The sequence below is a fragment of the Vigna unguiculata genome, chromosome 8 (assembly GCF_037176805.1).
Source record: "Vigna unguiculata cultivar grain cowpea cultivar isolate G323 ecotype 2 chromosome 8, ASM3717680v1, whole genome shotgun sequence".
NCBI classification, from domain to species: domain Eukaryota; kingdom Viridiplantae; phylum Streptophyta; class Magnoliopsida; order Fabales; family Fabaceae; genus Vigna; species Vigna unguiculata.
Genome location: NC_140799.1, coordinates 27672159 through 27744247, shown reverse-complemented (window position 1 = coordinate 27744247; position 72089 = coordinate 27672159). Strand labels below are relative to the sequence as shown.

Sequence of the window (72089 nt, the reverse complement as noted above, 5' to 3'; positions counted from 1 at the left end):
ACCAAAGTCCATGTCTTGTTTTGTTCAAGAGCATTTTGTTCTACATCCATGGCAGCTTTCCATCTAGGGTCTTGAATATCCTCTTTAAAAGATTTTGGCTCATTGTGAATATCAATGCTAAGGGTGGCCTGTTGAAAATGAGTAGACAATCTAGATAAGGAAACATACGACTGAATGGGGTATTTAGAGGTTTTGACACAAGCTAAATCAGTGTGATAATCTTTCAAATATACAGGAACATTTTTAGTTCTATTAGATCTTCTAGGAGCAATATCAATATCACTAGACTGTTCAGAATCATGAACTTTTTCACTTATTTTAGACTGAGCTGAATTATTAACTTGTTCACTGGTATCATTACTAGAAATAACTTCACAAGATTCATTATCACATTGATCAAAAGCAGAGTTATGTGATTGGTTAATAGGAAAACATATATCAGCATTGTTAATAGTAGAACTATCAATATTAATGCAGCTAGGAAAAATATCTTCATAGAACAAGAGATTGCGAGAAACCTTGATATCATGATGCGTTAAATCAAACACGATGTACCTCTTTGTGTTAGAAGGGAACCCAAGAAAAAATTCCAGGTTTGGCACGGGGGTCAAAGTTTGAACGTTTAGCATAGGTGGTTTGCATATAGCACAAACATCCAACAACTCTAAGATTTTTGAAATTGAAAGAATCACCATGTAACTTTTCATATAGGGTAGAATTTTGAAGGAAAGGAGTGAGAGTTATACTAATCAGGAAAGCGACATGAGTGAGAGCATAAGACCATAATTGAGTCGAAACTTTAGACTGAAAAATTAAAGCTCTAGTTAAATTTAACAAGTGTAGATGTTTTCTTTCGGCAATCCCATTTTGCTCGGGAGTCTCTACACAACTAGTTTGGTGTATAATGCCCTTAGAACTAAAGAACTCATTCATTTTAATTTCATGACCATGCATGGATGGAGTTGGTGCAGGACCCCATATGTCAACATGAATAAGATTGAAGCATTTATCAATATGAGATATACTATTGGGAAAAGAAAGCTTTTTCTGTTTTGCCAAATGGCATACATCACAATGTTCATTTCTAGTTTCTATACATTCATGTTTGCTTTTCAAGATATGTAACCTTTTGTCAGATAAATGGCCAAGCCTTGTGTGCCATACATTACTACAAGTAGAGTTTATAGATTTCTGGAATCAGATAAGATGTATAATCCTTCTTGAAAGCTAACTGAACCAATCATCTTTTTTCTCACTTGGTCCTGAATAAAGCACCTAAATTAGTGAAAATGACATGTATATGAGAATTTGTTATTAGCTTAGAAATGGATATCAAGTTATAATTAAAATCTAGTATAAAGAGAACATTATGCAGTAAAATACCATTATTTGATGCAATATTTCCTTTGTGAGTTGCATTAACACATACACCATTAGGCATATTTACTTTGACATGATTAATCTCTTTATATGAAACAAAGCTTTCAAGGTTCATGGTAACGTGATTTGTGGCCCCTGAATCTAGAATCTACTTTTCTTTATCATGAAAGAAGCTACAACAAGTAAAGATATTACCTTGCTCAACAACATTAGAAGAGATGCTACTGATGTGATTTGTCTTATGAGTGGTATCAGATTCACCCCTATATTTGATCAAAGCCACAAAGCTTGATATTGCTGTTGTGTAAACCTTACTTTCTTTTTATCCTCATCAGTCTTAAAGTCGTTGGCTTTGGTCTTGGCACTAAAAGTTTTATGACCAGTGGGTGGGAATCCATGCTTTCTATAACATACTTCTACAGTGTGACCATTTCTGCCACAATGAGTGTAAACCCGTTTTCCTCCTTTATTGTTTGGAAACCCATTTTTCTTGTAGCAAACAAATTCAACATGACTACTTTTTCTGCAAAAAAGAACATGTTGATGCAGAGGCATCAGTAGCAACTACAACCTTATTCTCTTGAGTGTCAATCACATTATTTCCAAACAATTCTCTTTCTTACTGTAACACATAGGAAAATACTTTCGAGATAGGTGGTAAAGGATCCATTAACAAGACATGCGATTTGATATTACCATATTGGTCATTCAAACCTCTTAAAAATTGCATGCCACGTGTCGTAACCGGAATCGCGACGGGGAGGTGAACCGAAAAAAGAAAATGGGTTTAAAAAAGAGATTTGGAGTCGCCACCATAGTTATTCTGGAAAACTATGGAAAACCATAAAAATAAAACAAGTCTGCGAAAAACTAGATTTTGGATTCGGGAGTCGGTTACGCGTAGGGAAGGTGTTAGCACCCTACCGCGCCCGCCTGAGGGCGGTACCTTTAATTAAAAATGCAAAGTTGATGTGGTTTTCAAAATATTAATTTTCCCCAAAAATAATAAGGCAAAAATGCTAAAGGAAACAAAATATTTTTTTAAATTTTTTTGGGCCCGACAAGGATTGACCTTGGTCCTACGTATTCTCATTTAAAGTGAGAAATCAGGGTTACGTAGTTCTTTAAAAGATATTTGAAGAAAAAAATATTTGAGAAAAAAAAGATTTGATTTTTTGGAGGTGAACTTGACAAGGACTGGCCTTGCTCCTACGTATCTCACGGTGGAGAATCAAGGATCATGTAGTTCTATAAAAATACTTTTTGCTTGAAAATGTTGATATTTTTGTATTTTGAAAATTTTGTATTTTTTTTAGTATTTTTGAATTAATTGAAAATACGTGTCATACGACGTGGACGGTCGGACAGACACTAAAAGAGAAAGAAAATTATTTTTTTTGTATTTTTTTTTAAAAAAACAGTGTCACACGGTGCGAACGACTGGACAGACACAATAAAGCTAAAGAGAAATTTTTTTAGGTTTTCCTATTCTTGTAATTTTGATAATTTTCAAAAATATTTGTTTTTTTTAAATAAATAAGTTAAAAAAAAGAATAATAAAAAAGATAAATAAATAAAGGATGAAATTGTTTCAGAAGGATAAAAGTAAAAAATAAAATATGAGAGTACATGAGTGATTAGAGAGAGGTACATGGAGTAAATTGGGTGTGTACAATAAAAATGATAGTGTAAAAGGTAAATATAAAACAAGCCCAAAAATACTATAAAGCATGCAAGGGGAGTGGTGTCAGTAAACATGGTGGTGCCGTCAGCAAATATTGGGAGGTGTGTGCATAGTGAAGCAAGGGCTGCAATTAAAAAAATAGGGGGGATGCGCAAGGATAAAGAGAATGGAGGTGCGGGAAGGAAGCAAACATGATCAGACTCAAAATGCAAGAGAGCGAGAATATTAAAATGGTGGTGCACCAAGAGAAGAAATGATGAACATGGAGGTGCAGAGATAAAAAAAAACAAGGCGGGGTGCGCTATGAAAAAACGTGTGGCATATGGAACCAAATGACCTAAACCTAAGTGTTCAAAGAAACAAGAGGCAAGCCTTATTTCTCCCTCGACACCAAGACTCGTCACTGTTCACCTACCACCAACACACCACTTCCATCTCTGCCTCGCCGCACCAGGGACGTCGGTGACGACGCCGTCCACCACCAAAAAAACACCGGTGACCACGCATCTCCTTCTTCTTTCTTCTCCAACGCGCGCGAGACAGGGGCTGCACTCATCCCCTTCATGGCTTCGAGGACTCGCCTGCTGGAGACCGTCGTCAGCGGGTTCAGCCACCTTAAGGTCGTCACCGGTCCCGCCGTCACCGTCGAGGGAATCGCGACGCCGCTGGCGCGCGAGGACTCTGCGGCTCGTCACCACGCGACCATCCCTCCTCCATTCTCGCGACCGCACGCGACCAGGTTCGAGAATGCCACGCGGCCACACTCCGCCGTCGACGAGCTTCAATTCGCCGGTGGCGAGGTCGCCGGCGGGGGTTCTCTTCTCTTGGTTTTCTGTTTCGACTTGTGCTAGGTTGATGATGAGAAATGTGAGAGTTTGTGTGCTGTTTGGGATTGGAATTGGGGTTTCGGTTCAGTGTGAACGGAGACTGCAGGTTCAAATGATGACGAATATGCGTGATTGTGGTTGTTTGCTTGTGAATTCTATTTGCAGGTGCTATGATGTTGAAGTGGTATGGATGTGATTCGGGGAAAGGTTAACAGAGGGTGGATTTTCGATGGGGGTGAAAAAATGGTGAGGGGTCTCAAGTGGTGCCAAACTAGGATGAAGATTTGTGGGATAAAACTTGATCTGTGTGTGCGTGCGTTCTGAGTTTCGTACCTATTTTTTTTTATTTTTGGTTTTTTATGCAGGTGACGAAATGAGGGAATAGGAAGATGATCGAAGATAATAATGAAGATTGATGGGCGGGATACTGGATTAAAATTATGAATGATTTTGCTTTTATGCAACAGGATGATGGAAAGAAAAGAAAAGGAGTGAGGGCCGGAAAGGAGATAAAATTCGTGTTATGTGGCAGGAAAGGAGATAATGATTATGGCGGTGAATGGTTAAGGATGAGGTTATTTTCCAGCACTCATTCGAGCAACAGTAACACCCAGACAATAGCATAATCGAAACAAGAACATATCGTAACAATGACAGATAAAAAAAAGAAAAATAAAAATAAAAAAATAAAAATAAAAATTGTACTTTGTTCTTCACTGTACACACGCGATGGGAATAAACAAAATAAATAACAGATGTAACTATGCTCATTTCAAATCATCTTTCATCCATACATTCATGAACATCAATATCAAAACGTTAACACAAGCTCCAATTCACACATCCATGAATATCAACGACAATATCAAGTCACGGTAACATAAGCTAAGGAGGAGTTAAGAACACTTACCGTGAAAATAAAACTTAATGCCTTAAAAGCTTTGCTTCCGTTTTTCAATTTTCTCTTTTTCCCCTCTCTCTGATTTCTAGTGCCCAAACCCCTCTCTGTCGTAAAAAAAAAAAGGACCCCCCTCTCATGAATCTTCCCCTTCTTATTATGTAACCCTCTGCACCTTCCAATTTCGAAATTTGGGACAAGGCTGAGAGCAGATGTTGCTTCCTGCTCCTTCAGCCATCATGACAATGCTACAGGCCCTTCCCAATACAAAACCATAATAGCATAGCATGCATGGGTCTGACAATAGAGAGACCTCACGTTACCTCCTTCATTCCCCTTTTTCCTTTTCTTTTTTTTTTGTTTTGTTTTGTTTTTTTTTAATTTTTTAATTTTTTATTAAAATAGAATGAGAGACGTAAAACAAAAATGGAGCTGTAATAATATAAAGGAAAATAATGTAATAATCAAAATAATAAGCCCAAATAAACAAATAAATAAATAAAACAAAAATAAAATAAATAGATAATTAGTTTTCCTCAAACTAAAACATATTTTTTATTTTCTTTTCTTAATTATTTACTTATTTATTCTTCTCAATTGAACTTTAATTAATTAATTAATTATTATTTTTATCATTATTATCCGGACGAAATTGGGTGTTGACAGCTGCCCCTCTTTACTTAGATTTTACTTGATAGTATGAAATATTAACTTTCATAGGTTATCAAAGTAAAAGATGAGTAAAGATAAAAACACTAATTTCGTTTGGGTTTCAAAGGAAAAGAGGAAAAACAAATCAAGCATATACAATGACCGAATCAAAGAAAAGGGTCATGATCCAAAGAAGAAAACAAACTCGACCATTCTGAAGGAGAGGATCCTGTTGTGACAAAGAAATCAATGACCATTCCATCGGAGAGGGCCTTGATGTGAAGAAGGAAACAAATGACCATTCCATCGGAGAGGGCCTTGATGCGAAACATAAGAAAAACAATGACCATTCCATCGGAGAGGGCCTTGATGTAAACAAGAAAATCAATGACCATTCCATCGGAGAGGGCCTTGATGTAAACAAGGAAATCAATGACCATTCCATCGGAGAGGGCCTTGATGTAAACATAAGAAAACTAAGGGTAGAATGTCTATATATGAAGGGAGAACCCGAGGTTTGATTTTGATGTGTCAGTAAACACTGCTTGAATGCTTAGCCGGCAAGATTCAATCTTTAGGCAAATGATGTAATGCAGTGAGGATGCGTAAATGCATGGATGCATGAATAAAATTTATAGGAAGCTTTATTTTTTTGCCTTTTTATTTACTAATTTTTTTTCCACGACACCCTCCAAAAATGAGTATGCTCTTAGTGAATGTACCCTGATGCCTCGTTGGTATGCACATACTTTTATTCCCTTCTTTTTTGTTTATTATTCTCTTTACAAACTCAGTGTGACATTCATTGCTATAAATTTATGGAGAGAACCAAATGGTGTTTATTGAATGAAAAACAAAGCAGAATACAACAAAATTTGGAGACAATGTCAATATCCCCTAGTAGCACTTCCTATCAAGGAATCATCATGTATAAAACTTTTTGACCGCATCAGAATTGACCGGTAACGGTAACTCCTCTCCATCCATCCTTGTGAGAATTAGTGCCCCACCAGAAAATGCTTTCTTCACCACATACGGGCCTTCATAATTTGGAGTCCACTTGCCCCTATGATCCTTTTGTATAGGTAAGATCTTTTTCAAGACTAGCTCGCCTTCATGAAACTCTTTAGGGCGCACCCTCTTGTCGAACGCCTTTTTCATCCTTCTTTGGTATAACTGTCCATGACACACTGCTGCTAGCCTTTTTTCCTCGATGAGATTAAGCTGGTCAAATCGGGCCTGAACCCATTCTGCATCTTCCAACTGGGTCTCCATTAACACTCGTAGGGATGGGATTTCTACTTCGAAGGGTAGTACTGCCTCCATTCCGTACACCAGAGAAAAAGGTGTTACCCCAGTTGATGTACGTACTGAGGTGCGATACCCATGCAAAGCAAAGGGAAGCATCTCATGCCAGTCTTTATACGTGACCACCATTTTCTGTACAATCTTCTTGATATTCTTATTAGCAGCCTCGACTGCCCCATTCATCTTTGGACGATAAGGAAAAGAATTATGATGTTGAATTTTAAATCCTTCACACAATTCGGCCATCATTTGATTGTTCAGATTGGTGGCATTATCAGTGATTATCTTGCTAGGCAACCCGTACCTACAAATTAACTCTCTTTTTATGAATTTAGTCACAACCTTCCTAGTCACACTAGCGTAGGAAGCAGCTTCCACCTATTTAGTGAAATAATCAATTGCAACTAGAATGAAGCGATGTCCGTTTGAGGCTTTTGGCTCTATAGCCCCGATGACATCTATCCTCCACATTGAAAACGACCATGGGGTAGACATTAAGTTTAAAGTAGTGGGTGCCGCATTAATATTATCTGCATATTTTTGACATTTCTCGCACTTTCTCACGTGTGTACAACAATCATTCTCCATAGTCAACCAAAAGTAACCAGCCCTCAAGATCTTCCTAGCCATCGAGTGTCCATTCATGTGTGTGCCAAAAGTTCCTTCATGAACTTCCTCCAATATTGACTCGGCCTCTTTGGCATCCACGCATTGAAGGAGAACCATATCATGATTTCTCTTGTACAACACATCCCCACTCAGGATAAAATTTGCAGCCAACCTTATCAGTGTCCTTTTATCATTCTCAGATGCTTCTTCAGGGTATTCTCTGGTTTTTATATACCGTTTAATATCAAAATACCAAGGCTTACCGTCTAACTCTTCTTCGATGAATTGGCAATATGCTGGCCCTTCATGGCTCTTCATTTGGATCATCGGCATTACCCCATCCTGATTAATCTTGAACATCGATGATAAAGTAGCTAAGGCATCTGCCAATTGGTTATCCTCTCGCGGAATATGGTGGAATTTAATGAAATCAAAATATTCCACCAATTCCATGATATAAGTTTTGTAGGGAATCAACTTCTGATCCCTAGTTTCCCATTCTCCCCTTAGTTGATGGATAACCAACGTTGAATCTCCATATACATTCAAAAATTTTGCTTTTGACTCAATCGCGGCTTGGATGCCCATAGCGCATGCTTCATATTCAGCGATATTGTTTGTGCAATTAAAACACAACCTTGCTGTCATTGGAATGTATTGGTTTTCTGGAGATATTAGTATTGCCCCTATACCATGTCCCATGACGTTAGAAGCCCCGTCGAATAATAACGTCCATTTCTTTATGTTCTCATCTTCTTGGTCATCTTCAAACAAGGTCATGATGTCCTCATCAGGAAATTCGGGTTGCATCGACCGATAATCGTTAACAGGTTGTTGGGCCAGATATTCAGCCAAAGCACTACCCTTGATGGACTTCTGAGTGACATACACAATGTCGTATTCTGACAATAGCATTTGCCACCGGGCTATTCTTCCAGTGAGAGCAGGCTTTTCAAAAATATACTTGATAGCGTCAGTCTTGGATATCAACCAGGTAGAATGACTCAACATGTATTGTCTTAGACGATGGGCAGCCCATGCCAATGCGCAACAAGTTCGCTCTAAAAACGAGTATCGTTGTTCACATTCCGTGAACTTCTTGCTCAGGTAGTATATGGCATGCTCTCTTTTTCCAGTTTTGTCATGTTGACCCAACACACAACCCATTGACTTATCGAGTACCGTCAAATACATAATGAGTGGCTTCCCCGGTTCGGGTGGGCGTAACACAAGAGGATCTTGTAGATATTGTTTAATTTTGTCAAAAGCAGTTTGACAGTCTTCATTCCACTTAACAACCTGATTTTTACGCAATAGCTTGAATATCGGTTCACAAGTGGTGGTTAACTGGGAGATGAACCTAGCAATGTAGTTCAGTCTGCCCAAGAAACCCCGTACCTCCTTTTCTGTACTGGGAGCAGGCATTTCGATTATCGCACGCATCTTGTCGGGATCGACTTCTATCCCCTTTTAACTGACAATAAAACCCAACAACTTTCCAGATCTCACACCGAATGTGCATTTAGCTGGGTTTAGCTTAAGTTTAAATTTCCTCAATCTCTCAAATAATTTCCTTAGGTTGAGGATGTGTTCTTCTTCTGACTCAGACTTGGCGATCATGTCATCTACATAAACCTCGATTTCTTTGTGCATCATATCATGAAAAAGTGCCACCATGGCCCTTTGATAGGTTGTCCCAGCATTCTTAAGCCCGAAAGACATCACCTTATAGCAAAATGTCCCCCACAATGTGATAAACGTGGTCTTTTCCATATCTCCAGGTGCCATCTTAATCTGATTATATCCCGAGAAGCCATCCATAAACGAAAATAGTGAGAACTTGACTGTATTATCCACTAATGTATCAATGTACGGTAATGGGAAGTTGTCTTTTGGGCTCGCCCGGTTCAAATCTCGATAGTCAACGCACATCCGAACCTTCCCATCCTTCTTGGGCACGGGTACAATATTTGCCACCCATTGAGGGTATTTTGCCACAGCTAGAAATCCAGCGTCAAATTGCTTTTGCACTTCTTCTTTAATCTTTAATGACATTTCTGGTTTCATCCTTCTTAGCTTTTGTCTGACTGGAGGGCATTCCGATTTGAGTGGAAGCTTATGTTGTACTATATCAGTATCTAAACCAGGCATATCGTTGTACGACCAAGCGAACACATCCCTAAACTCCTTTAGCAGCACACACAATTCTTCTTTCACTTCTTTCTTCATACTCGTGCCAATTTTCACTTCTTTCTTTTCATCCCCCTCGCTTAGGTCAAGCACTTCAACATCTTCTTGATGGGGTTTTATTTCCCTAGATTCTTGTTCCACTAATCTAATTAGTTTAGGGGAGGGTTCCGAATCACCTTCATAATCATCTTCCATATTATTGACAGGGTGCTCAAAATTAGGGATATCGACATTGTTATTTTCAAAACATTCATTATCATATCTGCATTATTTGAGTTTATAAAAAAAGATAAATAAACAAACAACAGTGAAAAATGCAAACAAAGATAACAAAGGTAGCAAACACAAATTGATTATCACGCTGAGCAAAAAGGAAAAAGGTGTCATCCCGTTAAGTCATGAACCCTAAAGCTCCGGGTAAAGCAATAGGATAAATTAAAAATATTACATTTTAACCAAATTAAACATCACGGGTAGATCCAAAGTCTCCCAATTGTTGAGTAGCGCGTTTGGAGCACAAGGCTGCACAAAAATTGAGCTTTCAGGTTCATTTTCATCTCTGACAGCTGCTATCTGACTAGAGTTGATCCATCCCGCGCTGCGGAAGCTATCTTTGATGTCGCAGATGCGAATCTTTCCTAATCCCAGTTATTTTCCTTGGATTCGAGCCACACCGCGCTCTCTCCTTTCTTCCGCCAGCCTCCTCTTATCCTCTCTGTAACATCCCTGGCTACCCTTCTCCGTCCATTCATACTGGGCCCAGAGGCTGTCAGGTTACTATAGCCCGATGCACCCCAACCCCTCACCCTTCTCCGTCCATTCATACTGGGTGGGTTGTTGCCAGTGGGAATCGAACCCCCAACCTGACCTTTAACACCTCTGGCTCACCAACAGATGCTACCAGTTGCGCTGTGGAGTCTCCCAGATTTCTCATGCAGACTGAATGTCTCCCACTGAAACTAGTACCTTATCCTTGACCACCATTAGCACAGCTTCGAAGAACCTCTTTTTTTTACTGTCCACAACTATAGATGTGTTCATTTCTTTTTTTTTTGGCTACAACGGGTACGCTCTCTATAAGATTTGCTCGGGGCTGTTCACTTTCACTTGGTCGCCTGGTATCTTTGAAACCTCTTTGCTTGCGGAGGCAGGAGTGCGTCTGCAGCGCAACTGGTAGCATCTGCTGGTGAGCCAGAGGTGTTAAAGGTCAGGTTGGGGGTTCGATTCCCACTGGCAACAACCCACCCAGTATGAATGGACGGAGAAGGGTGAGGGGTTGGGGTGCATCGGGCTGTAGTAACCTGACAGCCTCTAGGGCCCGAGGAGGGGTAGCCAGGGATGTTACACTCTCTAGTAGGCTTGTATCCAAGGCCGTATTTATTCTTTTTCTCGGTGACTTCTAAAGGATACATCAATCCTTGCTCGTACTTGCCTAGCCCCTTTCCGTACTCATATCCCTCTTTCAACATGAACTTGGCCGTCATAAGGGAAGTACGCGACAAGTGTGGGTTCATTGGAAAGGGCTCCACATAGGCATTTCCCACAATTTCCAAAGATTGGAAGGCTGTCTCGAAGGCTTCCTTCGTTGCTTCAATATAGCGAGAAGATGAAGGCCCACTCACTAAAATGTCTTCCTCCCCTGAAACAATCACTAATTTGTCACCCATGACATATTTTAACTTTTGGTGCAAGGTCGAAGGTACCACGCCCGCTGAGTGAATCCAAGGACGACCCAACAAGCAGCTGTATGCTGGAAGGATGTCCATCACTTGGAAAGTTATTTGAAAGACACATGGCCCTATTTGGATTGGCAATTCTACCTCTCCCATCACTTCTCTTTTACTCCCATCGAAAGCTCTCACTATCATTGCACTTGGTTTCATGTGAATACCTTCACACGGTAGCTTCCCCAATGTTGTTTTCGGCATTACATTTAGGGAAGATCCATTGTCGATTAATACACGTGTTATGACATGATCCAAGCATTTTATAGAGATATGGAGGGCCTTGTTGTGTCCCCTCCCTTCAGTAGGTATCTCCTCATCGGTAAACGTGAGGTAATTGTTAGCAGTGATATTGTTAACAATTCCCTCAAAACTGTCTAGAGAAATATTTTGCTCCACATGCGCTCCATTGAGTATCTTCATTAACAACTTTCTATGAGAGGTTGAATGCATGAGTAGTTCTAAAAGCGAGATTCGAGCAGGCAAGCGATTCAACTGTTCGACCACTTTATACTCGCTTTGTTGTATGAACTTCAAGAACTCACAAGCCTCCTCATCAGATACTTCTTTCCCATTGTCTCTTCTTATACCCTCGTCGGTTTGGATGGTCTTCCCTTTCAAGAGTTCCTTAGCCTTTTTGGTATTCACTGATTCACTATTGCCAACTCCATCTTTCATCAAGTTTGGAGGCGTAAAGATTCGACCACTCCTCGTAATTCCACCGATGCCTGATATATTTTTCACCACTGACTCACCACTGATAGGTTGACCACCTACCCGTTGTTCCTCACCCAACACGTATGCACCATATTTCCATGGGACAGTCTTCTCACTTTTGTAGGGAATTGGGGAGGGTGTTTGGATAATAATAGATTGCCTTTCTTGAATTGTCGGGGTAGAGGTGGATCTAGTGAAATGAATCACTAATGGCTCTGGCAAAGTCACACCGGGTTCCGCACCATCTTGTGCAAATACTTCATCCTCCATGTGTCCGTGACATACTTGCACAAAGTTTCTGTCTATAAGATTTTGTAGAACATCCTCGAACTTGGTGCATTCATCGATAGAAGGTTTAGCACTCGGATGGAATCCACACTTTTCACTCAGGTTATATTCCCCTTTTAACAAACCCAATTTCAATAGTGTCTTAAAAATAAACCGCTTGGAGCTTCGGATTTCACTCACATCCCTCACCAGGCAGTGTTTCTTAACCTCAATGGCATTTGTCGAAGGGTTCCCAAGACTAGAAAGGGGATTAGCCTCAACACTGGGCTTGTCTTCGTGGAACTTTATCCATCCTGAGTTAATTAAAGCTTCCACCTTGTGTTTAAGGGACACACAATTCTCAACAGAATGACCAACTCCCCCTCCGTGATAATCACACTTGGCATTTGGTTCATAATTCTTGGGGAACAGAGGTTGCACAGGCTTCATCGGACAAATGGCCACCAAACGCTTTTGGAGGAGATGAGGTAACAATTCTGTATATGACATAGGAATAAGAGTGAAATGAACGAAGTTCCTCTCTTGATTCCTCCTTAGATTAGCGTTTTGTCCCGCGTTTTTGTTGAAATTCGAGTTAGGTTCGGTTTTCCAAGCATTATTTGGAGCATGTTGTGGTTGATAAAGATTCGACGGTTGATAAAACCCTTGCTGCTGAGGTCGTGTTTGATGAACAGACACTGCATTGGCCACATAAGGAGGTTGGTTCAAGTGTGGTCGATAATTATGTGTAGGAGCCCGACTTTCCCACATAGGCATCATTGAGGCTGCCTGTACTTCCGCTTCTTTCTTCTTTCCGGGAATAAAATTGGATTTCTTAGGAGTTGCAGCCGCGAATGGGCCATATGCAATCTTTCCACTTTTTAACCCGATTTCTATTCTTTCCCCTATGATAATGATATCAGCGAAATTGGAAGACACATTCCCCAACACATGCTCATAAAATGGTGATTGCAGCGTGTTTACAAATGTCGCCACCATCTCCTTATCAAGTAGAGGTGGCTCCACCTGAGCAGCCAACTCTCTCCACCGTTGTGCATATTCCTTGAAGGACTCAGTATCCTTCTTGGCCATGTTTTGCAATTGCAATCTATTTGGCGCACTATCTGTGTTGTATTTATACTGTTTCACAAAGGCGTCGGCCAAATCCATCCAGGAATGAACTCGAGATGGCTCCAAGTGTGTATACCAATTCAATGCTACCCCAGCCAAACTATCTTGGAAACAATGTATTAGCAATTTTTCATCATAGGCATAAGCAGCCATCTTTCTACCGTACATTATCATATGGCTTTTAGGGCATGTGGTGCCGTCATACTTTTCAAATTCTGGGACCTTAAACTTGTGTGGTATCATAACACCAGGAACCGGGCTTAATCTCGCCACATCACCAAACCCATAGCTTCCACCACCCTCAATGGCACGAATCCTTTCCTCAAGAATTTCAAGCTTACTTTTAGCCCCATCAACAACAGTGGATATTGCTTGGACTGTAGCGTGTGGTGCATCTTTAGTCGCAGCATCTGCATCGATGAATGTTTTCGGAGGCTGGGGCGCCACAGTCATCCTCGGTCCTGTGAATGTGACTGTCTCATTCATCTCCGTTCCTGTCACGGGTGTCGAAGCTAACATCGACCCTTGAGTACCGTTCGATAGTGTGTTGTTAGCTGCAGGAAAAGAGAAAGAAGTTTGTTCTGCATCTGAATATTCTCCAACTGGAGGAGTGTATCCCGAAGGCAGACCGTACATTGGGAACGGAACTGACGTGCCTAGAGGCATACCATAAGAATGAGCATTCTCCTCGACCCTAGCGGATGAGGCCTCCCCTGAAGCCTTCAGTGACTTCAAAGCCTCTAGGATTTGGCCCACTTGATCCTTCAGCTCGTTAATGTCAGCCTTCACAGCTTCATGGGCTTCTTCCCAATCTTCCATGCTTCTGTGGTTAACTCGTGTGCGATAAGGGTGTCGTGGAAATTTTGCCGTCGTATTTGATTTTGCTCTATTATTTCGTTAAATGAAATGAATTATGAAGAATGAAAAGAAATAAAATGAATGCAAAACATTTATTCTAGTCAGAAATTTTAAAGCTGTGAGAACGTTAAGGTAAATATATCATAGAAATTAACACGAAACTGATACAACCCGACCATTAACAAGTCTTCTACATTCATTAAACAAAAAAAAGAAATAAAACCTATTCCTTAACCCTGACTATCAAGCTCTTCATCTCCCTCATCAACTTCTTGCAATGATTAAAGAAGGCTTCAATCTCCCTTGGCGGATTGAAGATCGGAAGTGCAGTCTCTGCTTCAGCTAATAATCATGGGATTTCTTCAATTGCCCCATTCGCCAAGGCAGCCAGCTGTGAGAAACATCTCTTCCAATGTTCTATAGTCATTTCCTGCTCAACCGTGTACTCATTCATCCGACTGACCACCTCTCGATGTTCCTTTTCCAATTCAGCTCTATGCCAACGCTCCTCGTCCATCTTCACCTCATAGGTCGACACCACCTCTCTCATTTGTTGTTCAACCTCACTGATTCTCATTTGAGCATTGTGCAACCGTCTCAGTGCTTCAGTTTTCTCTCTCTTAAATTCTTCACATAATTGATCCCTTTGGCGCTTAGATGCTGCTGCTGCATCTCTCTCTCGGTTCCTTGATTTTAATGCGGTGCTTGCTGCGGCCAAATCTTGTTTCACTCTGAAAGCATGATCTCGTTCTTCTCTTTGTTGCCTAAGAATCCCTTCATACGATTTTGTCATTTCCTCATTATCACGCCTCAGATCCACATACTCATGTCGGAGACTTTGAAGCTCGTTAATTAATTTGGCATTTTTTAATTTCATCTTCTCGATCTCTTCTTTTAGCCCTTTCACCTCCTCAGACTCAGCAAGTTCCAATCGCTCCAGAGCAGGAGAGTCCGATTTGAAAGGTAACTTGATCATATTATCCCTTTCTAGAATCCATCGTCGGTAAGATATTTTCCCGTCCATTACCCATGGCCTTGGGTCTTTTTCTGCACGTAAAACCTCACCCCAAGCACTCCTAACTCGTCGAATTAGATCTTGAGAAATTCCTTCTTCATAATAAGTCCATATGGCGACCAGAGATTCTGGAGTTGGAGAGCTCTTAATTGGACACCCAAACTGTCGTTGAGCCAGAACAGGGTTATAATTCACACAACTTCTGGTGCCTATCAGAGGGACGTTAGGGAAATCCCCACAAGAAATGACATGCGACTTGGGCAGCCCAGGAACACACCATCTAATCTTTCCCCCATTCAAACTTGCACAAAATTGGGCCCATTCCTTCGCCCCTCGAATTTCAACGCCACCATATGGCAACTCCCCAATCTGGCATTCAGCATTTACTGTACCCAAGCGGACTCGGGATATAAACCATACATACAATATAGGTACACAGCATAACATCTTCTTCCTCTTGAATGCGTAGCACAAATTCAAACCCCCGTACACATCAGCTAGAACCGCAGTGATTGGACTTTCCGAATGAATCTTGTAAGCAACAAGCACATCGATGGCCGCTTGATCAACAAAGTTCTCCATGTTAGGGAAGAGCACGACTCCATATAGCATGAGAGCCAACACATCCATGAACGTCTCCCCTATCTCCTTCTCAGCCAAACGACGCAAGTGCCCTTCTAAATACCCTTGGGGGATCCCCTTCGAGTTGCCCTTGGAGGCCATTTTACTCTCTAGCTCAGCAGGGTGTACCTTCAAGATTCCTGCCAACGTAGAGATAGATGCTCGTTGCTCAGAATATCTGTAAGGGACTTTATCTTCCACCGACAAACCCAAAATCTGCTCGAACTCTTCTACTATTGGTGCCAACTGAAAATCATGGAAGCTGAAACATCTGAGCGACGGATCATAATATTGGGCCAAAGCGGTGACTGCCGACGCTTGGACTTCCACATTCAACAACCTCAATAAGTTCCCATACCGCTTCTTGAAAGCATTCTTCTGTATAGTCTTCATTTGTTGCACTATTTCCCTTAAACCATTCAGATTGCTATCTATAACCCTGATAGGTAACTTCTTCTTCAAGGCATCTGACCCTAAATTCCCTCCAACTTGAAATCCCATGTTAATTTCTTTTGTTTTTTTTCAAACTCAATCACAGCCTTAAAATTTCGGACCTAGAATCATAAGAAATGTTATGGCATGGCATGACAAAATACATGTTATGCATGAATAAATAATCAAAATGCATGTACGATGATGCCAACGAAAGAATGTACAGACGCATGACTTCATTGCTAATTCAAATAAAGCGAGAAAAATAAGATGAGAATTAAGATAATGCACATGTCTCCCCTTGTGCCTTATCAGAGGTTCGACGCCTAATGGTCTTAAGGTAAAATATATGCGCTTGCCAGGATGGTTCCCTAATACTTAAGGATCAAGGTCACTAGAGCTATGGTCCACTTCTTGGCATTTCCCACAACAGTTGGTAGACAACAAGATGTGGGAGTACCAACGAAGTAAACAAACTCTAGTTGGGGTTCTCACAATGACCACTTAGGAAGTTCATCCACTGTGGCACTGCTACACAATCCCCTCTAACTCTAAGTTACACAGACCCGGGTATAGGGCCCCGCTCATGATATGCACAAAGTGTGTGTGTGGAGGGAGAATGATGCATACCATAACCCCCCACCTGCAAAACAACCAGAAAACTTCCCAGGCAGATATATAGCAAAATATGCAAAACAACTTACACACAATCACTTCAAGAGACAAATATATACACATGCAAATAAAGACAATAATAAACAAAGAAAAAGAAAGAGGAAATAAAACATAAGGAAAAACCACATGAAGTTCGCATAGCTAATTAAATGGCTTGACTCTCTAGCTTCCCCAGTGCAGTCGCCAGCTATTGCAACCGGAATCGCGACGGGAAGGTGAACCGAAAAAAGAAAACGGGTTTAAAAAAGAGATTTGGAGTCGCCACCATAGTTATTCTGGAAAACTATGAAAAACCATAAAAATAAAACAAGTCTGCGAAAAACCAGATTTTGGATTCGGGAGTCGGTTACGCGTAAGGAAGGTGTTAGCACCCTACCGCGCCCGCCTGAGGGCGGTACCTTTAATTAAAAATGCAAAGTTGATGTGGTTTTCAAAATATTAATTTTCCCCAAAAATAATAAGGCAAAAATGCTAAAGGAAACAAAATATTTTTTTTAATTTTTTTGGGCCCGACAAGGATTGACCTTGGTCCTATATATTCTCATTTAAAGTGAGAAATTAGGGTTACGTAGTTCTTTAAAAGATATTTGAAGAAAAAAAAATTTGAGAAAAAAAATATTTGATTTTTTGGAGGTGAACCTGACAAGGACTGGCCTTGCTCCTATGTATCTCACGTGGAGAATCAAGGATCACGTAGTTCTATAAAAATACTTTTTGCTTGAAAATGTTGATATTTTTGTACTTTGAAAATTTTGTATTTTTTTTAGTATTTTTGAATTAATTGAAAATACGTGTCATACGACGCGGACGGTCGGACAGACACTAAAAGAGAAAGAAAATTATTTTTTTTGTATTTTTTTTTAAAAAAATAGTGTCACACGGTGCGGACGACCGGACAAACACAATAAAGCTAAAGAGAAATTTTTTTAGGTTTTCCTATTCTTGTAATTTTGATAATTTTCAAAAATATTTGTTTTTTTTAAATAAATAAGTAAAAAAAAGAATAATAAAAAAGATAAATAAATAAAGGATGAAATTATTTCAGAAGGATAAAAGTAAAAAATAAAATATGAGAGTGCATGAATGATTAGAGAGAGGTACATGGAGTAAATTGGGTGTGTACAATAAAAATGATAGTGTAACAAGTAAATATAAAACAAGCCCAAAAATACTATAAAGCATGCAAGGGGAGTGGGGTCAGTAAACATGGTGGTGTCGTCAGCAAATATTGGGAGGCGTGTGCATAGTGAAGCAAGGGCTGCAATTAAAAAAACAGGGGGGGTGCGCAAGGATAAAGAGAATGGAGGTGCGGGAAGGAAGCAAACATGATCAGACTCAAAATGCAAGAGAGTGAGAATATTAAAATGGTGGTGCACAAAGAGAAGAAATGATGAACATGGAGGTGCAGAGATAAAAAAAAATAGGGGGGGTGCGTTGTGAAAAAACGTGTGGCATATGGAACCAAATGACCTAAACCTAAGTGTTCAAAGAAACAAGAGGCAAGCTTTATTTCTCCCTCGACACCAAGACTCGTCACTGTTCACCTACCACCAACACACCACTTCCATCTCTGCCTCGCCGCACCAGGGACGTCGGTGACGACGCCGTCCACCACCAAAAAAACACCGGTGACCACGCATCTCCTTCTTCTTTCTTCTCCAACGCGCGCGAGACAGGGGCTGCACTCATCCCCTTCATGGCTTCGAGGACTCGCCTGTCGGAGACCGTCGTCAGCGAGTTCAGCCACCTCAAGGTCGTCGCCGGTCCCGCCGTCACCGTCGAGGGAATCACGACGTCGCTGGCGCGCGAGGACTCCGCGGCTCGTCACCACGCGACCATCCCTTCTCCGTTCTCGCGACCGCACGCGACCAGGTTCGAGAATGCCACGCGGCCACACTCCACCGTCGACGAGCTTCGATTCGCCGGTGGCGAGGCCGGCGGGGGTTCTCTTCTCTTGGTTTTCTATTTCGACTTGTGCTAGGTTAATGATGAGAAATGTGAGAGTTTGTGTGCTGTTTGGGATTGGAATTGGGGTTTCGGTTCAGTGTGAACGGAGACTGCAGGTTCAAATGATGACGAATATGCGTGATTGTGGTTGTTTGCTTGTGAGTTCTATTTGCAGGTGTTGTGATGTTGAAGTGGTATGGATGTGATTCGGGGAAAGGTTAACAGAGGGTGGATTTTCGATGGGGATGAAAAAATGGTGAGGGGTCTCAAGTGGTGCCAAACTAGGATGAAGATTTGTGGGATAAAACTTGATCTGTGTGTGCGTGTGTGCTGAGTTTCGTACCTGTTTTTTTTTATTTTTGGTTTTTTATGCAACTGACGAAATGAGGGAATAGGAAGATGATCGAAGATAATAATGAAGATTGATGGGCGGGATACTGGATTAAAATTATGAATGATTTTGCTTTTATGCAACAGGATGATGGAAAGAAAAGAAAAGGAGTGAGGGCCGGAAAGGAGATAAAATTCGTGTTATGTGGCAGGAAAGGAGATAATGATTATGGCGGTGAATGGTTAAGGATGAGGTTATTTTCCAGCACTCATTCGAGCAACAGTAACACCCAGGCAATAGCATAATCGAAACAAGAACATATCGTAACAATGGCAGATAAAAAAAAGAAAAATAAAAATAAAAAAATAAAAATAAAAATTGTACTTTGTTCTTCCCTGTACACACGCGATGGGAATAAACAAAATAAATAACAGATGTAACTATGCTCATTTCAAATCATCTTTCATCCATACATTCATGAACATCAATATCAAAACGTTAACACAAGCTCCAATTCACACATCCATGAATATCAACGACAATATCAAGTCACGGTAACATAAGCTAAGGAGGAGTTAAGAACACTTACCGTGAAAATAAAACTTAATGCCTTAAAAGCTTTGCTTCCGTTTTTCAATTTTCTCTTTTTCCCCTCTCTCTGATTTCTAGTGCCCAAACCCCTCTTTGTCGTAAAAAAAAAGGACCCCCCTCTCATGAATCTTCCCCTTCTTATTATGTAACCCTCTGCACCTTCCAATTTCAAAATTTGGGACAAGGCTGAGGGCAGATGTTGCTTCCTGCTCCTTCAGCCATCATGACCATGCTACAGGCCCTTCCCAATACAAAACCATGATAGCATAGCATGCATGGGTCTGACAACAGAGAGACCTCACGTTACCTCCTTCATTCCCCTTTTTCCTTTTCTTTTTTTTTTGTTTTCTTTTGGTTTTTTTTGAATTTTTTAATTTTTTATTAAAATAGAATGAGAGACGTAAAACAAAAATGGAGCTGTAATAATATAAAGGAAAATAATGTAATAATCAAAATAATAAGCACAAATAAACAAATAAATAAATAAAACAAAAATAAAATAAATAGATAATTAGTTTTCCTCAAACTAAAACATATTTTTTATTTTATTTTCTTAATTATTTACTTATTTATTCTTCTCAATTGAACTTTAATTAATTAATTAATTATTATTTTTATCATTATTATCCGAACGAAATTGGGTGTTGACAGCTGCCCTCTTTACTTAGATTTTACTTGATAGTGTATCACACCTAGCCGTTTCCGCTAGCTTACCAACACATATCATCCTTGACCGACAACCCATATCGGACAAGGCTGGGAGACTGGTGTACCGTACCTAGCCAAACTCAACCAAGTAAAAAGTGTGCATATCAAGACAACCAAGTATCCAGCCTAGGTGGGCTTAGCCTAACCTACATCAACGTAAGCCATCAAGACAAATAGACGGCCTAGACCGACTACTCCAGCATATCCGCTAAGTTTAGAACCTAGGCCGACCACTCTAATGAACTCAACATAATGAAGACATCCACATCCAATAAATCTTAAGGGCCTGGGTTTGGGCCCTGGCCCACTCACAAGCCCTACCTAGAGCCCAAGTCAAGGCCCAGCCCATGAAATGGTCAAACGTCATTAATGCTCTATAAATACACGTGGACCCCATCATTTAAAGGTACGCATTCATTAATCCCTAATTTGACTCTCTGAGAGCTTTGACTTACTTGAGCTTCGGAGATTCTTCTGCAGGTAACCCCCCTGGGTCCAAGCTGACATGTATCGACCGGGAAGAGGCCAACTGAAGAGATAGCGGACTACATGGTAAGGTGACGCTCGTGTCTAACCTCTTATTTGTTCTCTGCAGGAACAATTGGCGCCCACCGTGGGACATGAGACGAGCACCTTTAGTACCCGTTTTTCTCCGACGATGGTTTCTACCCATAGCAAAGCTGGAGCTAACAAGCAAGTGGACGCTGGTCCCTCTGGACCTTCTGGCATCACCCCTGACCTGGCCGCTATCCTAGACGGCCAGGTAAAGATGCAACAGGAGCTCGCAGACTTGAAGAAGCGCAGCGCTGAGGAAATGGAAGCGCTGAAACAAGAGAACTCCCGCCTCAGGAGAAAGATCGAGGCAGACGCCAACCTAAAGGGAAAAGCCAAAGAAACCTCTGAAGCTGTGAAGTCTCCGGCTTTCCAACCTACAGAGGAAGAAAGTGAATACAATCCCACCCCCCACACCTTCACCACCACCCAACAAACACCCCCTGCCTCCACACATCCCCATCACCTTCCATCCGGTCACCCAAGCCTCACAGCACCCTCAACCACCCACGCTCCCTATAACATACCCCCCGCTCTCCACACCACATACATTCCACCCTACAACCCACAATATCTTCCCACAACCCACATCCCTCCTCATAACATCACATCCACCTTTCCTGCTATGATCCACCACCCACCCCCACCCCACATTCCCCCCCCTCACCAGCCCAGACGCCGCCACCCGTTTACCGATTTTATCGCTAACACCCCTCTCCCGGCCTAGTGGGAACCCTGCAACCTCGATTGCTACACAGGAGAAACCGACCCTGACGAACATCTGAAAGTCTACATCACCCACGTTGCCCTATACACATCCCAAGACGCAGTCTTCTGCAAAGCTTTCCCCACCACCCTCAAAGGCCCCGCCCTAGAATGGTTTACCACCCTCCCACCCTACTCCATTGATAACTTCGACACCCTTTCCCACATGTTTTCCACACATTTCGCCGGCAGCCGCTCCCATCAAACCACCACCATATCCCTACTGGGTATCAGACAGAAACCCAATGAACCACTTAGAACATTCATTGATCGCTTCAGTAAAGCCGCACTTCATACACCACACCTCAACCAGGAAATGATACTTCAATGTATGACCCTCACCCTACAACCCGACCCTTTCGCCAACAACGTCTACCTCCACCCACCCACCTCCATGCACGAACTCAAGCTACGCGCAGTTGACTACGTTCGCATGGAAGAAATGCAAACTCTTCACACTAAATTCTGTAACGACTACGCCGCCAACACCTCCAACACCACCTCCAATCCCACCCCACAGCCTCACCCGCGCCTTGACACCCGCCCACGCGAACCCCGCCAACCCCGCTTCACCAGATACGCTACACTCACAGTAGCCCGCTCCCGCATCCTAGACGAGGCCCTCCAAGCTGACCTCCTCCCCCCACCACGAAAGACAACCACCCCTCCTAACGCCGACATGACCAAGTATTGTCGGTACCATCGCAACCACGGTCACACTACAGAAGAGTGCAAAGCGCTCCAGGATAAGATCGAAGAACTGGTACGCGCCAGCCACTTTCGCCGCTTCATCCGTAGGGATGACCATTCCTCCTCCTCCCGATCCCGCCACCTTCCACGGCATGACCACAGACGACAACCAAACATTGCCCACCAAAATAACCCCACCCGACCCAACAACCAACAACCAGAGCCCGCCCACACCAACATTACCCCTGCCGACCCCCCCTTACGAGGCACCATTAACACCATCTCTGGTGGCTTCGCAAGCGGAGGCTCCACCTCGTCCGCCAGAAAGAAACACCTCTGCCACATACAATCCATCAACCACATCACTCAATCCCATCATAGACGACGTATGCCCCCCATCGTATTCACAGACGACGCCAACTACTTCTATAGAGTCATGCCCTTTGGCCTTAAAAACGCTGGGGCAACTTACCAGCGGCTAATGGACAAAGTCTTCAGCCATCTGACAGGACACTGTGTCGAAGTCTACGTCGATGACATGGTCGTCAAGTCCCCAAGACATCATCAACACGCTAAAGATTTAGAGGCAGTATTCTCCGCCCTACGCCTGTATAATCTCCGCTTAAATCCCGACAAATGTGTATTCGGTGTCGACCGGGGTAAATTCCTTGGTTTCATGTTAACCCAGCGCGGCATAGAAGTTAACCCCGAAAAATGCAGGGCCATCATCGAAATGCGCAGCCCCACCACTGTCAAGGAAGTCCAACGACTAACCGCCTCACGGCCATTTCTCGCTTCCTACCAAAACTAGCAGAACAAACTCAACCCATAATCCATCTCCTAAAGAAATCCGCCCGGTTCACGTGGACTGATGATTGTGAACAGATCTTCCTGAAACTCAAAACATCCCTAACCTCACCCCCCATCCTCCGCAAACCCGACATCAGCCAACCTCTACTAGTGTACATCACGGCCACCGATCACACCGTCAGCGCTGCCCTTGTCCAAGAAGCAGAAGGCACGCAACATCCTGTTTATTTCGTAAGCAGGACACTACAAGATCCTGAAACCAGGTACCAAATGGTAGAAAAACTAGCCCTATCCTTGGTCCACGCCGCACGCCGTTTACGCCCGTATTTTCAAAAACACACCATAACCGTCAAGACCGATTACCCAATCCAAAAGATACTACAAAAGCCGGACTTAGCTGGACGCATGTCATCATGGGTCGTGGAGCTTTCCGAATTCAACATCCGCTATGAACCCCACGGCCCAATCAAAGCCCAGTGTCTCTTAGACTTCGTCAATGACCTGCAACAAACACCTGTTGAGGACCAATGGACGCTTCATGTAGATGGCTCCTCGAACCCAAGGGGTGCCGGCGCCGGCATCGTGTTGGAAGGCCCCAACGAAATCCTCATTGAGAAGTCTCTTCACTTCGCGTTTAAAACGTCGAATAACCAAGCCGAATATGAAGCTATCCTCGCCGGCCTCTCCCTAGCCCGTGAAGTCGGCGTCAAAAAGTTAACATGCAAAACCGACTCCAAACTCACTGTGGGCCACCTGAACGACGAGTTCCAAATCAAAGACCCCATCCTTCAACAATATTACCATCTGGTCCGCGCAATTATTCAATCCGCCTTTGAACAGGTCCGCGTCGAACATATCCCCAGAACCGACAATGTCAGAGCCGACATCCTTTCCAAATTAGCCAGTACCAAACTAAAAAACCGTAACCGATCCCTGCTACAACAAACACTAGCCGCACCTTCCGTCACGCACACTTGCCAAACGTTAACCCACACCCCATCAAACAGCATCACCCCCTCTCAAAACCCAAACTGGACCACCCCTTACATTCAGTACCTCAAAACCGGCAACCCCCCTCCCGACGCGGACAAAACTTGGCTGGCCAAGGCGAAGACCTCTACAAACGCGGATACGGCCAACCCCTACTTAAGTGTGTCACGCCAGAGCAAGCCCAGTATATCATTAAGGAACTGCACGAAGGAATCTGTGGTTATCATTCAGGCGCACGCACCATGGCCACAAGAGTTCTTAGAGCCGGATACTTCTGGCCCACGATAGAGGCGGACTGCCAGGACTACGTCAGGAAATGCAAACCATGCCAGAAGCACGACAACCTGATACATCAGAAACAAGAACAACTACACCACATACTGTCCCCCTGGCCTTTCGCTAAGTAGGGAATGGACATCCTAGAACCCTTCACACCCAGCAAGGGACAAGTCAAGTTCCTAATCGTAGCCGTTGACTACTTTACCAAATGGATTGAAGCCAAGCCATTGACCACCATCACGGCCCAACAAGTCCAGCAGTTTGTGTGGAAGGACGTCATATGCAGATATGGTGTACCACATACCATCATAACAGACAATGGCCGACAGTTCATCGACAAGGAGTTAGCAAAATTCTACACCAGCTTAGGCATCAAATACATCACAAGTTCTGTAGAACATCCACAGACCAATGGACAAGCGAAAGCGGCAAACAAAGTTATTCTCGTAGAGCTACGTAAAAGGTTGGATACCGCGAAAGGCCAATGGCCAGAAGAGTTAATCGAAGTGCTGTGGGCCTACAGATGCACCCCTCAATCATCAACAAACGAATCCCCATTCAGCCTAGTCTACGGCGCAGACGCCATGATACCAGTAGAAATTGGCGAACCATCCCTGCGCCGAGAACTATACGACCCAACTCACAACCACCAAAACATGGCCTTACATCTCGACCTCCTTCCCGAACTCAGAGAAAAAGCCCAAATACGCAATCTAGCCACCAAACAACGAGCTGCCAAGAAATATAACGCAAATCTACACCCACGATCGTTTGTCGTCGGAGACCTAGTATGGAGAATGGTCAGCAGTGCTAGAAAGAAGAATGGCAAGTTCTCCACCAATTGGGACGGCCCATACCGCATACGAGAAGACACAGGAGGTGGGGCTTATCGCCTAGAATAATTATCTGGGGAAGAGATCCCCAACACATGGAATGTATCCCACCTCAAGTTCTACTTCAGTTGAACATGTATCATAGGCGAATCAATACTTGTAACCATGGGTGTACTCTTTTTCCTCACTTGGTCTTTTTTCCCTAAGGAGGGTTTTGGCCAAGAAGGTTTTAACGAGGCACCCCAATTTGAATAAATAAAAAAATGGTTCCCTACTTTATGACTTTACCCCTTTAACGTGGTTCATTCGTTTTAAGTTCCCCACCCTTACCCCAAGTAAGCGGCCTGGGTCGAACACCTTTTAACGTGGTTCATTCGTTATAAGTTCCCCACCCTTACCCCAAGTAAGCGGCCTGGGTCGAACACCCTTTAACGTGGTTCATTCGTTTTAAGTTCCCCACCCTTACCCCAAGTAAGCGGCCTGGGTCGAACACCCTTTAACGTGGTTCATTCGTTTTAAGTTCCCCACCCTTACCCCAAGTAAGCGGCCTGGGTCGAACACCCTTTAACGTGGTTCATTCGTTTTAAGTTCCCCACCCTTACCCCAAGTAAGCGGCCTGGGTCGAACACCCTTTAACGTGGTTCATTCGTTTTAAGTTCCCCACCCTTACCCAAAGTAAGCGGCCTGGGTCGAACACCCTTTAACGAGGTTCATTCGTTTTAAGTTCCCCACCCTTACCCCAAGTAAGCGGCCTGGGTCGAACACCCTTTAACGTGGTTCATTCGTTTTAAGTTCCCCACCGTTACCCCAAGTAAGCGGCCTGAGTCGAACACCCTTTAACATGATTCATTCGTTTTAAGTTCCCATAAAACGGTCAAAATCCAACAACCCTGCACAATTATCCATACCGCTAACACAACAAAATCATACATATTAACACCATCTACCATAGCATACACAAGGCATTCATCATTTCAAAGGCAAAGTAAAACAATGTACGAATTATTACAAACAAAAGTTCAAGTCTCAAGATAAATTGAATTAACTAAACCCCCTCGTTCTCCTCACCCACCACAACAGCTCCCGAGTCCTTCTCCTCCCCTGCCGCCTTCTCCCCCACCTCCTCCGCACCCTCCTCATCCTCCCTCACCAACTTTCCGCCAACTACATCCTTATCCACGTCAAATCTCGAATCCAAGGCATCCACATCCTGATAGAAAAAGGCCGCCTGCCGCAACCCCTTCTCGAAACCATTTATATGCTCTTGAATAACGCTGTTCTTCAAATCATCCAACTCCCCAACAGCCCCGTCGTACTTGTCCTTCAAATCCTCGTAGTCTTCTTCCAGCTCCCCTATACGCTTATTCAATTTTTCCTCAGAGTCCAAACAACGCACTATCCATGATGTCAGCCTCTTCCTCTCTGCCTCCCACCCTTCTTTCTCCTTTTCCAGGGCCGCCTTCTCCTCCTCAAGCTTGTCCACTTTACCCTGCAACTCCCCCACCTCCTTTACTTCCCTTCTGTAAAGGGACCCTACACGCCGACCCAAGACTAAAGCCTTGCTTCCAAACTCCACCATTGTTCTCACGATATGATCAACCTCCATGTTATCAATGGAGTTAACAACAGTGTCTGGAAGGTTGATCGAGATATCCTTCCTCACAGATATCTCCGGCAACTCGATCAGCCCGGCCTCAGGTAACCTCTGTCCACTAGCCAATCCCGCCCTGCTAGCCAACCCAAGAATAGCCGCCCTTATTTTCTTTACATCTTTACCCTTCCCAGGTCGAGGCGGGAGTTCAGCTTTCCTTTTCGTTCCGCCGTGTACGTGTACTTCCACAACCGAGTCCTACAAGTTAGGAACATCGGCTTTCCCAGCTTCCTTGGCCTTAGCGGCCATCTCCTTCCTCAGCGATTGAAAGAGCGCCAAATTCTTCTTACCAGATTGCGCCATATGCCCTGCAATAACATATCATAACTCGGATCAACACAACTTAGCATCATTAACACAGCTTAAGAAATAAACAGATACCTTCAATATCTATTATCGGATGCACTGAATTATAAACCCTAACTAGACCCTTAGTGGGCAACTTATCCACAAATCTCAACAACATCCCCACCACCTCCCGGTCACCAGCCGACAACTCCTCCACTCCCATGTCTTTATAACGAGACGGATTATTGGTCCAGCTAAAGGGAAACTTGGTACTCCCATCCGCATTCAAGAAATGCGGCTCACCCCCCTCTTTCACAACGACCTTGAAGTACCCGTCTTTAAAGTGCTTGAAAGATTGGGAGAACGCATCCAACCTGCTGATGCTAGGACGGCTGATTAAAGAAAGCCAAGTAGCCGGCCTTCGGGGTCTGGTGTCATAAAAATACAAGAATGCATAGGGACTAGGCTCCAAGTACAAAGACTCGCACAAAATGCGGAAGGCCTGCAAGTAGGCCCAGCTGTTAGGATGAAGCTGAGTAGGCGCCACATTCAACGCCCGCAACACACCCATAGTAAAGTCGTCAAAGGGTAGTCGTACATGAAGCTGTGAAAAATGGCACATATACATGAAAAAGAATTTCTCGGTAGCCCCCTCCTGCCCGTGGCATACCCGGTCGATGGCACTCACCCTCTCCAACGAAACGATATCTCCGCTGACACCCTTAGACATAACGGGTGTACAGTTTAGCTAAGATTTTAATAGACGGGACCACCTAAATAATGATGACTGGTCACGAACATCAGCAGCGACCCATCCATAGCCGCCCTTGGCCGGCCAGTTACTCTCCTCCAACTCCTCAGGAGGAACCTCTCGAACTTCCCTCACCACCTCCATCGGCATTCCGCTTGTAACAACTCCAGAACTTGTACCTTCTCCGCCAAGTCGTCCATCCTTACTCCTATCTGACTCGGTACTTTCACTACTACTAGACGTAGACACGCTACTATTACTGGACATACCTGATTTTGGTTTTTACGGAAAGATGTCGGTCGAGATAGAGGACTAGTCGGACACTTTTACGCGCACAAGGTCTTTAAATTCAGAAATCACAAATGAAACAGGTAACCTCTTATCTGTTTTCAAGCACATATTTATAGCCTGTGATCCCAAACGACGAACCTCTTCCTGCCAAAACCATATCACAGATCAAGCGATACCATCATTACGAAAAACCCACTCCAAAATGACGGTGCCAAAACATTTTTGATATGACCAACTGACGCCCCTTCACCTACCTTCTGACAGTTACAAGTTATAAGCCTTAACATTGTTCATCACACTTAAAGGTTGGGGGACTGGTGTATCACACCTAGCCGTTTTCGCTAGCTTACCAACACATATCATCCTTGACCGACAACCCATATCGGACAAGGCTGGGAGACTGGTGTACCGTACCTAGCCAAACTCAACCAAGTAAAAAGTGTGCATATCAAGACAGCCAAGTATCCAGCCTAGGTGGGCTTAGCCTAACCTACATCAACGTAAGCCATCAAGATAAATAGACGGCCTAGACCGACTACTCCAGTATATCCGCTAAGTTTAGAACCTAGGCCGACCACTCTAATGAACTCAACATAATGAAGACATCCACGTCCAATAAACCTTAAGGGCCTGGGTTTAGGCCCTGGCCCACTCACAAGCCCTACCTAGAGCCCAAGTCAAGGCCCAGCCCATGAAATGGTCAAACGTCATTAATGGTCTATAAATACACGTGGACCCCATCATTTAAAGGTACGCATTCATTAATCCCTAATTTGACTCTCTGAGAGCTTTGACTTACTTGAGCTTCGGAGATTCTTCTGCAGGTAACCCCCCTGGGTCCAAGCTGATATGTATCGACCGGGAAGAGGGCAACTGAAGAGATAGCGGACTACATGGTAAGGTGACGCTCGTGCCTAACCTCTTATTTGTTCTCTGCAGGAACAGATAGTATGAAATATTAACTTTCATAGGTTATCAAAGTAAAAGATGAGTAAAGATAAAAACACTAATTTCGTTTGGGTTTCAAAGAAAAAGAGGAAAAACAAATCAAGCATATACAATGACCGAATCAAAGAAAAGGGTCGTGATGCAAAGAAGAAAACAGACTCGACCATTCTGAAGGAGAGGATCCTATTGTGACAAAGAAATCAATGACCATTCCATCGGAGAGGGCCTTGATGTGAAGAAGGAAACAAATGACCATTCAATCGGAGAGGGCCTTGATGCGAAACATAAGAAAAACAATGACCATTCCATCGGAGAGGGCCTTGATGTAAACAAGAAAATCAATGACCATTCCATCAGAGAGGGCCTTGATGTAAACAAGGAAATCAATGACCATTCCATCGGAGAGGGCCTTGATGTAAACATAAGAAAACTAAGGGTAGAATGTCTATATATGAAAGGAGAACCCGAGGTTTGATTTTGATGTGTCAGTAAACACTGCTTGAATGCTTAGCCGGCAAGATTCAATCTTTAGGCAAATGATGTAATGCAGTGAGGATGCATAAATGCATGGATGCATGAATAAAATATATAGGAAGCTTTATTTTTTTGCCTTTTTATTTACTAATTTTTTTTCCACGACACCCTCCAAAAATGAGTATGCTCTTAGTGAATGTACCCGTGATGTTTATTTGTTATTGTTTTAATTATATGTTAATCATGTTGTGGAATAATATGACATTTGGATTATATTTGTTAGCATGAAATATGAATTGGCATGATGGTTTGGCATTTGCATAGTTGTGGGTTCAAACCTTGGAGAACCTAAATTAAACACTCTTTTTGCTATTTTTTGTCTTTGGGTTGAATGTGAAGGGTTAACATAAACCGTAGAGGAACTAGCAGCCAAGAGTGGCTGTAAAACAGCCCATAATGAGACAATGAATGGCCATTAATAATCAATTAAGGTGCATTTTCGTTTTTGATCATTTACCTAGCTTTAAGGCACCATTTAAAAGGCAAAATTGGGGTATTAGGAAAGGTTTTGCAAGGCTGAAAATATATCCAGAAACAAAGCACGAATTCTGAGTTTGGGAGGTTGAGTGAGGTTCTTGAGGGCTGAATTGAGAGGAGGCTAAGGAGGTACTTGGTGTAGGGAAGATTCCAATTGCCAAAAATTCAAGCAAAGGAATTTCAGGTTAGGGGAGTTTTCCACGTTAATTTGATGCTTTGGTATGAGTTGTATGATAATTATACGTTAATTATGCATGAACCTTATTTGTTCTGTGATTCTGCTGAGTTCTGGAAATTTTCTAGAAACCGCCTGGCGGGCTATACATAACCGCCAGGCAGCTCATACCTAGTTACGTGTTTGTTGTGCTTTCTGGAGGCAGCGCCTGGCGGTGAAGCACTGTATCGCCAGGCGACGCAAGCTTGTAACCCATTCTGGGTTTCTTTGACGGATTGCCTGGCGGTGATGAATTTTCACCAGGCGACGCGAGTCTTTTTGGCTCGATTTTGTGAATCTGTGCATTTTGGGTTGTTTTTGATCGAGGGGAAAGTTAGCTTTAAATTGATAAAGAGACAATTGGATGTTAAATTGTGTCGAAATACAAATATTGAGAGCGAAAAGCAATGGAACAGTGCGAACATGATTTTAGGGTTAGAATTTGGGAGTTTTTGGATGAATCGATATTAAGGGTGGTTGGTTGTACTCAAATTGTAGATAAAGATAGTTAAAGTTTGAATGTTGTGCCACAGTTATTTGGTTCGAGAGTGAAAGCAATTAAGGAACGTAGAGAGAAGTATTTGAGAATGAGGGAAGGATCTCATGGATGCTGGAAATCCTGGGAATCTGCATAGAATTGTTTGCACCGCTTGGCGGCACAGGGCTTACCGCCAGGCGCCAACTCAGAAAGTTGAATCTTCACGTGTTACGAGCATTGCTGACAGCACTGAACGAAGGGAACCATGTTCATGCTATTAGTGCAGTTGAAATGAGTAATGTGATGGAAGAATGAATGATGATAGGTAAGAGTTAAGGTTGAATTCAAGTATTGGGATGGGGAATAAAATGCTATTATAGTAGAGTGAAAATTCCAGAGTGAGTGAGAAATCAGAGGTTCAAATCATTGTGGTATTAGTTGTTCTAGAGGGTGGCTAGAACCAAGTAAGATTATAAAGATAGTTGGAATTGCCAATTTGTAAAGAGAGTGTAAATTATGGTTAGGTGCAGTTGTTAAGGTATATATAAATTGATGGATACCGGGACAGTTAATTTGGGTAAATAATAGAGCATAAGTGGTAGTAGATTACAGTGACATATTAATTCTTGCAACAGTTGCACCTAAGGAAGTCTAATTTGATAAACTAGATTGGTGATCTAAAAAAAGGGAAGTGAAGTGCTTTCTACATTGTAAGTTGTAATTGAGGATGGTTAGTTTATAAGGGTGTATATATATGGGTTAAAGAGGGATTCAACTGTCTGTATACATGATTACGTAAGACTAAAGTGGGGAACTTGAACAAAAGTCACAAAAACCAGTAATAGTTTATTACTGGTGTGGCGCCTAGCGGTGAGGTCGCACCCGCCAGGCGATAGCAAGGAAACATTGGGGTTCTGGACTTGGTGGCTCCTGGCGGAGGGGAAGTTCCCGCCAGGCGATAGCGGCGAAAATAGTAACCTCCTGGAGCATGTCTGCCTGGTGGTGTGGATTGTCCCATCGAGCGGTGATTGCAGAATTTGGGGTTCTTAGGCGCTTGGCGCCTGGCGGTACGTGTCCCCCGCCAGGCGGTCTGGAAGCTGGTAGCGCCTAGCGGTACGTGTCTCCCGCTAGGCGATTTGGCTGCTGTAAGTCCTAGTTGTTGGAGTTGCAGATGTGATCTACAAGACTTTTGGTGATGCTTCAAAGGTGGGATTGTTGGGTTCCTTGAGTTGAGCTCGGAACGTATCCTTTGAGTTGAGCTCGGGATAGGGGTTAAGCATGTAGCATTCCTCAAGTTGAGCTCTGAATGGCATCCCTCGAGTTGAGCTCGGGATGCCGGATGAACACGAGGAACCCTTGAGTTGAGCTTGGGTTGGTGAGTGTTATCGGTGTGAGTGTGCTGGTTGTGGTCAGTACGGATGGGTCCAAATGGATTGCCCTCCTTAGCAGCTAGCTGACGAGTTTAGTAGTCTTGGGACAATGCGAACTATGTTCGTATTTGGGAACTCCACCTGGCGTCACGGTGTATGATCCGTAGCAATGGTTCCCGCACGTGCTCTATCGGTTGTGGCCGATAGGTATGACAGCAAGTCACCTTGGGATAATCACTAAAAGATGTAGAACATGAATGATCTGGTTGTGGCCAGTTGATACAAAATAGAGTGAGAGACTTTATTTGGGTGTTTGCATGAATTATATAAATGACTACTTATGTGTATATCAATTTGATTGTATGTTGATTTTGTTAAGCTCACCCTATCTGCTTGTGTTTGGCGATGATCGTGTGCGCGATACACGTGAGCAGAGGATATTGATGCAGGTGGTGCTGGTGATGCTTAGACTCGGAGCAGGGATAGCGTGGGAGTCTTTTTAATCATTATGTTTTGGAAATAAAATTGTAAACTCTCATGAGACAATCTGGTTATCGTGTCAGTTTTATAAACTCTGGTTTTGGAATTATATTTGGCAGTAATGAAGTTTTAAATTTCCCGCATTTTGGGAAATGAGGAATTATTTTAAATACGACTTGTTATTTATTCGACTTTATTTTATTAAATTCGTAATATCCTGACGGGATGTTACAGTTGTCTATGGAGTACATGGTCCAGATTTTATCTTTTTGTTGAACATTTGATATTGTATTTCTTTTTGGTTCCAATTGAATGTTGACGACCTGACTTATCTTTCAATTCAATGTCTAAAATAATGTGTCAACATTCAAGATTGGAAAGACTAAATTGTACGAGTTATGTGGTTTTAATCCTTATTTACTAAGTTTTCCAATGATAAATTACTACAACTTTGACTTGTAGTTCAGTGTTTGGTATACTGGGTTAGTTCTTTCTTTTTTACTTTTATTATTTTGTTGCAATTTTTATCAATTTTGGTAAGAAAATTGTGTATACAAATTATTATATAATACTATGGTTATAATTTTTGTTAAAGCAATAGTTGCTTCTAGATAAGTTAAAACATGTCTTTTATGGAAGATAAATTAAAACTTTTAAAGCAACGTATAAGATTGAGGAGGAAAGAATGTTGTATTCGTTAAACAAATTGAATTTAAACAAAAGAATATATGCAGGTTATTTAAATAAATTTATAATTAAGTAAAAATAAGATTGTATGCTGAGGAGTTGTCACATTATTAATGGTAAGTGTAAGACCCACTTTTTCTGGTCTTATGTTAAAGGGCCTGGCCTTAACTGTTGGGCCTAAGGCTAACCCATAGGGTGCCCAAAACCCCTAAATCAGTCCTAACCCTCTCATTTTGCCCCATTTCACAAGACAGCCCCTTCCCCTCACACACTATTCTCTCTTTTTAGAGCTCTGCTAGGGCTTGACTTCCATCCTCGTTGAGCTAAAGAAACTCCATTCTACTTCATGTAAGTTGGTTCTCGACTCATGTTTTCTATTCTTTCGCTTGTCTTTCGTGGTTCCAACTAGGGTTCATCGTAGTAACCTAGTCTTTGTTCTAGTGTTAGTATTTTCAGCTCACAAAGTTGTTCCTGGAGCTGTAGTGCTCACTGTTAGGTGTTTGCCATTGTCCACTAGCCTCTGTTCAGGTAAGGGAAGCTAGGGTTTTTACTGTTTTCAAGTTCATATGCCTGTTTGGTTGATTTTACGTGTTGGGTGCTTGATATATGTTGTTGGTTGTGTGAAAATATGTGCTTGTACTGCGGGAATGGCTTGAATATGGTTTTGGCACGTAGGGGAACTTGTGAGTTCTACTAAACTCGCCCAGGCGAGCGGGTTGATCGCTCAAAACGAAAGCTTTCGCTTAAGCGATGAGCTCTCGCTTAAGCGAGAATAGTTGCAGCTCACCCCTTCTCTGTTTCGAGGGCTCGCCTAAGCGAAACCCACTCGCCTGAGTGAGAGTAGTCTCATCTGAGCGAGATGGGCTAGCTTGAGTGAGACCTCAATGTGCCCACTATTACAATCTCGCCCAGGCGAGACCTGACAGCTTGAGCGAGGGGTTTCTCTCACCTGAGCGAGGGCTCTTTCGTTTGAGCGAGATTGATGGTGTTGATCGGATAAGTATATGCTTTCAAATGTTTGGCTGGTGTGCTACTTTACAAAGTGATGTAAGATGCCTTGTATGTATTATATATATGGTGTAATGGGAATGAAATGGATGAGTTTGGTATGATCTTAGTACGAAACATGAATGGATGGTTGGTTATATATATTGGCATGAGATTGGTATGCATGATAATATTACGTTGGTTGGTGAGACATGATTTTGGTATGGTCAAGACGTAATTCCACGAAGGTTTCGTGGTGGTGCCTCATGGTCAGGACGCAATTCCATGAATCTCTAGTAAGATCTCCCTCATTGGTCAGGACGTAATTCCACGATGGTTGCGTCGTGGTGCGTCATGGTCAGGACGTAATTCCATGACCCTGTTAGTGGGAGCTCATGGTGGTGCCTCGTGCTTAGGACGTAATTCCACGGAGTTCGTAGTGGTGCCTCATTATATAATTTAGTAAGGATTCAAGTAAGGATTGCATCTTGACACTCTAAAGAGTCAGTTAGTCTCACGTAGAGCATACAAACTCAAGTAGTGAGAGTAGTAGGAGGCCCTAGTCTTTGGCAGGATAATGGCCTTAGATGTTTGAAGGCTAACCTTGTGAGTGGTAGGGTGAAACCCATTGGTAATTGGCTTTGTAGAGTAGTAGAAGCCGCCACAAGTTCAAGCATCCAGTGAATCTGACTAATTATATGTATCTGGATAATCATGTCTTGAGTCTTAGTGTATTGTTTGTCGGTTATTATATGCTTGGTGGATTTATGTAAGCTTGACTTTTAAATTATATGTTCAATTGCATGCTAAAAATCTTTTTACTCTAGCTTACCATTTTTGCTTGTTTGTATGTTCTGTGTGTGGTTTTCTCCTTTTGCGATGATCATCAATTTATTGATGTGAGCATATGCGAGAACTTCTCGTGATCATCAGGGTGATGGAGATTTCACTGCTTAGCTCGTATTGGTTCGGGTCCCGCCTTTTTGAGTTTTCATTTAGGGTTGTAGCCCATGTATTACTTACTCTTTGAGCATACTTTTGGATACTATTAAACTTATTTTTCGTCTTGTTAATGGCATCGTGGTATGCCTTGTTTTCTTTTCATGTATTTTTTTTAGTAGTATTTTATTTATTTATTATTTACAAAGTTACAAAGCACATTATTATACTCATACATTTTCTAATCTTTAAATAATTTAAAAATATATTTATTTATTGTGTTAAATGAAAAGAAAAATAGTAAAGAAAAAAATACAGCTATTTTATTAAAATTAAAAAGATTTATTGTATTTTTTAATTAAGAAGACTAATTAAAAACAATTAATGCTTAATATTTACATTAAAACGATAGAAAAAAGTTCTCTGAAATAAATTCAAATAATTACATTAAAAGGAGTTTCATGTCCGTTTCTCTTTTAACAATGTCATAAATTAAAATATGTTTATGTCACAAGTAAAATAATTTTTTAACAATTTAAATTTTGAAAAATTTCTTTTACAAAATGAAATTGTATTTTTTAGTAACTATTTTTCTTTTATTTTCTTATTTTTTTAATATTTCAAAATTATTTATAAAATATTATCTTATATTATAAGAAAAAGTTATCAAAATATTATTATTTTAATATATTAAGAGAGTAAAGAATGAGAAGTTAGAAATGCAAATACATCGAACTAGGGCTTAGAAAAATAAGTTCCACCCGTTCAAGCCCAATCTACACGAATGGAAAAATTTGTCTACGGATTGTATTAAACGAATTCGGATTATTTGGATAAAATTGTTTGAGTTAATGTGGGTTTAAATGGTCAAGTACAAAATGTCATTTGAAAATTTATAGATACTCTCTCTCGAACTCTCCCGAACTCTAACCCTCTCGAACTCATTACCAGAACTATTGTGTCAAATGCAGGCATTCACCGAAGCTCCACCGCATAACCCAAACAAAAAATACAACTTTTCTAGAGCAGATCCACCATGAACGGTCACGTAAACACAACGTTCACCAGGAGCCGCCGTGAGTGTAGATCTAAAAACTAAACTTTGCCAGAAACCGTGAGTCGTCACGAGCCAGTGCAACTCCAAAAGCAATCACCTATTTTGTTTTTGCCAAATTTCCTCTTTTTTTTTTTTTTAAATTCAGTCGTTTTTTTTTATTAATTGATTTAAGCTAATGAATCCACTCAAATGAAGCTACATATATAAAATTGTATTCATACCCGACATATTACTCCATTGGAATGAATTTTAAAATATAAAATATGGATTACGTTGGATTGAACATGTTAGACCCGAATCCGATGTGATTGCTCCTCAACCCTACATCGAACCATAAATTATAGGCTTTCTTGCATTCATATACATTATGCATGTAGCCACGGTATACAAGATGCGGATAATTTTATTTTAGACCTACAAACAAGACCAAACATTCTATGTACCAATACTAATTATTCATTGGAAGATTATCTTGGCTAACTTGTCCTTTAACAATAAACCTTCGCCAATACCAGTGTTTGCTCCAAATTGCATGCATTGAATCCAAAGGAATTCCCTTGGTCTCGGGCAAGAACAGTATGACAAAGATGGTGATGACTGCAATCCAACTCGCGTAGAAGAGGAAAGCCCCAAACTTAAAGTGGCAAAGCATTGTCAAGAAAGTCTGAGACAGAACAAACACGGTGAAGAATTGTACCGCAACGGCTATGCTTTGTCCAGTGGATCTTATCTTTAAGGGAAAAATCTCACTCGGAATTAGCCAGCAAAGAGGACCCCAGGACCAACCAAAACCTGCAGCGTAGAAGCAAAACAACACTAGTACCAGTATGGTGTTGTCCTTTGAAATGTTCTGTGTACCTTGAACACCACTCGTCACTGCCAGCTCAATAGCCACCGCAAGCTTCACAATTATCAAAACAATTTACTACAGACTCGGTCACAAACAAAACCATAGAGTTGTTATCATCTAATATGCATTAAAGCTTGATTAAAGAATGGAATGACGTACCATGCAGAGAAACATTTGAAGGCCACCGGCTATGAACAAGAATCTTCTGCCAAAGCGATCGACAACCGCAGTTGAGACGAGGATGGAAGAGAGGTTGACGAGTCCGAGTATAACGGCGGAAAGCAACGCAGAGTTATTGCCTAAGCCCACAGACTGAAAGAGGTTAGGAGCATAGAAGGCTACAATGTTGATCCCTGTAAGCTGCTGAGAAAGTGGAATAGCGAACGCCATCACCAACTGAGGCCGATACTGTTCCTCAAAAATGGTCCTAACGCTTTCCTTTTCAATGGCTTTGGAAACCTGCGACGATTTAATGAGTTGTTGGAGTTCGGGTTCCACGTCGACGGCGGGGCCCCGAACTCTGCGAAGGGCATTTCGGGCTTCATCTATGTGCTCGCGTTCTACTAGGCTGCTGGGAGTGTCCGGGATTAGCAAGGCACCGATTGTCATGATGATTGCGGGGACCGTGGCGAGGCCCAGTGACACGCGCCACCCCCATGGAACCCTCGCCGTACCGTAGTTGATTAAGCACGCCGCCACCACGCCGATTCCGATGAAGAACTGGAAGGCCGTGTTGAACGCGCCTCGCCATTTGGGTGGAGCGATTTCCGACAAGTACACTGGCGTTGCCTTTAATTTGTGAATTGAAACATTGCAGGGATGATAAATTAGAAAATCTTAAATAATTACCATTAATTTTTTTATTCAATGTAATTGTTTTAAATTATTCAGAGAGAAGTTTGGTCTTATTGCCACAAATATGTGATCTCATAGCTCATCTAGAATCCTGATCCTGACTTCATTAAGTTATTTCGTAAGTAGAAATCATCAGAAGTTTCATACCCAAATGGTGATAACAGGGAGAACATTGGTACTTCCTTTGACAGAAGAAAAAGAAAAAACAAAGAATAGGGATGTGTTTTATTATGTTGTTGCTTTTACATTTTTCTTTTTAAATAGTTTTAGGAAACTAGTTTCTAGATAATAGAAGTGAGAGAAAAGAATACAAGGTAAGTATGTTCTTAATTTTTAAAAAAACATTGAAAAGAAAAATATTACTTTCGATAATAATTTTATTAGCTTAGTCCTATCAAACGATTTTTTATTTTGAAAGAAAGAGGACAAATTTCAAGTAAAGAAACAAATATGCCCTAATATTTCACTCCTTAGATTTCTCTCGATCCATTCTCAACCTCTAATTGGTTTAATGGTTTAATGGCGGTTTCTTCCTGCACTTTCATAAACCATAAACTCTTAATTTATCTTCTCTTTTTGTTTTGAATTTCAGAATACAGAAATTGAAAATATTTTAGAAAACTTAATTTGAAAAACAAAAATTGTATTCTAAATCGTAGTTTTGATTTCTATTTCGGATTATATATTCTAAAATATATTTAATATTTTACTAACGAAAACATATGTACCGTTGAACTGTGTGTTTGTATTTTTTAATTTTTATAAAAATTTAAGTTAAGATCATTAATAATTACATAATTAATTTTTAAAATAGTTATTAAATGTAAAATTAAAAAATAAAACATATGTAAAAAAAATTAAAATAATTTTTAAAGATAAAATAAAATTTTAAAATAACGATTAAAGATAAATTATTTTATTTTTAAAATAATAATTAATGATAAAACTGGAATAATAAAATGTAAATAAAAAATAATTTTTTTTATATATTATTATAGATATTTTTTTAATAATCCGAAATATTAAAAATATATTTTGAAATGTAAAATTCACCATACAAAATTTATATTTTGGATTATATGTATTTTGAAATGCATTTGTTCTTTTGTATTATGTGTAATGCACAATCTGAAATTGTAGTCCACAATTTATTTCAAAATACAAAATAAAAAATACTTGTAGTCTTCAGTTTACTCCAAAATCAGAATAAAAAAAATAGTTTTCGGATTACATAATCCAAAATGTAATTTTAGGAAAAAGGTGAAGAAAGGAAAGAGAAAGGTGGTGAGTGAGGGAGAGTTTGGTGGAGGAAAGGGGTGTCAATGGAAGTGAAGGAAGAAGATGGGCCCAATGAAGATAGAGGAAAGGAAAGAGGGATGTACCACTGAAGGAAGAAGGAAGATAACAAAAAATGAAGATAAAAATAAATGGATAATTTGACAAATTTATGGAGGCAAAAGGAATATGATTGTTTCTTCCTGCACATCAATAAAATCTATAAATATCATATTATCCTATTAAAATTATAATAAAAAGGTAAGAATTACCTTTATATCAAATTTCACGATCCAAAAAATATGTCCAAATTAGAAACATTTTCTAAAATATATATTTTAAAATATTAAAAAAAAATATTTCGAAATATAATTTTAAAATATATTTATGATTCAAAAATATCTTTCTAATTTATACAATTCAAAACTTATTACGGATATGTTTGAGTAATGATAAAGAGAAAAATACGCAACATTCAAATACATAGAAGAGAAATGGAAAACACAAAGGAAAAAGATAAATATCTAAACTAAACAAGACTAATAAACTATTTAAGTATGTCATAATCTATTTATGTAAGTCATAGATCATTAGAACATCACGCATATATTAGACCATTTAAAAATGACAAGTAATAGACCATTTAGTTATAATATTTTTAAGTTGAAGTCATATCAAAATGTTAAGATTTTAGTTCAATATATTTTAAACTAAAATTGTATCAAATAATACGACTTTAATTCAATTTTGGTAGAAGTCTTATTATTATGGTACCGATGCTCTTGATTAAAATTGTGTTATGTGATTTCAACTTTAAACATATTTTAGACTAAAATTATATTATCTTGACTCATCTTTTTCAAAATAAAATTGTACTACTTGACTCAACTTAATTTTTTTTTTTAAATATGTCCATTTTAATAAACTTTTAAAACAATTGCCTCACGTGTCACTATAATAAACGAATTAATTACATTAGAAGGAAGACGACTTTTATGTTATGGGAATTGAATTGAAGCTAGTGTCGTAACTGTACCAAGTAGCAACTAAAGCTATTAAACTCAAATGTCCTAATTAAACCTTTTATTATAAACGCATAAATGAAGAAGCACCTGATGAAAATTAAAATTACTAAGATATGATTTATAATAAAAATTATACTTACTTGATTAGTGAAACCGACCCCAAAGCCAAGTAAGATTCGACCCAAGATGAGCATGAAAATATTTTGAGCAGCAGCATTGATGGCACCACCGGCAAAAAAGATGCAACCACCGAAGATCATGGTGTTTCTCCGACCCAACGTGGTGGTGACACGACTGGCCAAGAGAGAGGATATTAATCCGGCCAGATGAAGGGAGGACGTAAATAGTGTGAACAATTGATTGTCATACACACAATACACGTTTGTTTCAGCTCTTGCAGACTTTCTCAGTATTGATGGAAAGAATTCTTCAAGAAATGGTTTCATCGTCGTAACACCTCCTGAAATCAGATATCACCATTTTGGTTTCGATTAAATTCTTCATTTCTTCCCAAATCATCACCATAGTTTTAACCTTTTAAAAAGATAATAAAATAAATTTCTTTCAAAAAAAAAAATAGTTTATAAATATATTTAAATAATCTACACTATATTAAAAAACACAAATGCTCTTATTGTAAATTAAACACAGGGTTTGGGCAAACTTAATTGAAATGCAGACTAAACTAACAAAAATGAATCACGTGTCTCACAAAAAGACTTTACTGCAATTTTAAATGGTAGCTGCTGTGGGAACCAGAATTGTATAATTAAAATGTTAATTGGAAGAGTCACATGCAAATTAATGCAATTGGTTGGTTGTAAAGCGAGAATAGTTAGAACTAATTGTGTCTCTTGTCAAACATTATTTTTACTGGGTACTCCTCTCTATTACAGTGCAATAATTGTTTCACCCAAATTAAAGAAACATTTGATTCTTTAACTTTTTATTAACATTAAACCTTTTCCACTCTCTTCAGTTTTTCTTCTTCTCTGTATTAATGAAACTAAATTAAATTGTTATTTATAACTTTTAATGAAAAGAATTATTTTTATAACCGTATTTTTTTAAACTGATTTTACCTTTATCAATATAAACTATTTTATTAGTTATTTAACTATTTATGTTTCACAATTTTTTTTAATTAATTCATTATTTAAAATGAAATAATTTATTTTTTAAAAATATTTATTTTACAATTATTTATTTTGAAAACACATTTTTTATAAATTTAATAACATTTATGATTTTAATAGCAATTACAAAAATTATTTTTATTTCTTTACTAATGTAAAGATAAACACTATCGTGTGTATGATCTTTTGAATATACATGATGTTATATCATTGAGAATGATATTGTAATGATATTAAATTAATATAAAAAATAAATTTATATTTACTAAAAATAAAGTGAAATAAATAAATAAATAAATGATGAAAAAATAAATATTAATGAATAAAGAAAGAAAAAGAAAAAAAATTAATAAAAAAATTATATTTTAAAAGATAAAATTAAAATTAAAAAATATAAAAAAGAATATTCCTGTTTATATATAGTTACGTAATGATATACACATTTATCCACGTTAACTATATGTACTGTTTATTTTTTATTTGTTATCGGTTACTTTTCAGTTAAGAGTTGTATATAACTCTGAAGGTGCCAAAATATCTCTATTTTTGGTTGGTTATAATTCATTTATTTCTCTCTACATTCATTCTGTACGTACATTGATGATCAGAAAAGTTGTAATAAATAACAAATATTTGTTTTCTTTACAAAAATACAAATAAAAATAAGTTGACTGGGTTAGACAGAAAAGAAAAAGAGGGGCAGAGCTGGTCCAATTGATGTGCCATTACCAAACCAAACACCACACTCTTTTCTCATAACAATTCACGACAAGCTCACACTAACAAATGAAAGGACGCAACAACCAGCTTATTCTTATCGAAATGGGGTATTTTGTACACAGAACGGACAGATTAAAAAAATTTATACAATTTGGGTAAGTCGTATTTAACTCACTATTTAATCATTCAAATTGCAGAAATCATTAAGTTCAGAATATTATTTTGAATTTCAATTTTAAAATCAAAAGTGGTGGACTCAACTGTGAGTAAGTGGACTCGATCGTGAGCTGGACGAGTAAGTGGACTTAACTTTGAGCTGGACGCACGATTTTCAATTATTTTTTCTTTTAAATTAAAATTCGTGTTCTCAATGCACGATTAGTGTGTACAGTCTCAAAAATCAAATCGTTCCCAATGATCACGACTTCTGTAGTGGATTTTTATTCAAAAATAATAATACATATTAGGAAAACTCACATGGGGATTTGACATAATTTTTTTTTACTCACTTCAACTTCTTTGCGAAGTTAGATTTTATCCGATTAACTTTTAACCAACAGACAAACATATTTGCAAAAGTTAAATTTTAAAATATTTGGGATAAAAAATTATATAATAAATTGAATTTGTTTTTGATAGTTTTGTAAATAATATGACAGAGGCTTTTTTTCTTTTACAACCACGTGGAATTAATTAGAAATAAAATATCTCATAAAAGTCAAAAGTTAATTATCACAACTATTAAATTTAAAATATGTTATATAACCTATATTATTATATTAATTTTATAACAAACTATATAACTATTTTTTAAACTATATATTATATTGATTTTAAAATAAACTATATAATTATTTACTAAACTAAGAAACAATATGTTGAATTATTTTAAAATTTTTTCGACCCACATACTATAATAAACAATTTCTACCTACATAGTAAAATATTTTAGCATAAAAACATACAAGTAGCCGAGACTTAGTATTTCTTGAAATAAAAAATTGTCATTCCAGCATAATAAGATGTTATCTGTTAAACAAATTCTATTCTAATCTAACGGTTTCTATTACTTAAAGTATGTGCGAGGAAAAACATACAAAATAAAAGTCGTGTCCATGTACCAAGATTTGAAAACAAAAATTCTTAAATTGAAAACGTTAGTTATGAGACGACTTTAGTGCTAAATTAATTAAATTGGTCGTCGTTACCTGAATTCACGACTTTAGTTATCTCACGACTTTAGTTTTAATTATTAAATTACATTCAGAACACGACTTCTATTTAAAATAAAATTCTAAGTCGCTTTACTCAATGACGACTTTAGTGAGTTTCTTTTTGACTTTGAAAATTGAAATTCATAGTCGCTTTCCTAACCTACGATAACTGAGTAATAAAATCGTGAAAGTTAGATACGACTTATCTAAACTGTAACTTTTTTGAACATATCCGTTCTGATAATCTGTGTAAAAAAACGGTACACTGTTTGGGTAAAAACCGGGTTTTATTGTTCGTCATTCCGGTAGAAAAGACGTACGCTTATCACGAAAATAAATTATAATGCGTACACTGTGCTTGATAGATTGTTTAAACAGAGAAAGTAATTGACACACCGGTGAAAAAGATTAGAAATTAATAGTAAAATTGTTTATGAAAGTACCTGTGATTCCGACGTCGTATCCGAAAATTAGGCCACTGGATGCAGCAACGATGCAAGTAATGACAACGGAGGGTGTGATCTTGCCGTCGAAGCTCCTGGCTGAAGATGCATCAACGGAGAACCCTCCGACGGCCATTTTTTGGGTGCCTCTGTTTTTCCTTTCTCCAAGTTATGGCTTTTAAGCACTCTTTAAGACGTTCATCACAAGAACTAGGCAATTAAATGTGGTCTTAAATAGACTGTGGGAGTGTGTGGGGCTTCCTTATACTTTTCCTTTTGCAATTGCCTCTCTCAAGAAAAGGAAATGCACAATGACACGTATTACAACAACACTCACCGGATGATAATATTTACGACTAATATTATTTATACAATCATTTGTGTTATTATTTATTAAAATATTACTGCTTAATTCAAATAATCATTTTTCAATCTTTAAATAGTATTATGATGTTTCCACCTCTAACTCAATTTCCATAAGGTTTTGGTAAAATATTACTCATTAAATGCTTATAGATCCTAAACTTAACTTATAACAGGCTTAAATATGCATTTATCGATGATTCTTCAATCAGTGTTAAGAAAGGAGTTATGGTCATATTTTAGAATGTTATGTTTGTGTATGATATCACAATAGTTATAACTATTGTTACATGTAACTTAAAAAGACAATTTTTGTAACAATCATCCTATATATTAAGAAACTTCTTCTGTATTTAACTGCAATCAACTTTCAATAATGACTTGTATCCTGAGTATCGTTGAAAGTAACTAAGGATAATTATAATAAGGTTTAAATACATTTTTGGTCCTCATCTTCGTAGTGTTTGTTGCGGATGGTCCTCATTTTGACAGAATGTTTAAAATGGTTCTCATTTCTACAAAATGTTTAAAATGGTCCTCTTTTTTGCAATTCATGTTTTATTTGGTCCTTTTTTGTAACGCCGTTTAAATTATTAACGGAGTATTGTACAGGTGGCACGGTTTGTATTAGGGTGTGTTACGTGTACTGTACATATGTCTAATTAACGTTAATTTTTCAATTTAGGGGGAAAGTTGCAATTAGGAAAATTTGTTCATCTTCCTTGAACTCGAATTTGTTCATCTTCCTTGAACTCGAATTATAGAACATATATTAGAAAGTTCATAGAAAAACATAAGTTGACTCAATAACTTGTTTGTATTGGTTACATAAAATTTTCCACTTAGATACAATATAGTGGTTTTAGATGGGTATTAGATAATTCGTGTCTTGACACAAATAACTTGTGGGCAAACGAGCGATTGGGACAATTTAATGCAAAATGAATGTGTCGAAGGCGTAGAAATAAACAACGACAATGAAAATTGACAATGGCAATAGTGGATGAAGCAACAGAGCACTGGCGAAACTTGGATAAAAGGTTCAAGGATGTCAAATTAGATTTTTTAAATTTATTGTATCTAATTATAAGAACTTTAGAAAGTTGTTTTTAATTGTCTTTAATTATTGGGTTCACATGAAATTTCTCAGGTTTAATTCACTTAGATGCATTTTTTTTTATCTCCATAACAACTTTTCTCCTTGAAAAAAGAAAGAATAAATTCTTTTACACTTTATTATAATTTTTCTAATATAAATTTATTACTACTAACCTATTTAGAAAAAGATAAATTTATCACCTTTAAGTGATACACAATGATACACAATAGACAAATTTATCACAAAACATATTGTTTTAAAGAAATTTTTTTAAAAAGAAAACACATTTATTCAAAAGAAAAAATTAATCAGTCCAAACAAAGTGTTTCTTAACTTCTTAAGTCCACTTTGATGCAATTTTATTTAAAAAATAATGTGAGATCGAGAGTGAAAATTAAAATAAAAAGAAAAATGGAAGAAATAAGTGAAGATATATAAGAAAAAAATGAAAAAGAAAAAACTATGCATGAAGTTTTAAAAAAGTTAATATAAATAATATAATAATGTATAAAAATAATTTTAAAATAAATATTAAAAATTAAATAAAAAAAAGGGGAGCCATCCTTAGTCATATGTAAGGTCCGCTACTGCAATAGAGAGACTCTAGAAGGAGAGTTGAATAAAGTCACAAGATTTTTTTTTCTCTCGATCTACTAAATTTTCTAATAGATGAACTTAGAAAGATAATAACATAACAAATTATACTATTGAACCCATAATTATTTAGTTACATCTAGTTATCCTTTAATAAACACATAAAAAGTTACACTAATCAAAACTTGATTCTAATTAAGTAGATCAGTCATTCACAATTATCTTTTCTTAATCTTTCTCCAAGATAAAAATAAAAACTGAGTATTATTTAGTATAGGTACAATAACAAATGATATTGAAGAAAAGTTTATATATAGCAAGAGTTTTCTCAGAAGTGGGAGACTTTCACATAGTAAATAAAGAAGGTTCACTGCACTCATCGCAAAGTAGTTTTAAGAAAATGGTTATATCTTTAAAAAATATATTGTAGGTCTTCATATACATTTTCAAAATATATGATAATTTTTTAGTGATCTTTAAAAATAAAATGTTTATGTGCTCGATAAGGTTGACTAGAGAAATATTGCATAAAAGTCATCCTTAATTTTTGATATAGATCTAAATATGGAAGGTTGTATTTCCTTTTTCTAACCTCAAGTTATAATATGGATTATAAGCAAATATGTATTGTACACAAGACATCAATTAATATGAGAAAAGTAATTCCAGAAATATTAATCCGAATAGTTACAGAAATCAGGGAACACAAACAAAGAAAGATTTCAAGAATGTATTACAAGAAAGAAAGTATAGGACGAGTTAATAACAACGACTCATCACAATGAGGTCAACGTTGACTCATATTGAACTAATCCCAGGTCTCACATCTAGACACGTGTAACCTAAAGCCTCACACCTAGACACATCATATTACAATTTTTCCTAACACTTCTCCACATACACACGTGTGGGCTTTCACGACTTAAAATTCAACCTTTCTCATCTCTCTTAACTATTATATCATTGGCCTCTCATTTGGCTTTCATTATAATAACTTTCTTTCATTCTCTGTCACATTCACGATTATGGAAATCTTCTTCTTATCAAACTTCTTCCACCATTTCCTTTTCTCATATTCTCTTTTATTTTTTCTGTTAGAATATGTGGTTCTCATTCAATTCTTAATACCACACGTTACTTAAGCACTAATTATTAATCATTACTCTACTTAAGTTTTGAACATGGCCTATTTACTGCATAAGTTTTGAAGACTCTTCATATGGCCTGTTTATTGCTTAAGTTTTGAAGACTCTTCATATGACCTATTTACTAGTGCAATTTTTGAAGACTTTTCATATGACTTATTGACTGGTTCAATTTTGAAGCCTATAAATAACATCTCCATGAGTTGAATAAAAATATAGAAAAATATTTAGAGAGACACACTTTTTAATATACACCTGAGTGTATTTTGGTGAGGATTCTTGTTCCCATTCAAGAGCTTTGTACTCTTCTTTTCATAGTGAAACTTTGTTCATTATTGTCCTGTGATTTTTCCTCTTACATTCAAAAGAGGTTTTCCACGTAAATCCTTGTGTGTTATTTCTCTTGCTCTTTTACTTACTTCTCTTTAATTTTCAATTGTCACGATCTTGTGCTTCTGCATGCTACGATACCATAACAAGTGGTATCAAAGCTCTTAGTTGGAAATTCTAAAATGTCTGCAAAATTTGACATTGAGAAGTTTGATGGCAAGATTAGTTTTTCTATTTGGCAAGTCCAAATGAGGGTCGTTCTAACCCAGAGTGGATTAAAGAAGGCTTTAGATGGAATAGAAAATAAGCCAGCTTCTATGACTAATGAGCAGTGGGAGGAGTTGGATGAAAAGGCACTATCATCAATCCAACTCTCTTTATCAAAGGAGGTTCTCTGTGAAGTAGCAAATGAAACAACCACTGCTGAATTATGGCTAAAGTTAGAGTCTTTATACATGACCAAGAGCCTTGCAAACAAGATTCGTCTCAAAGAACGCTTATATACCATTTGAATGGTTGAAGGTACCCTTATTCAATCTCATCTTAACGAGTTTAATTCTATCCTCTTGGATATGGAAAATATTGATATTAAAATTGATGATGAAGATAAAGTTGTTTTGTTGGTTGTCTCACTACCTTCTAGCTACAAACACTTCAAAGAAATTATGTTGTACGGAAATAATGATACCTTATGTAACATCCCTAAAAGATATTACTTAATTAAATATTTAAAGATATAAAAAGAAGCTTGAACGTCACAGCTTTATTAATTCCCGTCGCGGGAATAAAACAAAATTTAATATTCAATGCAACAATCATTCAATAAACAAAATAATTCCAAAGGTTATTATAAGTCCCAAATAAAACTTTAAAGCATAGTAAATCCCTAGCTCTAATTCCCAGCTAGTCCCTATCTCCATCTCGAGTGTTAGCAGCATTACCTGTATCATCAACTGCTCCCGTGTAAAATTACACGATCATCGCCAAGCACAGACAGAAAGGGTGAGCTCGACAATATAAGAAAAACCACATAAATTAAATAATATAAAACACCCAATCTTATTATCATAAAAAGAACTTGGTTACATTCTCAACACATCCCAAGGCTTTTCAACCACTAACATACAACAAGGTTAGTCATGGACTCAGGATTCATGATGCTCACACGAACCTGCCCGCTCGTGGTCCTGCCTCTACGAACCTCCCCGCTCGTAGTCCTACTCTACGGACCTACCCGCCCGTAGTCCAACACATGTGATCCATAAGCTGCGTACCTCCGCGCACGCAACATCTCTCAACTATGAGCACGGAACATACGAACCATCACATGTTATCCACCATCCATGAACCTACCCGCTCATGGAACAACATCTCCTGATCCATGTTTCATCAAAGCGTACAAATAATACACATAAACTGCACTAAACTCGCTTGGGCTAGAAGCCTTAACTCAAGCGACCAGGCCTCTCTCGCTTAAGCTAAGGTTCCTCGCTTGAGCGAGCATGCTGAACTGGTTAACCTGCGAAATCTCGCTTAGGCGAGTCCCTCCTCACCTGGGCGAGCTCACACTTCGCCTAACACTCAAACACTCGCCCAGGCGGTAAGTTAAGCAAAACGCAAAATTAAACAAGAGGTCTGTGTGAGGTCGCCCAAAACCATGATCCCCTAGTCTGTGCGAGGTACCCAAAACACAATCTCACATCCTCGTTTTCTCGCTTAGGCGAAATGTTATCGCTTGAGCGAAGCAACAGGTCGCCCAAAACCCTAACATTCTGCCTAAGCGAGTAGCTCGTGCAAAAACACAATTCTGGCTCTACAACTCTCACCTAGGCGAGCCTGGCTCGCCTGAGCAAGACTATCAGATTGCCTTACTGTTACGCGCACACAAAACCCGCACACCATGCCAAAACCTCATACAAACATGATAACCAAACCCTTTCATCGTTCCAACATTACGAACCTATTTTAGACTCCAAAATTTGACTCCCAAAAAAAGCAATTACCCAAAATCCCATACAGTACCAAGAACGCCAATATTTCCATATATTCACACAAGGGTTTAGTCATATACAACAAAACAATCACACACCCAAGTTGGCACGAAAAATCTTATGGTAAAGGCACATAATTCATTGCATATTACAAATTACACAAGAATCTTTAACAATTCATGAATGGTATGCAAAAGAGCTCCCCTAACCTGTGAATTCTTGCTTCAATTGGTTGTCTAACCTTGGCTTTGTGATATCCTTTGCCCTCCTAATCAATTACAACTTTGCCTCTAGGGCTTTCCCACCCTTTCACATTCAGACCACAAGTATTATAGCAAAAATAAAGAGATTAATTTGTTCTCATCAAGGTTTGAACCCACAACTCATCAATTACCAAGTCAATTGCACAACCAATTCAACCAATTCACATCTGTGATAATTCCTAAAATTTTAGGATTATATTATCACGTCTAGCATTTAAATATACTAACGAAATAATGCATAAATTAAAATAACACACAAAGGCATACATAGGACTTGAACCCAAGTCCTCTCACACAATTAAGTACTCTCAACCTCATGAGCTAGTACTTTTCCACGTCACAACAATTAACATTAAGTGTCATAAAGGCTTCCACTACCCGCATTTATTAAATAATTATTAATTTAATTATTTAAATTTCTCGGGTCTTACACCTTATCCTTTGGAGATGTTAAATCTAATTTATTGTCCAAAGAAAAATTTGATCTTAAAGTTCATTCTATGGACAAGGGTGAGGGTTTAAGTGTCAGAGGTAGAACTCAAGAAAGAAGGAGTACAAGTGACAAAAAGTTCAAATCCAAGTCTAGGGGACGCAAATCCAACAAATTTTTTTGCTATTGTAAGAAACCTGGACACGAGATTTCTGATTGTTTTATCTTGAAGAAAAAACAAGAAAAACAAGAAAAAGGAAAAGCCACACAATCCCCTAAAGTTGCCAATATTGAAGCTGACTTTGACGGTGATATTACCTTGTTTGTTGTCTCTTCTAATAAGAGGAGTAAAACATAATGGATCCTTGATTCTGGATGTACTTTTCATATGTGTCCCTATAAGGACTTATTCACTACTTTTGAATTTGTTGATTGTGGTGTTGTCTTGATGGGTAATGATGCCCAATGCAAGATTGCAGGAATAGGTATAATTTAGATTAAGACTGATGATGGTGTCGTTAGGACTTTGTTTGATGTTCGCTATATACCTGAATTAAAGCGAAACTTAATTTCACTTGGCACTCTTGAATCTCTCGGGTGCAAGTACTCAGCTGAAGGTGGAGTTCTAAAGGTATCAAAAGGTTCTCTTGTTCTCTTGAAAGCCAACCGAATTGGAAGCTTATATGTCCTGTGTAAAACCCGTAGAATTTAATTAATTAAATAAATAAATAATTAATAAATGCGGGTAGGAAGAGCCTTTATGGCATTAAATTCTAACTTGTATGATGTGGAAAAGCACTAGCTCAAATGGTTGAGAGTACTTTGATTGTGTGAGAGGGCTTGGGTTTAAGTCCTATGTATGGTAATTATGTGTTATTTATTTGTTGTTATATTTTTATATATGTGCGAACATGTTGTAGAATAATATAATCATTAAATTGTATTAGTTGTCATGAAATATGAATTGGTTGAATGGTTTGGTATTGATTTGGCATTGCATGGTTGTGGGTTCAAATCTTGGGGAAGCAGCTTAGGAGGGTTGGAAAGTAGACCATAATTAACCATTGAATGGCAATTATCACATGCATTAAGCCATTTTTCGTTTTGGAACCATTAACTCAAAATTAAGGGCAATTAAAGAGGGAATAAGGGAGAGAGAGAAGGGTTTTGGAACCTGATTGTTCTGCAACAGTTTGGGAAAGAATTCAGACTTGGAGTGGTGTGAGAGATTAACATAGAGCAGCTGAATTGGGAGAGAAAGCCAAAAGGAGGCCATTGGTGATTATAAGGAACTCTCAAGTGTCTACTTTTAAGCAAGGAGTCCAGGTTTGGGGAGTTTTACTCATTTTTTTTATATGCGTGATTAAATTACATAATGTATATCTTGAATTGTATGACCAATCTTAGATTTTGTTCGAATTGTTGAGTTTTTGGAAAAATTCCAGAAACCGCCTGGCGGGCTACGCATAGCCGCCAGGCGACACATCATGTTCTTGGTATTTTTGGGTTCCTACGAGGGACCGCCTGACGGTAAGCTCCCGACCGCCAGGCGACACAAAGCTTTTCACCAGTTTTCTGGGTTTTTGGATGAAGGGCCTGGCGGTGACTGTTGAACCGCCAGGCAACACAAACCAGTTTGGTTTAATTTTGATGATTTTGAGGTTCTAGTGTGTTTTTTATCGGAGGGAAATCATGTGATAGCTGTTAAAGGGTGATATAACTTGTATTTCATTGATATTTAGTGTAATTGATAGTGGAATTCAATGGAACAGTGAAACTGAAGTCTTAGGGTTTTGATGTTGGAGGTTTGGTAGAATTGAGCATGATAGTTATCGATTATACTAAAACAAATTTTTGTTGGAATTAGTTAGGGTGATTATTGGTGTCACTAGCGTCATGTTCTTTGAGGGAAACGACTAAGATAGAAATAGGAGAGAAAACAGATGGTGTGGGAGATTCTTCGCAGGTGCTGGAAGTTTGGGAAATTGCCAGAACTTATGCACCGCTTGGCGGTACGTGACCTGCCGCCAGACGCCATCACAGTGGTATTAATTCTGGGTGGCTGTAAGAGATAGGACTGATTTTGGGAATTTTGTTGTCCAAGGAGGAAAGGAAATGGAATCGGGGAATGTTGATTGGGAATTTAGAAATGTGTTAAGCAGATGATTGAGTTGAGATAGGAAGAGTTGGAACTTTAGCACATTAGAGAATTCTATTTAAACTAGTATCAATAAGTGAGCTTGGATGGAAAAACCAAAGAGGAGACGTTGAGGCATGGGAAGTACTATTAGGTGCCAAATTAATCCAGATCGTAACCATCATGTCTAGGAACTGAATAATGAGTTACGGGGAATAATTGAATAGTGGTAAACTCAATTGTGGTAAGAGTTGGGATTGGTATAAATTGCAAAGTGAAAAATGTTAAACCTGAGGGCATGAGTTGGTACTTGGGGGAAACTCAAAACTAGTGACATGTTAGTGATTCAATTGAAATTGAGTAAATTAACTTGAGGATATAATGAGAATTGGGAGCTATAGAGGATAGTGGGTGGCAATAATACATCTGTTAAGAAAATTGACTTTCTAGAAATGTGCAAGGAGTGCGTGGGAGGTTAGCATTTGAAGAGTGCAGGAAAAATCAGAATAGTGGTTGTTCTGGTATAGCGCCTGACGACATCGTGCGAACCGCCAGCGGGAGTGACTATTCCAGGGAGGAGTTTAACACGAGGTGCCTGGCGGACAGGAGGGTCCCGTCAGGCGGTGTATGGAAACAGTGAGTATTCTAAGGCGCATGGCACTTGGCAGTACGCGTCATCCGCCAGGCGGTTTGGAAGCTAGCAGCGCCTAACGGTACTTGTCCCCCGCCAGGCGATTTTGATGTTGCAGCCTTGAGATGTTGGATTCTACACGCGTGATCTACAAGGATTTTATGGTGCTTCAAAGGTGGGATTGCTGGTGTTCCTTGAGTTGAGCTCGGAACGTATCCCTTGAGTTGAGCTCGGGATAGGGGTTAAGCACGTGGCATTCCTCGAGTTGAGCTCGGAATGGCATCCCTCGAGTTGAGCTCGAAATGGCGGATGAACACGAGGAACCCTTGGATTGAGCTCGGGTTGACGAGTGTTGCCTGTGTGAGTGTGCTGGTTGTGGCCAGTACGGATGGGTCCAGATAGATTGCCCTCCTCAGTAAATAGTTGACGAGTTTGGTAGTCTTGGGACGTTACGAACTATGTTCGTATTTGGGAACTCCACCTAACGTTACGGTGTATGATCCGTAGCAATGGTTTCCCGCACGTGTTCTATCAGTTGTGGCTAATAGGTATGGCAGTAAGTCGCCTTGGGGCAATCACTAAAAGAGGTAGAACACGAATGACCTGGTTGTGGCCAAGTGATATGGAATCGAAGGAGAGATTTTACTTGGTGTGTTTGCTTGAAATATATAAGTGTCTTATGTACATATATGAATATAATTGTATGTTGATTTTGTTAAGCTCACCCTATCTGCTTGTGTTTGACGATGATCGTGTGCGCGGTACACGTGAGCAGATGATGTTGATGTAGGTGGTACTAGTGATGCTTAGCTACGGAGCGAGGAAAAGCTTGGGAGTTTATATATTTTCCTGTTTTATGATTTTGGCATAAGTTGTAAACTTTTATGAGATATTTTTGGATTATTCCACCTTTGTAATTATGGATTTTGGTTTTATCATTGAAAATTTTAAGAGTTTGAATTTCCTGCGTTTTGGGAAATGAGGTATTATTAAATGAAAATGTTTATTATTTCTTTATTCATTATTAAAACCCGTAATATCCTAACGGGATGTTACATCCTGCAAGGGACTGTTGTGACAGATTCAATAGTTGTATCATCTTCTATGGCTGAAAATGATGTCACTAAATTATGCCACATGCGCTTAGGCCATATGAGTGAAAAAGGCATGCATCTTCTAAGCAAGCAAGGATATCTTGGTAAGCATGTCATTGGTAAGTTGGAGTTTTGCAAACATTGTGCTTTTGGGAAACAAAAAAGGTTAGTTTCTCTACAGCAACTCACAGTATAAAAGGTATTCTTGATTATATTCACTCTGATCTTTGGGGGCCTTCTAAAGTTCCTTCCTATGGAGGACGTCGCTATATGATGACTATCATTGATGACTTTTCCCGTAAGGTATAGGTCTATTTTTTGCGACATAAAAATGAGACTTTCCCCACATTCAAGAAGTGGAAAAATCTTGTTGAAACCCAGAGAGGGAAGAAAGTAAAGAAGCTCAGAACAGATAATGGATTAGAGTTTTGTAGTGGTGACTTTAATGAGTTCTGCACAAATCATGGTATTGCTAGACACAAAACCGTTCTAAGGAATCCCCAACAAAATGGTGTTGCAGAACGAATGAATAGGACTCTACTTAAGAGAGCTCGTTGTACGCTCTCAAATGTTGGGCTAGGGCATCGACATGATCTTTGGACCGAGGCAGTATCTACTGCATGCTATTTGGTCAACCGTTCTCCACATTCAACACTTGACTTCAAAGTTCCAAAAGAGATTTGGTCAGGTAATCCTGTTGATTATTCTAATTTAAGAATTTTTGGATGTCCTGCACATGCACATATTAATAATGGCAAATTAGCTCCAATAGCTATTGAGTGCATATTTCTAGGTTATGCATCTGAATCTAAAGGATATCGTTTGTGGTGCTCTAAATCAAAGTCTAAAAAGCTAATTCTTGGTAGAGATGTAATTTTTAATGAGGATGCATTATTATCTTCTGGAAAACAGTCTTTTGTGTCTTCTTCTACCAATACAGGTATTGTACAAGGTAGTAATGAGAAGGTGGAGTTTGAATTCAAATATGTAGTTCCTAGTATTGATGTCCTATCTTCCTTTACAAATGAATCCAATATTGATGATCATCATGATGATGGTGAATGTGATTAGAGGTGTCAATTTGACCCAGCCCACAGGGCTTGGCCTTGGCCCATGTGGGTTAGGGCCAAAAAAGCCCCCATCAAAGAAGCCCACAAGGCAAAAAACCCTATAAAAGTCCTGTGGGCCAGCGCCAACCCATGTGCTTTCATCTTTCACATGAAAAATATATTATTTTTTAAAATATATTATTATTTGTGGGACAAGCCCAACGACCCAAATAGGTCAAACGACTCGAACCTGTGCGACGACCTCGAGAAGAATGACGACTTGAACGAGTCCGATGATCCAGACTAGGGATGTCAACAGGGCGGGTAGGATACGTGTAGTAGCTCCCCCGTACCCTACCTGCTGGATAAATATCTGCCCCGTACCCATATCCATATCCGTCGGGTATCCGTTATGTGGGTACCCGCCTATTTTTTTAATATCCGCGGCTATCCACGGGTACCCGCAGATATTTACAAAATTATTTAAAAAACAAATATTTAATCATAAATTCAAATAAAATAAAATAAAATACATCACTTCATAAATTTTAAATAAAGTTCAAATAAACTCAAGTTCATACAAGTCCAAATAATTATAAAAGTAAATATAAAATGACGTTCAACCCAATGAAAATTCTTTAATCAGTGTTTTGATAAAAAAAATCCACTTTCTCCAATTGATTCCTAAAAAAAATAAAAAAAATAAATAAATAATAAACCTCAATTGCCACGTGCCAAGTATTCTTATTTTGATTCCATCATTTCACAACAAGCATACCATAAACATCGTTATCTATATAGGATTTGATCTATATGCCCAATTTCAAATAAAGGAAAGAGAAGAATGTCAAGGGGGTGTACTTGGAAGAATACAACGTACCAATACTTAAATTTGAAGAATGAAGATAGAAGACAAGATACGCAACTTAGAAAAAATTAGGCCAGAATATTTTTTACTAGTATATATATATATATATATATATATATATATATATATATATATATGAGGGTACTTTTGTGAATTAAAATTTAGCGGGTACGGATATCCACGGGTAAGGATACTATGATACACGTACCCGCCCCATTAACATGCGGGTATAAAAAATACTCGTACCCGCGGGTAGCGGATATCCATTTTTAATATCCTTTCCCTACACGTTATGGGTTTTATCCGTGGATACCCGCGGGTACGAATTTTTTTGACATCCCTAATCCAGACAGGCCTAGCGACCCGAACAGGCCCGACGACCCGAACGTGCACGACGACCAGGAAGGGCCCGACGACCAGGATGGGCCCGACGACCTGGTCGAGCTTGATGATCCGAACGGGCTCGACGATCCGGACGAGCTCGACGATCCGGACGAGCTCGACGACCCGAACGGGCCTGACAATCCGAACGTGCCCGACGACCCGGACGGGCCCAACGACCTAGACGGGCCCGACGAGCCTGATGACCCAGACAGGCCTGACGACCTGGACGGGCCCGATGACCAAGACGGGCTTGACGACAAAGACGTGCCTAATGACCAAGACGGGCCCGACAACACAGACCAAGCCGATGACCCAGAAGGGCCCGACAACCCAGACAGGCCAGACAACTCGGACGGGCCCGATAACCCCGATGGAACCGTTGACCCGGACGGACCCAACAACCCAGACTGGCCCTACGACATATGGATTTTTTTGCTAAACGAAAAGTTTTTGGACCTGTATTTCGCACTCCTAAAGGTGTGAAACCCGTTGGGTACATATGGATTTTTGTGCAAAAAAAATCAAATTAAGAATGATGAAATTGTTAGATACAAAGCAGAATGGGTTGCTCAAGGTTTTTCACAAAACCTGATATTGATTTATGAAAAGACATATTCACTGGTATTGGATGCAACAACATTACAATATTTGATTATCCTAGTTCGACAACAAGGTTTGCATTTACATCAAATGAATGATGTTACAACTTATTGTACGGTTCTCTTGAGAATCATATTTATATGAAAATCCCTGAAGGATTTTATTTGCCCAACAAGGTAAATTCTAAAGAGGGTTATTCAATAAAATTGAACAAGCCCTTTTATTGATTAAAGCAATCAGGACGTGTATGACATAACCGTCTTGTTGATTACTTATTAAAAGAAGGATGTATAAATGATCTTATATGTTCTTGTATTTATATGAAAAGATCCAAAAATGAATTTGCCATAATTATTGTTTATGTAGATGACATAAACATTGTTGGAACTCCTAATGGGCTCACAAAGGCAATTGATTCTTAAAGAAAGAATTTGAGATGAAGGATCTTAAAAAGGAAAAACTTTTGTTTGAAATTACAAATTGAGTATTTAATAAAGGTGTTTTTTATACATCAAGAGGCTTATATAATTAAGGTGCGTAAAATGTTCTAAATGGACAAGTCACATCCATTATGCACTTTAATAGTTGTGAGGTCGTTTTGACAAATGCTCTTCTTAGACCTCAAGAAAATGATGAAGATCTTCTTAGTCTAGAAGTACCATATCTTAGTGTTATAAGAGCACTAATGTATCTTGCTAATTATACTTGACATGATATTGCATTTGTTATAAATTTGTTAAGCAAGATATAATTCTTCACCTACAAGAAGACAACAGATTGGAGTAAAAAATATACTTTGTTACCTTAAGGATACTACAAATATGGAATTATTTTATCCAAATGATTCAAAATTGGATCTAATGGATTATGCATATGCATGTTATTTATTATATTCTCACAATGTCACAATGGTCGATCATAAACAAAATATTTATTCACATGTGGTAGCAATATAGTTTCATGATGATGTGTGAAAGAGACCATAAGAGTAATATCGTCAAAATCATGTATAATTTTTAGCATTACATGAGGTAAGTCGTGAATATGTTTAGTTAAGGTTTATAATTCAACATGTGCGATAAACTTGTGGTCGATCCTTAAGAAGAATGGAATCAACAACCATATATGAAGATAATAATGCATTGTTCAATTGAAAGGATGATGTAGAGATCCAAAAGATTCGTTCATGCGAAAATCTAGCAGATTTATTTACAAAGTCTTTACCAAGAAGAACTTTTGAGCAATTGGTTCACAAGATTGGACTCTGTCATCTTAATGATGTAAGTTTACATGAGGGAAAGAATTAGAAGATGTAAAGAATAATATTATATAGAATGGTGTAAATGAATATGTAGTAAATTGCTTCAAACCATGTTGCACACAATCATCAACTTCATTGTAGTATAATTGGATCTCTGGGTGTGGTGAAAAATCATTCCAAGCTGCTCGAACACAAACAAGAATCATTCCAAACATAGTTGGAATCGTTCCAACAACGTGTGGAATCATTCCAAGGTAACCACCACACACTTTGGAATCATTCCAAAATGTTGTGGAATCATTCCACTACGTGTTGGAATCGTTCCAAGAAGCTATTGAAATTGGTGGAATCGTTCCAACCTGGTTGTACTTTGTCTTCCTCACCAAGCTGGAATGCTTCCAATCATGACGGGTTCGTCTTCCTCTACCACGATTGCAGGGATGCGTTCGTCTTCGTCCACCACGTGAAGAACGAATTAATATAGTGTGGAAAAAACCAAAAATGAAGAGGATAATATAGTCATTTAGCATCAGTCACCATCACTAGCAAGATCACATTTACCCCCAATCCCACTATTCCTTGACCTCTATCCCTCTCACTCACCCCAAAACAAACAAGCTAATCACCAACTATTCCTCGCCTTCTATTCCTTCTGAACATTGAATCACCCAAAAGAACATAGATTAACACCATTAGTAATTGAGGACTAATTTCATAAATTTTGAAAGTATAAGGACTTAATTAGACCAAACTTTGGAAAAGGGACTAAAACCAAAATCATTTAATAGTTTAGGGACCAAAAACATAATTAATCTTTCTTTTAAATTAAAATATCCACCTGTCAAATCTATCATTTAAGTAATAGTTCTTTAGAATGTCTTTTATTTGACATTTTTTTTAAAATTTAATTATTTTTTAAATTAAATTACATTCAACATAAAAATAAAAAGAATATGTTAGATGTATAATTAACTCTTTGTTTAAATTATAAAAGGTTATAAAATAAAATAAAAAATCATATGTCTAAAAATTAAAATTAAAAAAACTAGAAAACACCATTTACGTAGCCACTAATATTTTTTTTCTTATTTAAATTTTGTTACTTTATAAATCAGAATGTTTCTAATTGAATTCTTATTATACGTTTTTGTTCTGTTAATTGTTTAACGTATTTTTATTTTCATGTAAGTATCTTACCTTTTTATTTTTTACGTTAAAAGAATTATATGATTATTATTTTCCTTTTCTTATCTTCGGTTTACTCATTAATTTGTTTGTTTTCTCTCTAATTTTCTTTCGGTTGATAATAAATTGACTCTTTCTCTCTTAAAACAAAGTTAATTGAACGACATAAGAATAAAAAAAAAATACAAGTCGATGGACGAGTTATATTATAACATTGATGACAAAAATCAAATAATACAACATTAAAATAAAAATAAAAATTAATTTAATCAGACAAGAAAATAAGATTCTTCCTTATGAAATCTATTAAAAATACTTGAATTTATGAAATGGTTAAAACTCATTTAACTTACATCTTTTACAATTTTTTGGATTCATTATCTTTTTAATTTTTAAACTTTGATCTATAATTAAAATTAATTTTTGTTCGAAACTTCAATACATTTTAATCTATAAACTTTAATCATACATAAATATAATAAAAGAAAAGTTAATATAATTGAATTAAAAAAATTATATTTATTATTTTTAAAATTTAGAGACAAAATATACGGATAGTAAAAAATTTTAATTCTTTAGTAATAACATTTATTTAGAAGTAGTAAGTTAGATTTATTCCAATGGTTATTGTTATTAATCAGTGTCGAAAACTGTCACAAAATCTTCAAATAGAAAGTCCAACGCAAGCCAGACACAGAGATAGAAAGTGTAGTGACATTGGAAATTTGCAACCCATTTGGCACGTTGTGAGAAGCACGCAGCACAAGGTTGTTGGCATTGTCTCTTAATTGAAATTCGTCATCACTCCCCATCCATCCATTAATGGAAGCATTGGATTGACCAAAGACATTGAATTGAAATGGAGAAGCGTGAAATGAGGATAAGATGTGGCGTAGGGAAGTCAGAAAACAGGTATTTGCGCTTTCGCATAATTTCTTGTTAGTATTAATTCACTTGTTTCTTTTTCCTTTGCTCCCACAACACAATTCGAAGCAGAACACATAGTGCTTAAAAAACTGAAACAAAAATGTCGACGTTGAAGGTGCCTCATTCTGTTCCCGCTGCTGCCGATGACTGTGAGCAGCTCCGAAAAGCCTTCGCAGGTTTCATTCTTCAATTCAACTTTTAAATTTTAATGATATGCTACCATCGCTGTAAATTAACCTTGTGCATGTAAAGGTATTAATAATGGAAGGTGTTGTTTATCTGTGATGCGATCATTCTTAGATTGAAAGGCAGAGAACGATGATCCTAAATACTCTATCAGTTAAAAAGGAATAATTAATCCAAGATTTTTCAAGTGATACATGATAATCTGTTATCGGAATTATTAAACTGAAGATCATATTTTTTGATTATGCTGTTCCAAGTTATTTCAAAATCATGCAGTTTATGGATTGTGATTTTGTTTTAAGTTTTGAGGATCGTGGGTGATAGATTGATTTTGTTTTTTATTTGACTTTTGATGATGAGTTTTTAATTCACCAAATGTAATTACAGGTTGGGGGACAAACGAAGGGCTGATCATATCCATCTTGTCTCATAGAAATGATAGTCAGAAGAAGCTTATCCGAGAAACTTATGCCAAGACCTTCGGAGAAGATCTCCTCAAGGTCTTGGACAAAGAACTCACCAGCGATTTTGAGGTCAGTTCAGGGATATAGCTTTTCTCATAATTGAGGCCTGGGTTTGGTATCTAAGAGTAATGTATTAACTTGGGAGCATGACTTGCTTCCGAAATGGATGGTAACAAAAATTGATAATAAAACAATTCTGTTGGAATAATATACATATCTTTTATTGGTGTGTTTGAAACTCATGCACTTTCGAATTTTCTCCTGACCAGAGGCTGGTTCATCTTTGGACACTTGATTCTGCTGAACGTGATGCTTTTTTGGCAAATGAGGCAGCTAAAAAGTGGACTTCAAGCAATCGGGTTCTGGTAGAAATAGCCTGCGCTAGGTCCTCCGAACAATTGTTGGCTGCGAGGAGGGCGTACCATGCTCTTTATAAGAAGTCCATTGAGGAGGATGTTGCACTTCGCACAACCGGGGACTTCCGTAAGGTACTGATTCTTGAGTCTAACCTTGTTATTAGTTGAAATCAACATTTTAGAGTCCTATATTGTTGTTATGAATGAGATGATTTTACATTATTTTTCCCATCAGACAACAAACTTCTTTCGTAAAAAAACTTGATTCACCTCTTGTGTTGTTTCATTCATGCTTTCAACAATGAACTCTTCTTGATAGGAATATAAATAGTTAGCAAGTAAATTTTATATTGACACAGAAAGTTATTTGTTTGTCACTACCACCATCTATCCTTTCCCACAATGTTTTGGTCAATTTGTGTTAGTGATGCGATAAAAATTGAATGAATGAATGAATACAATTGATGAGAACTAAATTGTATCTCAATGAACTGTGGGCCGCGACTTCTGATTAGCCTCAACTGCATTGGAACAACGAAACCTTTTGTTCAGTCTTATTTTATGTTTCTGCTGTTAGAATATGTAGACTCTTCAGCCGTACTTTTCCAAAGTTGAACTGAAATTATAGTTTGTATCTTTCACTAAAACTTATTTTGAACAATGTTTGTGGTTTCCTATAATATAATTTAATTTGTCTCACTCTCTTTGTTTGTTCTCTTTTAGCTCCTAGTACTTCTTGTTAGTTCTTATAGATATGAAGGAACTGAGGTCGACTTGAACTTGGCAAAAATTGAGGCAAAATTGCTGCATGACAAGATTTCAAAAAAGGCTTATAACGATGACGACCTAATCAGGATTTTCGCTACAAGGAGCAGAGCACAGACTAATGCTACTTTTAATCATTACAAAGATGAATTTGGAAAAGATATCAACAAGGTAACGTGGCTTATCTTGCATTACTCTGAATTCCTTACATATTTCCTACTTTTCCTTTCTTTCATCTCCCTTTTGTAACTCTTCAAATATGTGAAAAAGACAATGTATCTGAGTTATGCACCTCACTCCTTGCTTAGCCTTGAAGTTTTGGCAGCACCCCTTCGGTTTTATGGAACCTGATTCCACTGATGAGGCATTTTGTGAGCCAATGTTGCATTGCAGGACCTGAAGGCTGATCCAAAGAATGAATTCCTGACTTTACTAAGAGCAACTTCGAAGTGCTTGATCCATCCTGAGAAGTACTTTGCGAAGGTTCTCCGTTTGGCTATCAACGGGCGAGGGACCCTTGAAGAAGACCTTACAAGAGTGGTGGTCACGAGAGCGGAAGTTGATTTGAAAACGATTGGAGATGAGTATCAAAGGAGGAACAGTGTCCCTCTTGATCGTGCCATTGCCAAGGACACCAGTGGTGACTATGAGAAAATGCTTTTGGAGCTTTTAGGACACGAGGATGCTAAATAGAATGTTTGTACTTGTGGCAGAGATACTAAATAGAATGCAGCGTGATGATCTAGTGGTTCCATGTTGTGTTTTGGACCATTATGTCTTCCTGAGTTGAATAAATATATACCTCCTTGGCTCACTTGGGTGGGTTTTTTGAAGACCCTAGAATAGAATCGATGAGTTGCAAATATAAATGGAAGAGTGATAGAAATACTTTCTCTAGCAATCACCTTATTGGTGTCTCTCTTCCTGCATTTATATGTGTGGCTCAGATTTTGTAAATAAGGAATGACTTTATGGTCACTCCCCTAAAGTTAAATAAATATTTATAGAAAAAGGATTGTTAGCATTGTTCTTGCCAAATGAAAATATAATGTTATTTTTTGTTTCACAACCCCTGTTAGAATTCGGTTCTCTTGGGAGACGAATTCTAAACAGGTTTTTTTTTTTTTAATTTTTCTAATTTTAAAAAGTTTAAAAATCGTTTTGTTTATTAAAATTTTAAATTTTTTTGTTTATTAAAAATAATTTATTATAAATTTAAACTTTTTTATTATATGTTGAATTTGAAACTAAAAAAATATATTCAATTTATTTTTTATAAATAGTAATGAATAAACAATTTGAAGAATAAAATAATAAATAAGATAATTTAAATATATATGGTAACTATGATAATAGAAAAATTATGATAATAATATATAATAATGATAATTGTTTTATGTAAAATTAAATTTGAGAGATATATATTTATTTGATTAAAATAATGTATGTAATAAAACTTTATGTGTAATAAGTCAGAAAAATAAAATAAAATAATAATATATCGTAGGTGAAATTATTTAAAAAGAAAATTAATGTAAAGTTAAAAATAAGGTATATGAATATGTAAAACATTTAGATTTAGTTATAAAACAAATGTTTATAGAAAGTAAAAAATAAAAATTTAAATATATATATATATAGTACAAAAATTTATTTTTATAGAGATTTTAAATATAGAAAAATATAGATGTACTTGGTATGGACCATTGTAATTACATTAAAGTGCTTATGAATTCAAACAAATGAATTGTCTTGCCTTTTGTTCCAAAATAATGCCACAACACCTGTTACATATATGTGGTAAGTCTTGTGCAAATAAGTGGTGAGTTGAGAAAGGTTTTTTGTATAAATTTTTGAAAACTTGGAAAATTACACATGTGAGACCCCTTTTTCTATTTAAATTATGTTCTAAAAAAGGGTTTGGGCTTGGCCCTTTTAAGAGCCCAGAGTCAGCCTATTATGGGGACCCCCAAGACCCCCTCACAGCCCCTTACTCCTCATTCTGCTTCATTTTACAAAAAATAGATCCCTCCCCTTCCTCAAACTCTAGAGCAGCAGCTCTGCTAAGGCACAAGTTTTTGCCTCCTCAAGTTAGCAAATCTTCTTTGTTTGGAGTTGTCGGAACTCGTATCTCCAAGTAAGTAGACCCCAACCTTCTTATTCCAGTTGTCTTGTTGTGGCTCTACCTAGGGTTCGTCCTAATAACCCTATTGTGTTTTCGTGTGCCAATATTTCCAGCTCCTTAATCTATTTCTAGAGTTGTGGTGCTCTCCTTGGACAAAACGTTAATTTTTTGTGTATTTACAAGTTAGGGGTTCAAATATTCATGAAACTGTGATATTTGACGTTATTTCCCATATTTTGGAAGCGTCGGGTGGTCGTTGGGCGAGTGATTGGTCGCTGGGCGACTGTGTCTTTTTCTGATATGCGCAGTTTTAGTAAAATTAACTTTTTCGAATCATTAACCATTGAATTGAGCTCAAATTTTGGCATTTGGTTCATAACATGCTATTTTATGGTTTGACCGGTTGGATCGTCGATTAGATGTTTGTAGCTTGAAAATGTGTCACGCATTACTGCAGTGATTTTGGTTTTGTGATAATAAATTTACTTAGGAATTTTTGTGTAAGAATTATGGTTGTGTGTTGTGTTTGATTGTATGGAATTGCAGGTACATAAATGTTGACACTCACTTATTTGTGATGCATACTATTTTGTGATATATGTATGTCATAGTATGCATTTATAAAGTATAAGATTAAATTAAATCTTGTTATGTTGAGTATGAAATGGAAAACATGACTTGTTTGATTGGTGGTGGTTTGGCATGAGACTTGAATGATTGAGATGACATGTGAAAATTGTTGGTAAAAGAGTTTCAAGGAAAACTCTTGGTGATGGTGGTTAGTGTATACCTTGATATAGGAGATGTCTAGATAAAGGAAGGTATCCTGAACTCTAAAAATTATTCACGTTCACATAAAGTAGAATAATTTATGTGGTGAGAGTGGCAGGAGGTCCTAGTCTTGGGACATATTGGGCCCAAGACATTAGAGGCTTAACCCTGTGTGTGGTTAGGTGATAACCCCTTGCGTCTAAACTCTGTAGAGTTTAGAAGCCAGCACAGGTGCATACTTCCTTTAGCTATATCAAGAGTATGATCCGAATATTGAGTCATAGAGTCTTGAAATTGTTTGCTTTCATGATTTGGGTGCCTACTGCTTTGTCTGTGCATAATATGATCTGACTATTTATTTACTCTATAACATGATTAAACAATAATTGCTCTAGCTTACCCTTTCTTTTGGTGTATGTTTCTTTGCTTGGTTTCTCCTTTTTACAATGATCACCAATTTATTGGTGTGAGCAGATGTGGAAACCCTTGGAAGTACTCAGGGTGGTGGAGATGCTGCTGTGTAGAGTGGTCCCCATGGTCTGGATTGTGGCTCACAATTGAGCCCTTTTGAAGAACTCTTAGTTTGTTTTAAATTCCTTGTTCCCTGAGCAATCGTTTTGCAAAATAATAGTACTCTTGTGTTATGTTTTATGGCATTGTGTTGTGCCTAAACTTTCATTCCAAGTATATTATGGATAACGGTAATAGTTAGTACATGTATGCTTCATGTCATGTTCTCTTTTATATTATAATTATGTGATGCTTAATTTTAGTAGATTACTCTATTATAAATGGGATGTCACAACACATACCATATTTGATGTACTTGGTATGGACCATAGTAATTACGTTCAAGTGCTTATGAACCCAAACTATTGAGTTGTGTTGTTTATTGTGCCAAATAAATGACACACCATGTAAGACTTGGGAATAAATAAATAAATAAATAAATATTTATTTAATAAATGTGAATTCCTAAGTAAATTAATGTGAAGAGAGAAGATAAGGAGTAATGGTAGCTCAAGTGGTTGAGTGTGTCAATAGTGTTGAGAGGACTTGGGTTTGAATCTTGTGTATGTCATTAATTTAATGGTTTTATTATTTTAATAATATGTTAGACCATGGGGTGTGATAATATAATCCTAGATGCAAATTACCAAGAAAATCGATTTGGGGTGGATATGAGTTTAAACCTTGGTTAGTGCAAAATAACTTCTTTTGTGCCAAATAAATGACACACCATGTAAGACTTGGGAAAAAAAATATTTATTTAATAAATGTGAATTCCTAAGTAAATTAATGTGGAGAGAGAAGATAAGGAGTAATGGTAGCTCAAGTGGTTGAGTGTGTCAATAGTGTTGAGAGGACTTGGGTTTGAATCTTGTGTATGCCATTAATTTAATGGTTTTATTATTTTAATAATATGCTAGACCATGGGATGTGATAATATAATCCTAGATGCATAGAAATTATCAAGAAACACGATTTGGGGTGAATCTTAGTTTAAACCTTGGTTAGTGCAAAATAACTTCTTTTTAGGTTTATTATTGTTTTATGGATCTATCTAGGTTGGAATCCTAATAAGCAAGGAGTTTGAGAAACTGTTTAAAACGAGAAAATGGAAATAAATAAGAAGATGAAGCGAAAATTGATAGACGTCACACTTTCAATAATGGAAGATAAGCCTAAGAGTTTTAAACACACAACTTAGGAGAATCACTCTCACTCACTAAGATAGAAGAGATAAAACTCTAATATTTTATGAATAATTGGTTAACCTAAAACATAATTTGGTCAGCCAATTTTACAAAGCATTAGGCCATTATTTAAACAAAATAATAACTTTAAAAAAAATTGCTGCAAAGTTGTGCATTAATCCTTCTTTATTTGGGCCATGATGCAATTCATATCATACCACTACTGCAAAGTTGTGCATTAGTCCTTCTTTATTTGGGTCATGATGCAATTCATATCATACATTCCTTCTTCGAGAAAATTCATCCCGAATCTTAAGACTTTATTTTTCTACTAGTTTTAATATAAGTTTATTATGTCCTTGTGAATGACATTATTTTTCCTCAACTTGAGGCTAATTCTCTTCCTCTAGGATCACATATAACTTGAATAAATTCATATTTATTCCTTTCCAATGGTTGCAATCCATGGAGCACCTCTCTTGCTAACACTACCCCACATTCATGTGTAACAACAAATAACTCCATGTGTTGTGTTTGAAGACTTTGTTTTTCATCAGTGGACTGGATGCAAAATAAAACACTATGAACAAGCTTTCTTTTCAAACATGGAAGTTGGTGTATTGCATTAACATGCCTATCCTTTGGTTCCTATAACATGACATCACAAACTGTAGAATAAATATCATTGACAAATAAATTTTTCGTCCTATTTTTCTCACTTCCTTTTGTTTTTCTTCATTTTTCCTTCTTTCTTCACTCTTTATTGCTTCTTTTTCTATTTTCTCCTTCAACCTATGTTGATCCTTACTTACTTGTCTTTGTGTCATAAATTTCAACTTTATTTTATGTCCCTCTTGCCTCAAATAAAGGGAACGTTCAAGCGGTCTGCAACGGAACTTCGCTTGGCAGTGCCTAAACAACACCAAGCAATATCGCACGGATAGTGTATTGTTTGTAGCGTTTTGTATGTCTCGTTGTGTTGGTCTTGGTTTGGGATATGCTTGACTGTATCACGAGTAGGTATGTTCGTGATTGGTGTTGGAACGCGTGATTAATATGAGCGAGGAAGTTCATATTAATGATACTCTCGTGTGAGAATATGAGCGGAAAGGTCCGTATGTTCCGTGCTCACACTTGAGAGTTGATGCGAGCGAAAAGGTTCGTAGTTGGATGGATCACGCGTGTTGAACTACGGACGGGAAGGTCCATAGAGTTGGACCACGAGTGGGCAGGTTCGTGGAAGCATTGGAATTCCTAAGACCAGGTTGAGTGTGTACCGATCTAGTATAGGTCAGGCTATATGAGATTGAGAGTTCTACATGACTAGGGTGGTAACTTTAGGGTGGAGACTTGCTGGAGCGTTCCTTGAGTTGTGGCTCGGAATGGCATCCCTTGAGTTGTGGCTCAGGGTGGAGGGTAAACATGTGGCATTCCTTAAGTTGTGGCTCAAAATTGCGGATGGTACATGTATGAATGTGCAAGTTGTGGCTTAAACGGAGGGTCTCCACTCGATTGAGCAATCATAGGTTGTGGCCAATGATGTGTTAATCTTGTGTTGAGAGTACAAATTGTGGTTCGTATTGGGAACTCCACCTGGCGTTACGGAGTGTGGTCCGTAACATGATTTTTCCCGCACGTGTTTCTACGAGTTGTGACTTGTAGATGGTGGAACCGCGAGTTATGGCTTGTGGCAATAAGTGTCATCTTAAAATTATTATCCGAGTGTGTAGAATCTGGATGTACATGGTGATGTCCATAATTTCTAGTTTATAATATGCTTATCTATATGTAATTACATGAGCTCACCTTTTCTGTGTGTGTTTGGCAATGATCGTGTAATTTGTTACAAAGGAGCAGACGATGTTTCAAGTGGAGCTGGTGACGCTTAAAGCCGGAGAGGGGCTAGCTTGGGAAGTTTTTTTGGAGCATTTTGATGGTTTTATAAACAATTATTTTAACTAGATCATGAATTTTGTAATAGATGTTGAACTTCATGTAATTTGAATTATGGCACATTCATAACGATTTTTGAATTTCCCACTTTTTGGAAACAAGTATTAATAATAAATGCATTTTGTTAACCATTATATTTTATTTTATTTTAAATTAGTAATATCTGGTTGGGGTGTTACACACCTCCCCTCACCCATATATGGTAAGCCTTGCGCAAATAAGTGGGAAGTTGAGAAAGACTTTTTGTAGAAGTTTTAGAAAACTTAGAAACTTACATACACCATGTTTGATGTACTTAGTATGGACCATAGTAATTACATTGAAGTTCTTATGAACGCTAACTATTGAATTGGATGTACTTAGTATGGACCATAGTAAATACATTAAGTAATGGTACATGGAAACCACTTTGCTAAATGAAACATATTCAACGGTGAGAAGTGGATGCCTCATCATTGTTTGGACATGTTCTTTTGGTGTTTCGTGGTGTTTGGCAGTATGAACAATTTTTGGATCGATCATGTTGTTCCCTTAAGTCCATCTTTGTTCTTATCCTACTTGACTTAGGTCTACCTTTTGATGTTCTTTTCATTTGTGGATTTGGGCATAGTTTTTTACCAACGTAAGGAGGTCAATAATCTTCATTTCTTAGTTCAAAAAGCAGACCTTCGTATACTTGAGACACTTGGTCAAATCTATACATAATTGCGATGTATTTTTCAAAATCATTGTATGTATATTTGCATTCAACAAGCACATGTGAGCATGGTAAGTGTAGTTTTTGGAATTTAACACAATCACACAATAATTCATCTAAGCGGTCTGCTAATCTTCTTGGTGGTCGTCTGTCTTTAGGATTTTGTGTTTCTTATATCAAAAATCTGGTGCTCCTTCTATCAAAAGAAAGCACTCTATGAGTGTTTACCTTAGATTGTGCATCTTCCAATGCTTTTTCAGCAACTTCAATGTTTTGGAATTGTTTGTTTGCTTTATCCCCTTCATACTCTTCATGATTGTTAAAGATTTTGTGGACAACAACCCTTTCCTTAGGAATGGTCAAATCCCCTTTGTTGCATCGAGGCTCTCTGCGAGGCAATGGTCATCAATTTCTTTACATCAAGGCCTTCTGCGAGGCAATGGTCATTGATTGCTTTGTCACATCAAGGCCTTCTCCAATAAATTGTCATTGATTTTCTTATGTTTACATCGAGGCCCTTTGCGAAGCAATGATCATCGATTTCTTTATATCAAGGCCCTTTGTGTAAGACCCGAGAAAATTAAATAGTTAATTAAATAATTATTTAATAAATGTGGGTAATAGAAGCATTTAAAGTAATTAATGCGAATTGCTATGACGTGGAAAAGTACTAGCTTAAGTGGTTGAGAGTACTTTGATTATGTGTGTGGTCTTGGGTTCGAGTCCTATGTATGCCATTTTATGTTATTTAATTTATGAATTTTTATGCTCTATATTTGGATGTGGGACGTGATAACATAACCTTAGAATTAGAGGTATTATCACGAAATATGATTAGTTGAATTGGTTGTGCACTTGCTTTGTGATTGAAGGGTTGTGAGTTCAAACCTTGCTAAGGACAAATTCATCCTCTTTTTGCTAATTTCTTTTGGCATGAATATGAAAGGGTTGGGAAACCTAGCAGATAATGGAGAGGCAATGTAGGGGTTGAAAAACAATGGGTTAATATCCATTGAATGGTCTTAGTCATAATTTTTATTTAATAAAATTCGTTTTAGCAAATTAAAGAACAATTAGGGCACATTAAGCTTGAGAGAGAAGAGAGAAGGAGAGGAAAATTAGCCTGGGGAAAGTGCAAACAGTTCTGAGAGTGAGAGGGGGTGATTTTGGTTCGTGAAAGAGGCCAGGGAGAGAAGAGTTAAAGTGCTTCTTTTTAGCAAAGGGAAGAATGTGTGCAAGGAGAGTGAAAATCTCAATTTGGAGCGGGAATTTTAGGTAAGGGGAGTTGTTTTTGATGTTTTTAATTCGTGCATAATGTCCTGTAATGATATGAATCGAATCGTATGATTTTTCTCTGTTGAATTGTGATGCTTCTGCAAAATTCTGGGAATCTGCCCAAAAATCGCCTGGCGGGCATGCATGTGCCGTCAGGCGGCACATCAGTGCTGAATGTGCTGGGTTTTTGGAGTTTGAGTTGCTTAGCGGTGGATCTCATTCCGCCAGGCGGTTCTTGATGTTTGTGGCTGTTTGGTGTTTTCTTGGATTTTTGCGTGTGTTGGGGTTCTATTGGGATAATTAACTGATTAGAAATATTTTATTATACGTGAATGCTTTGTTGAGGATGATTATAGTTTAGATTGTGATTATAACCCTTAAGATTTTATTTACGTGAGGGTAGGTTTCCAGATTCTTTGCATGTTACGTTGGTGATGAAATCTTTAATTGGTATCATGTTCTGGAGGGGATTAGTATCACAAATTTTGATTTACATATGTAATATGAATGCCTAACAGGTTACTGGGATGAAGAGGAGTGGGATTGGAATCTGGGAGTATGCGAAAACAGGTGCAGTGTGGCATGGTTCTGATATGCCGCCTGGCGGCTCCGTGGTGGCCGCCAGGCGATGACGTGTGGCAGTCCCAAATTGGGTGCTGTGCTGTGGGTCACTACGAGAGAGGGAGAGAGAGCCCTAGTGAATTGAAAAGTCTGGTGTAGTGGGGCGAGGGAAATTGTGAGTAAGTGGTTGGGAAGAAAGGTAGCTTGAGTGAAAGAAATTTAGAGGGATAGGAAGTGGATTATGCCATATATAGTGTACTAAATGAGAGAGTGAAATTGAAATTCATTGATGACAATTAGAAAATGAAAACGTTGGTGTGACAATGAGTAATCTGATATAAGAATGTGGTGTAGGAAGCGTGGAATTACCTTGAAAGTGAGAGTTATAATTGGTTGTGGCTGATGAATCAAATAATGAGGACGACAGTGTGAAGTGAGGTAGCAAGTTAGAAAGCATGAGAATTGGAGCTGATTGACATTGAATATCAAGAGAGGTAAGCAACTACTCTGTTATGAGTCTTAGATAGTCAAGATTGGTGATTGATTTCCATCTTGATTGGAGTACGTCAAAGGGGATGAATTGGGTAATTTGATTGAGCTATTATACTTGGATGGAGAGTTTGGGAATTAATTGTTGAGACTGCGTGGGGTTAAGGTAGAAGTTATGAATAATAGAATTGAATAAGGTATGGCTGGGAAATTTGTGTAAAGTCCTGATAAAGGTGGGAGTGTGAG

The 72089-nt window shown here is 38.2% G+C and overlaps 2 protein-coding genes and 1 pseudogene across 2 annotated transcripts; 1 reads left to right on the top strand and 2 right to left on the bottom strand.

Annotated features, from left to right (window-relative positions):
- Nucleotides 1-6283: 6283 nt before the first annotated feature.
- On the bottom strand, nucleotides 6284-14205 carry LOC114195020 (uncharacterized; annotated as a pseudogene).
- A 22673-nt stretch (nucleotides 14206-36878) lies between these two features.
- Nucleotides 36879-44392, bottom strand: LOC114195306 (sugar transport protein 5-like). The gene is made up of 4 exons (XM_028085724.2): nucleotides 44154-44392; nucleotides 40781-41100; nucleotides 37645-38274; nucleotides 36879-37536 (listed from the first exon to the last, which is right to left on the bottom strand). Exons 1-4 carry the CDS (start codon nucleotides 44287-44289, stop codon nucleotides 37084-37086), a joined length of 1539 nt encoding a protein of 512 aa, XP_027941525.2. The 5' UTR covers nucleotides 44290-44392; the 3' UTR covers nucleotides 36879-37083.
- A 15934-nt stretch (nucleotides 44393-60326) lies between these two features.
- LOC114195307 (annexin Gh1-like) lies at nucleotides 60327-63299 on the top strand. The gene is made up of 6 exons (XM_028085725.2): nucleotides 60327-60489; nucleotides 60620-60680; nucleotides 61078-61223; nucleotides 61424-61642; nucleotides 62234-62446; nucleotides 62669-63299. Exons 1-6 carry the CDS (start codon nucleotides 60463-60465, stop codon nucleotides 62966-62968), a joined length of 966 nt encoding a protein of 321 aa, XP_027941526.1. The 5' UTR covers nucleotides 60327-60462; the 3' UTR covers nucleotides 62969-63299.
- The last annotated feature ends 8790 nt before the right edge of the window (nucleotides 63300-72089 follow it).

Bases quoted from the DNA above. Each gene is read 5' to 3' on its own strand.
- LOC114195306 (XM_028085724.2), bottom strand. From the start codon at position 44,289: ATGGCCGTCGGAGGGTTCTCCGTTGATGCATCTTCAGCCAGGAGCTTC. The intron at 41,101-44,153 runs GTACTTTCATAA...ATCTGATTTCAG, and splicing joins ATACGACGTCGGAATCACAG to GAGGTGTTACGACGATGAAA. The intron at 38,275-40,780 runs GTAAGTATAATT...CACAAATTAAAG, and splicing joins GGGTCGGTTTCACTAATCAA to GCAACGCCAGTGTACTTGTC.
- LOC114195307 (XM_028085725.2), top strand. From the start codon at position 60,463: ATGTGGCGTAGGGAAGTCAGAAAACAG. The intron at 61,224-61,423 runs GTCAGTTCAGGG...TCTCCTGACCAG, and splicing joins AACTCACCAGCGATTTTGAG to AGGCTGGTTCATCTTTGGAC. The intron at 61,643-62,233 runs GTACTGATTCTT...GTTCTCTTTTAG, and splicing joins CAACCGGGGACTTCCGTAAG to CTCCTAGTACTTCTTGTTAG.